At 40.1% G+C, this 72,089-nt stretch overlaps 1 pseudogene; it reads left to right on the top strand.

Moving 5' to 3' along the window:
• Positions 1-16,593: 16,593 nt before the first annotated feature.
• On the top strand, positions 16,594-60,347 carry LOC128857428 (NADH-ubiquinone oxidoreductase chain 5-like; annotated as a pseudogene).
• The last annotated feature ends 11,742 nt before the right edge of the window (positions 60,348-72,089 follow it).

Raw genomic sequence — 72,089 nt, forward strand, 5'->3', positions numbered from 1 at the left:
AAGCATCTGAAGGACTTGGGAATGGAGTTCGGTCTGAAGTTTGAAGAAAACATCACCGCTGTAGACTGGCAAGATCGCTGTGTGCAACTTCTTACTAAAATGAAAATAAAAGATCTCAACATGGCAAGGCAAAAAGCACAGTCAAGCGCGACATGAATTTAGAAACATTTAGACTACTCAAAAGGGGAATCATACGAGTATATCACAGAAGATATGCGGCTAGTTGATATTACGACAATTTTCAAAGCAAGATATGGTTTACTGAAGCTAAATACAACTACGTATGGAAATGCTCCGAAAATATGCACCCTCTGCAATTTAAACGAGGAAGAAGATATGCAGCACTAATTAGGAATATGTCCGGTACTGAAGGCGATCAGAACAAAATAGCAGGTGGCGCTAAAGTAATCCTCCTATCAGAAAATGCTATAAATTTTGCGATTGGCCCCTAATGTCAGTTCTGTTTTGACATTTGTGTAGTAAACACATGCGAAATACACGTTAATAAACAATGTTACGCTACACTGCTCCAGAACGCGGAATTTTGCTGAATATTTATTTGACCAATAATCGGTCGGTGACTTTGGCACAACGTGCATTTTGTCGCAGATTTCCTTGCCGTCCAACGCCGACTGGTGAAACACTGCGACGTTTAGCCGCTCGCCTCGAAGAGACTGGCACAACACGAGATGCTGCCAGGCGTGACAGACCTCGGAGTAGCCGTTCTGCAGAAAATATTGCTGCTGTAGTCGAGGATGTCATGGAAGCGCCGGCGACATCGACCAGACGACGTGCCACGCAAATGGGTATCAGTCGACGGTCTTTACAGCGAATTTTGGTACAAGATTTGAAGATGTTTCCGTACAAAGTCCAGACGGAGCATCAGCTGTTAGCTGCTGACCGCCAATCGCGTCTAACATACGCTCAAGCCATCCTTAATCACCACCAAGAGGAAGATGATTTTTCATAATAATCATGAGTGATGAGGCCCATTTCCATCTTAGCGGGTACGTAAATAAGCAAAATTTACGCTTCTGGGGCACTGAAAATCCGCGTGTAACCCACGAAGAGCCATTAGACCCGCTCAAAGTCACTGTATGGTGTGCTGTTTTCGCTGGAGGAGTCATCCAACCTTTTTTCTTCGAAGACGTCGCGGGCCAAACGGTTACTGTGAATGGTGAGCGCTACAGAGCAATGATCAACGAGTTCTTTTTGCCGCAACTTGATGATTTGGGATTGGAAAACTTGTGGTTCCAACAGGACGATGCAACGGCACACACTGCTGAAGGATGCATTTCCCGGGCGCCTAATCTCCCGTTTTGGCGTTTTGCACTGGCCAGCAAGATCGCCTGATTTGACCGCTCCAGACTTCTTTTTGTGGGGCGGATTTATGTCAACAAGCCTCAGACTCTTGCAGCTCTTAAAGACAATATCCGTCAAGAATGTGAGGACCTATCGCCGGAAGTTTTGGCCAAAGTGATGGAAAATGCCATAAAAGGGGCTCAAACGGCAATCAACTTTCGCGGCGGCCATTTACATGACATCACATTCTCGACTTGTTGTAAAAAAAATTAAAATATTTACCAAATAAAAATAATCCACAAGAAGAATCAAAGTTTTTCATTTTTTTTTTTTAAATTACAGCCAAAAAACATCGCAAGGTTACTTTTGCGCCACCTGTTACCTAAACACAGCGAAGCTAAATTAACCAGAAGTAAAAGATATGATTAATGGCCACAATTGGAAAAGACTAAGCCGTTCGGAGTCGGCTTGAAACTATAGGTCCCTCCATTTGTGGAACATAATCAAGACGCACACCACAAATAGGAGGAAGAGCTCGGCCAAACACCTAACAGAAGTGTACGCGCCAATTATTTATTTTTTATTTATTAACTTGTTTTACATACTCAGCCCTACGCTATAGAGAATTTCTCATTGCAGAGTTAAATTTTTGATTAATGTTAGAGCTGTGACAGACAACATTGTTATTGCCACAATTATTATTATTTATTTCTTTATGTATTTATATATTTAAAAGGATTTTTGTATAAATTATGGAAATGTAAGATGCAATATTTATAAATAAATAAAGAATTACTACTACTCAGACAGTCAAGTAGCCATAAAAGCGCTAGAATCTAAAACACACTCCTCAAAAACAGTCATAGAATATTTTAAACTTCTAAATGACTTCAATACTACAAAGTACACCTTATTTGGTTGCAAGGTCACAGGAATATAGAAGGAAACTGCACAGCAGATGAACTTGCTCGAATGGGTACAACCCTTGATATTGAATTGGATAAAACGTTGATAGACAGAGAAAATAATAAACTAGTAAATACAAAATGGCAAAACCGAACAACATGCGAAATAAGCAAATTAACGTGGCCGAAACCCAACAGTAGTCGTTCAAAATGCCTGCTAAAACTCAATAGCGATAATACAAGAACATTGATAGGTGTATTAACTGGTCATTGTCTAATAGATCATCATGCAAAAGGGCTGGGAGTTCCATACTTAGATTATTGCAGAAGCTGTTGCAATACAGAAGAAGAGGAAACTATTAAACACCTAAAGATTTAGCTAAAAGAAGACTCCACACACTGGGCATGCAAGGCATGCACTAAACCCATTTTGCTTACACAAATAAAAATCTACATTCATAATATTTTTAACATTTTTTAAATGCCCAACTTTGTGTCTTTTACAAAAGCCTCGAGCTTTAAAGTCACGACAATCGCCAACAAATTTTAAATTCCTGTGGTAGGAGACCAAAAAAATGAGTGCGTCACGTGTATTTAACGACTTGTACGTCAACGTAGCAAAAACCGTTATTTTTACATTTAAAATGCAAACGCATGTGTACCGTAAGCATTCAACAACATAAAACCATAACACAAAGTAAAAGAAAAATCTTCAACATACAAAAGCCCAGTAGGCATAAGCTAGAAGTTAAAATTTTAAGTATTTTGACCAGGCAACAAGAGAGTCTTTAATAGGAGAATAAGTTTGGGAGCTTGTGAATCGACTAGCTCATTTTAGAGAGATTTGTTGTCAATGTATGTGGAACCAAAGAAAATTTCCCAAAACTGTGCATTTTAGCGGCAGGCTAATCACCTACCCTGCCAGAAAGAAAAATAAATTAACGAAACCAACTGAGTCTTGTCGAGGACCTATGCTCCCGAGTCGAGTGAACAAGGATGAAAATGGATTTTAATTGGCTCTATTGGGCATAGGGCCGAGATCCTACTCCAGTTTGTGGTGTGCGCCTTTATTTTTTTACACAAATGGAGGCGTTTACAGGTTTATATAATCTCCGAACGGTAGTTGGGTTTTTTATGAGTGCAGTAACGTCACTATTGTCAACAATTAGCGGCACACGGAAGTATTATATTCCTAAATTAAATTATTATATTCCTAGATATTCGTCTGGACGTCTCGATAAATCACCGCGGCCTTACAATTTTTCTAACCCGTTGAAACTACCCAAAGAACTTTCGAGCTGCTGGCATTCTAATCTGCTCACACTCAGATATACTTCTTCCATAGGCAAGGCAACTCTCTACTCCGTTCAATAAGGTGTCTTTTTCTAGTCTGTTTTTACACATAAAATATTAGTATTAAACTGTGCTGCTTGGCGTTTGGGCACCAAAAAATTTAAATTTTGAGTAGAATTTTTGAAAATCTAATAAATTTTCTTTCTTCAAGTTAACTGAACTATTTTTGATAATTTTCATTAAAAATATTGGGTATGGGAATATGTTTCCGTCTTTTCTTAGCCAAAAACCGAAATAATTTAAACAATCAAAAAATTATATTACTGGAAGTATGTGCCATTGGCGCAAGATTTTCCAATTCAGTTCTGGACCGATTTAGCAACGTGTGGCCTGGCGTTGTCATGCAGCAAAATCAGTTTGTCATGTCTACCGCCCCGTTCCGACCGCTTTTCTTTGAGAGCTCGATTCAAACGCATTAGCTGTAGTCAGTATGACGGTCAGTGATGGCTTCAGATGGTTTAAGGAGTTCATAATAGATGACACCTTTCTGATCCCACCAAATGCACAACATTACCTTTGAAGGATAAATATTTTTTTTGTTGTGGATGGACCTGGTTCACCTTTATCACTCAGGTCGAAATTGCCACTTTGGAAACGTCGAAATCACTCTTTAGAAGTTATATTTGATGGAGCGTGATTACCGTAACTATTGGCCAATATACGACACGTTTCAGCTGGATTTTTTTTTAAAAGGTAATAAGGAAGGATGAGTTCCCGCAAATGCCGTTTTTCGGGACGAACGTAAACATTTTTGACGTCAGATAAAAAAGGATCTTTACGCTTCAAACGGATGTCAACTACTGCGATCGAGACCTCACATATACACCTTCAAATCACTAGAGCGAACACAAAAATTGTATCAGCAGCGACACCTTATTCACCAATCACACCAACTTATTCCCGTACCCAATATAAACTATTGACAGCTTCTAAAATGGAGCTCACCAGAAAAATTTCCACATCGTTATCCTTACATATTCTTAAACCATCCATATCTCTTACCGAATACAGACGACTCTTCGCTATGCCTGATGACCAAATAGTCCAGTATACCGCTGATATTTCCATTTCGAAAATTCGCTCAAACGAATGCAAAAGTGCATCGATCTTTATGGAGAATATTTTGAAAAACAATAACACCACTTTCAACCACCATCGTCAATTTTTCCGTTATTAGGTAGAAATATGTATAGCAACCCTCGTATGTACAAAGATAAGTCCGAAATAAACAAGAATGACGTCATAAAAAACTTTTTGATGGTCCATCTTTCTAATGAGTAGTGCGTTGGAGGTTACATTTCTAGCTGGCTTAGAGTGAAAGCTTGGTGACATTGGGTTCAGTGGAAGCGAAGTTATTTCGTCTAAAGTGTTAGTGTGTTTGTGTCACCGGTACAAAGATGAGTTTCGAACAAAGAACTAATAACAAATTTTGTTTTAAAATCGGTAAAACGTTTACCGAAACATTTGAATTGATGGAAAAAGTTTATGGCGATGATTGTCTATCTCGTGGCAGAGTTCATAAGTGATTTACAGGCTTCAGAGATGGTTGTGAGGACATAAATGACAATGAACATCTGAAATCACCGCCCAAAATCAGTAATCACCGAAAACTCCATCGAAATTGTTCATAAATTTATCAAAAATGAATCGAAATCATCGTTGAAATTCAGGGAATCAGAGTTGAATATCTCCAAAACATCGATTTATCGCATTTTAACTGGTCATTTGGGCTTACGAATGGTCTGTGCACGTTTCATTCCGCACAAGTTAACTGAGGACCAAAATTTGCTCAGAATTCAACAGTCGAAAGACCTCATTAAGGAATTAAAGAGGCGAGAAAAGACGAGAACTTCCTTTACAACATTGTAACTGGTGATGAAACGTGATATTTCCAGCATGAACTTGAAACTAAGCGTCGAAGTGGTGAATGAAAGGCCGAAGACGAGCCACCACCCAACAAATCGCGTTTGGACAAGTCAAAAATCAAGTCTATGCTCATTTGTTTTTACGATTCCAAGGGAATTGTCCACAAGGAGTTCGTGCCAACAGGCCAAACCGTCAATGCTATTTTTCTATCTTGGAGTTTTGAAGCGTTTATTGCATCGCATTCGTCGAATTCGCCCTGAATACCACGAAGGAAGAAGCTGGCGCTTATTGCATGAAAATTCACCATCTCATCGATCTACTCTTGTGACTGATTTTTTGAATAGAAATCGCATTTTAACCCTGAATTACTCACCATATTCGCCTGATATGGCTCCCTGTGACTTCTCCCTATTCGGGAAATTGCATTTGGCCATGAAAGGTAAACGTTTTGCGTCTGTAGAGGCTATTCAAAAGGCTTATACGGACATCCTGAAAGACATTTCGGTCAATAACCTGAAACACCCTTTCAAAAGCTTTTAGATTGCGCAAAACAGTGTATCGAGGCCAGAGGGGACTATGGAATTAATAAACTCGAAGTTCTCACAACAAATCTCCTCTTGTTTCTATTTTATCTCAGTCTTGTTTATTTTGGACTTCACCTTGTATATATCTTCACGCTCTCGTATTTCCGACTGACTTCTTTCTCGCACAATTTGCCAGCGTAAAATTACTAAAATTGTCACAAAAACGCAAATCCACTTTTTTGTTGTAGTTGTCTGGCTTGTAGTTGTTTGTTTTCGCTACGCAAACCAAATAATTACGAATTCATAATTGTTGCAAAAAATTGCAGAAAAATGCAAATGTAATTTCTGTATGCACCCTGTATGCAAAACAAAGCAAAACAACGAACCGCAAGCAACAACAACTGCAGCAAGCATTGTGCGTAGTTCGGTGTGTTTGTGGGGGGTGTGACAACTACACCGCGCCGACAAAAGCCATTGAGGCAATCCGCAAAATGTGGCCAATATTTTAAATATTAAAAATACGCATACCACTGCCCGCTCTCCATCAACGCAGATGCAGATAGTTGAGCACAGCTTTTTTGGTTCAAAATAAATTTTTCGCATTTAAACACTTTACAGAATTTAGCAGCAGTAGAAAAAAATTGGTCACATATCCCGCTTGCCACACAATAGCCGACACATTTATTTGCTGCTGTGCACGGCATTATCCTTTAAGTAATTTAATTCGAATTTATTTTAATAAAGCCGACGAACCGCTGCCGGCGCGCTGGCTTCATTTGGAATGGTCGGCGAAGTCAAGGCAACCGGTGTTGCATAGCAACATATCCGGTATCTGCAACGTGCCACAAATGAAATTATTATCCACTAGCAAGCGGTAGTGTCCCACACACACGCACACACATACACTGGCCGACACTACGAAGGATACTCCACCTGAGTGGCAACAAGGCTGACCGGAAGTGGACCGAGAGAAGTGCGTTGCTGAGGACGAAGGACTTCAAATCATATTACTGCGAATTTTACACGCTCAAAACGCATATAATTGGCTTTTGGAGAGCCAACACAGCTCCTTAGCTACTTGGCTGCTTGGCTGCATGGATGAGAAGGAGCCAAAGTGTGTGCAATGGCAGAGGAAAACTAGCCAAAAGCAGTGAAAGGCAAAGCCATGTGTGAAGCAACAAATTAATAATAAAATGTGGAAAAAGAGCGCAAAGCTTTACAAAGTGGACATTCTAGACGCAAAGAATTAGAGCATCCACACACGCACACACACATACACATGCACGCATAGCATTTTCCGCCAGCGCAGCCAACGTTTCAGTGGACATTTGACCAGCTCACTTGCCTGGCGTCGCATCACACTTGAGGGAGCACATTGAGGCTGAAGTGGCACTAAGCTCAGCGTGAAATGTGTAATAGCCATACTATAAAAAGGGGTGGCACGTCGTATGTGGCTGCTGCAACAGGAGCACTTTCGGCAGTGATGCAAGAATAAAATAAATTACGAAAAGATGTGGAAAGAAGTGGAAAAATGCCAGCAAAGGTCGTCCAGAGTGATTGTAAGTCCACTCAGGCGATGTCCACCTGTGCAATAACGTATCACAATTACACTCACACACACACGTAAGCACACACACACACACACACACACACACATGTGGCTGCTTATGCTTGCGTATAATAATAAAATGCTTTTGTAAGTTGAGCTCGCACAAAACCCTTTCTTGTTGAGGGTCTGTAAATTTACACTGCAGTCTGCTTTATTTTCGGTCAAAATATTGGATTGCAAGTTATGGAATTAAAGCGTCGAGCGACTTAAAAAGGGCAAATGAACATCATTAATTTTTGCATGGGTATGGAAATGCGTCGCATGAAAATTGGAAATGCTTCCATGAACACGTAAAAATAGATTTTTTAATAAAAGTTTTAGTCCTCGAATTAAATCCGATGGTGCCAGAAAAAAAATATCTTGTTACAGTTCGATTTCTATGCCAACTAAATTTTAATAATCAATGGAATTAAACTCACATTGGCCATTTATGCTGTGGAGGCAGTTCCAGGAATAGTTGTTTGTTTTTTTTTTTTTGCGACTCACTTTTTTACTTATTCTCAAGAGGCTCTGCTAATATGGCAGTTAATTTGATAAGCCGCATAGCTGATCTTTTAGGTGCAATTCGCACACCTTCTTCGAAAGGGGCGCAACTCCTTGGGCATAACGACCACCTATAAGATTTTGCATGATTACCCTGTGGTAAAAAGTTACCGTTCGTATTGAATCCGCAAGACTTTAAATAAGGGGCACAACTCAAAATGGGTGATTTTTCTGAAAATACAAAAAATTGTTTTCGAGTATATAAAATTTATTAGAAATATAAAACTTTGTTTATCGGTCAGAAAAAGACTTTACAAAATCAAAAGAGAGATATAATGAAGATTTTTTAAAGCTTGCTGGAAAAAGTGATTTCTTGAATTATGACACTTTTGATGAAATTCTCACGCATTTCTTAATGAATTAATTTCACTTATGACTCTTTTGCTGATATTCAAGGTTCTGAAGTAGGTTAGGTTAGGTTGCAATGGTTGCCCAAAGAGCGCGCACACTTCGACGAAAATCAAAAATTCGACCTTTCGTGACGTCATTGTGAAGGAAATAAGAAGGCTAGAAAGAAAGAAAGGTGGAAAGGAGCTTTGTTTAGCCTAACTTAGCTCTCATGGCCTTGGTCTTGGCGCCTTCGCTTGCATATCAGAGAGCTTGTGCGAGAGAAGACAGATGTCATCGGCGAAGTCCAGGTTCTCAAGATGTCTGGTGAAACTCCATACGATACCTTTTTGTGCAGGGTTAGTTGGCTCATGACGTCATCAAGGACGATGGCGTAGAGAAGGGCCAACAGGGGACAACCTTGCCCTACGCCTGCGTTGGTAGTGAATGGATCGCTGATATCGCCTTTGTGAAGCACTGCCAGTAGGGAGTTCTGGTAGAGGGATTTGATGAGGCGGATTATCTTGACGGAAACTCCCTTTCTACTCAGTGCCAGCCATATTGCGTCTCGTTTGATAGTGTCGAACGCCTTCTTAAAGTCTACGAACAGCATGTAGAGCGAGGAGCGCCACTCAACTGATTGTTCTACTATAATCCGAAGTGTGTTGCCTTGGTCAATAAAGCTTCGTTATGGGCGGAAACCAGCTTGTTCGTCTCTTTACGAACGTTCAATATTTTTGAGCCTACTTTGTATGATTACGGCTATAATTTTGTAGATGGTGTTGAGTAGGGTTATTCCTCGCCCTTTGCAGCTTCACCATGAGGAGTTTTGTCTAGGACAGAGACAGCTTTTCATTGCTCCAGACGGCGATGATGTGGGGATGAAGAATTTCCACTTATATTTGCGAGTCAGCTGTTATTATTTCAGGTTGGACGCCATCTTCGCCTGCCGCTTTGTTGAGTTTCAGCTTCTTAATTGCATTCTTAGTCTCCGCTAAGCTGAGGCAGGTTGTTGTTATTTTATTGTTGGTTGTTGTTGTGGTGCCCACGTCGAAGGTATACTGTCATTTCTAAGAACAAAAAGCATGGTGAAAAGATATTTAGCGGTATGCTCTTTAACTGGCCGTTACTCAGCTCAGAGCGAATCAGAGAGCGAGACAGAATCAGCTGACGTTACTTTGGAGGTGCTTAAAAAAAAACTGAGAATGGATTGGTGATACACGAAAAAAATCAGTCTGAACAACGACTGATTGGACAAATGGACGATTGTGGAATGATCGTGCAGAATTCCGCTGCTGAATCACCCAGGTGACGAGGCATCCGGAGTTACGCCTCACAATTTTCTTTTTCACCATAGTTAAAGAGCGAACCTAAGTGCTTTTTTCGGCAAATTACAGCAACAAGCACAATGTAGAGTTTGGCGTATTACTAGACAGGTGAATAATGAGCGCAAGTCCCACAACAGCCGCCGTAGACGAATGGGTTGAAGCGGGACAATTTTAAATTTTGACAGGTTCCAAACACAGGCCATGAAAGGCTAGAAAAAGTGGTATCTAATAGCGGTCGCCGCTTGGAAGGCAATGCCGAGCTCCGCGCTTATTTCTGCCACGAAAAAAGCTTCTCTTCTGCCTTTCGCAGGCGGCTTCAAACTGTAGGTCCTCCTATTTAGGTAAAAACATCAAGACGTTCACAATTAATGAAAGGAGAAACGCGGCCCAAAAAGAAGATATGAAGAACAAAGCGTGCCCCGGTTATATTATATATAAATACTATTGTATCAAGGCTTTAGAAGTGAAGAAATTGCTGGGCAAGCAGCGACGCTGGTATCCGAAATGTTGATATCTGCTTTTTTGAAATCAGCAAATATGAAAAGCACAGCATAAATCTTGATACCCTACCATTCCGAAGTATAATTTTAAGAAATTTCACACATTATTATAGATTCTGAAAAGCGTTATTAATTCAACGTATGAATAATACACTTTGCACTCTTTTGTAATAAAAAAAATGATAAACTTTCTACTAGTGTCAAATTAAATACATACTTTTTTCAGTACTCTTTGACATTCTGTCATGGAAAGACTTACGCCTCAACAGCGTTTACTAATCGTAAAATTGTATTACCAAAATCGGCGCTCTGTGAAAAGTGTTCATCGCGCGCTCAGTCCAACTTATTAGCGATGGAGCCCATTTTTGGCTTAATGGGCTCAAGAGCAACCTGAAACCATTCAAGAGCAGCCAGTGAAAACAACCATTTGGTGAGGCCAATGGGCTAGAGGAATCATCGACTCAAAGACGAGGCTGGCGCCAATGTAACAGTGAATAGCGAACGCCAGCGCCCCATAATAAACGTGTTTGTGATGACGGAAATTCAGGCCCGTGATCTCCACAACATTTGGGGCCAACAAGACGATACTACTTGCCATACAGCGCGTGAAACAATGGATTTACTGCGTCGTCCTTTCGGTCAGCAATTAATCTCTCGCCTCGGACCAGTAGATTGGCCACCAAGATCGTCAGGGATTATCTTTAAAAAATAAATACCATAAATGGTTCTATATAAAAATAATAAAGATTGTCCAATCAAATTGAATTTGCGTTGTTTTATTTCCATTTAAAACTCGATATCTCTAATTCGATCAGCCTTTATATATGAAGGGATACTAAAAAGCAATTTTTATTTGATAATTTTACTTGTTTTAAGAAGCATCTTACAATAAAATCGCTATTCGCTCGCCACAAGGTCTGCTACCGTTGTGCATTTTAAGGGGGAAACCGGTTTACGAGGCCAAAATTTTGGTGTTTTTCGAGAATTTTTTGAACAAAGAAGGAGTAATCAGAAATTGTTTAAGTTTAGAGGATATTTCATTTATGTTTTTAGGTACACTTTTAAAATTTGTTTAAGCTATTTCCGCGGGAGATGGTGGCGTTAGAGCGTGCTGTTCATGGACGATCGCCATCCGAGTGTCTTGCTGGTGGGAATTCCCGAAGTTGCAATTTTTCTCTGAAATCAACATCAATTTTTTTTTATTAACAACATATTTCCTAAGAATATGAACCTAATTCTGGTATAAAAATATTGAAAATTGCATGCTTTTGAGGCGCTTGAACACAAAGTTGTTTTTTATGCCATATTTTTTCATCTATTTTGCTTAAAAACCCATATTTAAAATAATAATATAATCCCAGAATTAGGTTCATATGAATAAGGATTGAATAAAGAATACACCGAAAAAAATGTATAACGATTGGTCGCTAACTTTTTAAGGTAGAATGCCCACTAGTTTCGAGAAAAACGTGGTTCTAATAACGCGCGCTTCGGGAATAAGGCGAGTTTTGCTTTAAAATTTTTACCACATATTCTTGAGTAGTTATAGTAACAATTTATGCAATATAAAAAATTGATATTTTAATCGATCTCAACCGGTCTCCCCCCTTAAACACCTTTGAGAAGAATTCAACCGAAATTGCTGGATGCTGCAGCATTCACATGATTTTTAGTAGCCGTTTGTTTTAGTAGCTGAACTTTTTTGTTCGGAATTGCCAGTAGAATACTTCAGTCACCAAAAACCCCAGCAGAGAAAACATTTGACCCACCCTAATACACATACAAACCAATTACCAATTATATATTTACATATACAAACAAAGTGCACATATTTAGATATATTTTTCCCAAACAGGGTCATCAGAACGAAAAAAAATAAGTGCTGCGCGACGTTGTGTCAGGAGATAATGCGTTGTGTTTTTTTTTACCTACTAAAATTGCATATACTCACTCATATGTATGTACATATATACCTACATGCGGGTAGCATGCCCTGACAACATTTTATATTCACTTTTAATGCAAATTTGTTTTTGTTGCTCCTCTAACTACTACTATTTTATTCAAGTGCCATCATCAAAGCCTGGGAAAATCGCCTTACAAAGTTCATGACACAAATGCGATAAGCGCTTAGTAGACCGAAGCCGAGTGTACGTATGTAAGTACATGCGTACACACACACATCCATGCATAGGCTCATATGCACGGACATATCTTTGTTGAAAGCCGCCAGTCCTTCCGCGCTGCGAAGTGATTGGCGCGGCCCAGCGGTCGACGCGTGGAATCTACTTCACTTTCCGGTTTCATTGCGCTATTGCCACCCCAAATCAATCCTCCTATGCTTTCAATGCCATTTTTTATTTGTTATTGCATACAAGTCATATTGCTCGATGGTATACTTTTGTGTTTGTATAAATTATTTATTAGCGATGTGCTCAAAGAGATAGCAATGTATCAAAGTGAATAGGACGCATAACTGGGTATGTGTGTATGTATGTATGTGTATGTGTAGTTGGTTGTACCCATCTTACTGCAGGCATAAATCTCTCCCTTCAAGTCGTATGTCTCCTGCGTAGTTTTGACCATTAGAAGTCACCCTGAAATTCGGTAGATTACCAAATTCAATGCCGGAAGCGAGAAATGAGTATGCAAGCAATTCTTTATGTAAATTGCTATGTATATCTACTCGCATATATGTAAATGTATTATCCATTTACTTTAGTTGCTAGATGTTAACTTTTTTTATTTCAATTTTTTTATTCAAATTTTTTTTAAACAAAATTTCATATTTCTGATTAGAGTATTACTAACGAGTTCCAAGAGCATTTTGATGGTACCCTAGTTAGATGGGGATAATACAAACTCTCAAAAATAGATTTTTCAAATACTTTCCGTATATTTTTACAAATATCTATTAAAAAATTCGAAAAACCTTTGAAACATCTTAATAATCGAACTTAATCGTCAAATCACCTCTCCGATCACCTCTCTGGTACCAGACGACCAAACGAGGTTTCAGACATTAGTGGGTGGCTAGCTGTCGTGTGACTTCTTTAACCTGATACTGGAAATTCGTGCGAGCCGCAGAATTTAATCACTCAAACACAATTTTTTATAAGAGCGTACAATTGTTGGCATTGGCCGATAATATTGACATCATCGATCATCGGCCTTAACAACCGCGCCGTAGTTCTGCCCTTTTCATACTGGATAAAGAAGCAAAGCGAATGGGTTTCGCGGTGAACAAAACGAGGTACCTCCTGTCTTCAAACAAACAGTCGGCGCACTCGGGAATCAGCACCTACATCACTGTTGATAGTTATGATTTCGAGGTTGTAAAAGCCTTCGTTTATTTACAAACCAGCATTAACACCGATAACAATATCAGCCTTGAAATCCAACGAAGAATCTCTCTTGCCAACAAGTGCTACTTTAAACAAAGAAGACAACTTAGTAGTAAAGTCCTCTCTCGACTAACAAAAGTAACACTCTACAAGGCTCCCATCATGCCCGTCCTATCGTATGACCCAGAAGCTTCGACGATGGCAGGCGTCCCTTGGAGTGTTTGAGAGAAAGTTTTTGGGAAAGATTTTTGAACCTTTGCACGTTGGTAACGTCGAGTATCGAACGCGACGGAACAACGAGTTGCATGACCTTTACGACGACATATACATAGTACAGAGAAAACGAATCAAGCGGCTATGGTGGCTAGGCCATGTCGTCCTAATGGAAGCAAATACTCCGGCTCTGAAAATATTCGATCCTGTACCAGCTGGTAGTAGCTGAGGAGGAGGAAGGCCTCCTTTGCATTGGAAAGATCAGATGGAGAAGAACTTGGCAACACTTGGTGTTCCCAACTGACATTGATTTGCACGAGAAAGAAACGACTGGCGCGCTTCGTTAAACTCTTTCAAAATCGCGTACGCGGTTACCGTGCCAATCGAGAAGTAGACGAATCGAACTTAACCCCTACTTTCCAAGACCGAACTAGTTCTGTTCACTAAAAGATATAAGATACCGAGTTTGCAGTTACCGTCTATAGATGAAGTAACACTAACCCTATCGAACGAAGCGAAGTATCGTGGTATAATTCTACACTCAAAGTTTTCTTGGCAAAGAAGCACCGAGGAAAAGAGGAATAAAGTTTGTAATGCCCGCTTTATCTGTAAGAGAACATTTGGTAAAAAGTGGGGTATGAACCGTATATGTATAAACCACTGTATGTACAATACTATCATCTGACGCATTTTGACTTATGGAGCTTTCGTGTGGTAAGGGGCGGTGTAGACACAATCCTACCTAAAGAGTTTCATAAAAGTCCAACGACTGGCTTACATACGAATAACAGATGCGCTCTAACCGCAGCCTCAGGTGGCGCTAGAAATGATGCTACATATTCCACCCATTCATATATATGTTAAACTGGTAGCGGCTAAACCATCTTTCAGGATTAAAGTGACAGGCACGGTAAAATAGGTCATGCATCAGGTCGACTAGCTGCGGAACACCTGCAAGACGCATCGAAAACAGACTATTCGGTTCCCAAGATAAATCTGACCAGTGACTAAAATAAGAATGAATAAAATAGGAATACCCAGCAGAAAGGATTGGGCAGGCTAGAGTCTTGTCAGATGATAATAATTACCATATTTATACTGATGGCTCAAAGATGGACTGCACTGATGGCGCTGGATCGGCAGTGTACTCGGCACAATTAACCTTAAACTGCTCCTTTAGACCCAGACCGGTGTAACGTCTTCCAAGCTGAAATCTACGCTATAGACAAAGCAGCAAGAACGATGAGACTTATGGACTTACCTCCGGCCAACCTTACCATTTTTGTTGATAGCCAAGCAGCGATCAAGACACTGGCCTCAGCGGGCATTAATTCAAGATGTGTTGAAGAATGCAGGAAGTCGCTCTCGCTTATCCAACAACACAACACCACACTTTGTTGAGTCCTCGGCCACTCTTGAGTGGAGGAAAATGAAAGAGTGGATGAGTGTGAAAGGAAAGGCTCTGAGCTTGATCTTCAGCGAGTGGTAGAGGACATAAGCATTCTTCTAGACGAAGTGAACATTGTGATTGACTTGAGCGTAATCGCGAAAATCAATAGAAGATGGTCTCTGACTACTAACTGTAGGATCTCCAGAGCGCTCTGGCCAAAACTGAATCTTAAACAGATAAAATGTCTGCTTGTATTCAACAGATCAAGTGCCAACATCCTTACAGGTGTTATAACAGGTCACTGCACTATTGGCACTCTAGTCAGTGGAATGGGTGTACCTCACAATGACTTCTGCAGGAGGTGTGGAGTTAAAGAAGAAATTGAGACGGTAGAAAACCACCTCTGTGAATGTCCTACCTTATCGATTATTTCTTTCAAAACCTGGAAAATTTGGGAAATGTCTCACTGGAGGGACTTACTACCTTCTTAAAAAGATCTAAGTGGTTTGAGCAACTGAGTTAGGAAATGGAAATCAAATGCAGATATCACAATCGGCCTTAGGGCTACCGAGTATTGTGTCTTAGACAAGCAACCTGGCTAACCTCACCTAACCTACCGCCTTATTTTTATTTTTTGGCTTTATTTTTACATTCTTTACACCTAATAACCCTTAGCGTACGGCCGCCGTAGCCGAATGGATTGGTGCGTTCGAAAAGGCACGAATTCGAAACCTGGGCACGAAATACCAATTTATAGAAAACAATTTTTCTAATAGTGATCGCTCCTCGGTAGGCAATGGCAAACCTCCAAGCGTGCTTCTGACATGAAAAAGTGCCTCATAAAAAACCAACAGCCATTCAGAAGCGGCATAAAACTTTAGGTCCCTCCATTTGGGGGAAAAAGCAAGGCTCACTCCACAAATAGGAGGAGGAGTACCTATTTCAACCAAACACCCAATAAAGGGTGTAAACGCCAATTATATACCCTTCAGCACCCCCCTGCATTACTTTGAACTCGCTTGCACCACACATTTTTTCAAATAAAATATTTTGCATGCCAAGTGTCTCGCATAAGTACCAACAAAATGTGCAAACAACTCCCCAAACGACGACAGCACCCAACCAACCAACCCAAAAAAATTTAACAATGAAAACGATACTAGAAAGTACTTCAAGTAGAAAATAATAACAACAAACATAACAAATTACAATACGAAAATGGTAAATAATATTTGTTAACTGCTCAAAGTGTAATTCACACGCCACCAAAAAAAGAAAACAACAAAAAACGAACAAGCACAGAGGTGAAAAGGTGCAGACAGTCGGGTGTGAGTAGAAGCGCAGGATGAAGAAGGTGCAAAAACAACTCCTCAAGCCAGCCCTTGCAACATGCGAAGTGCTGTGCAAAGTCAAAGGGGTAAGTGTTGCGAGCAATGCTGCTATTTACTTGAATGGCTAAGGTTTGTTGTTTCTGTACGACGTACTGCAGAGGGCATAAATTGCAACAATGACATGCAAATTAGTTTTGTACAAATGTGGCTGACAGACGGATCGGCAGACAAGTGAAGAGAAGCCAAGGTGGCAGCGAATTGTGAACTTTTGGAGCAACGGGGTTGATAAGATTGTGACATATGCGAGCCAAAACGAGCGGCAGCGGCTATGCGGTAAGCAACATGGGCAGGACAACCAAAAGTATAATAAGCAACATCGTCGCCGTCGGCGCACAATGCAATTGCGAATAACAATAAACCAATTCGAATGGTGGAACGAGAACGTGGGTGAGTACGTGGGGCGTAACAAACGTTCGATTAGTTTAGTATCCACTGCTTTTTTTATTTTAGAAATTTTGGGAAAATAGATATATAGGTATATACAAAAAATACAATAATATTTTTGGTTTTGAAAATGCAGCCAGATACCTCTAGGAACCAACACTAAGACCGATGACAATGTCAGCCTTAAAAATCCAACGTGTAATCCCTTTTGCTAATTTGGACTAAGTGGGCAACCTCTCTCGACGAACAAAACTAACACTCTACAAGGCTCTCATCATGCCCGTCCTAACGTATGCCGTAGAAGCGTGGACGATGACAACATCCGATGAAGCGACGCTTAGTATGTTTGAGAGAAATATTCTGCGAAAGATGGGGAATATCGCAGACGATGGAACGATGACCTGTATGTGCTTTACGACGACATAGACATAGCGCAGCGAATAAAGATCCAGCGGCTTGGTTGGTTGGGTCTTGTCGTCCGAATGGATACAAGGCTTTGAAAGTTTTCGATGCGGTACCAGCTGGTGGTAGCTGAGGAAGAAGAAGGGCTTCTCTGCGTTGGAAACATCAGCATGGAGAAGGACTAGCACTAGAAAGAACCGACCGACGCCCATTATTAAATTCAGCCAAATCGCTTAAGCAGTTCTCGCATCAATCAAGAAGAAGGAATTACATCCTCAACTCGAGTTTCCTTGAAGCACTTTACTTGAATATTTTAGATTGAGCGAAGTGTTGAAGAAGCCGCCAAAATGTCGATTCATATCTTGTTTGCCGGCTTTCCTCTTCGAATACGTGGAAAATTTTACATAAGGATCTTGGCTTAAGTGCCTATAAAATACAGCGCGTGCACGAATTGCTGCCAAATGACAGTCCTTTGCGTCTTTTTTTTTTTTGCTAATTGAGTTCATTTGGGATTTATTTTTCAGATTTATTCGAAATAGTCATTTAAAAAAGTCCGAACAGAAAACTGTCCAACTTTCTACTAAAACTTGAAAGGAAAGACGTTCGGTTGATGGTGGGTATTATTAGAGGACACAACCTATGGGGTCAGCATATGACCACCATTGAAATCATTGAGGACCCAATGAACCTGTCTTGCTTGGAGGAGGCGGATAGCACTAAGCACTTTCTCTGTGAGTGTCCTGCCTTTGCTAGACCACGGCTACGAGTTTTGGGTTCCGATGTCGTGAGAATGAGTAATATTCGTTCTTAAACTGGAGGATATTTACAGATTTGCCCAAGAATCTGGAAAGTTCTCACAGAACTAACTATCTCTGTCTCTGTATCTATTCTTTCCTATCTCTTTCTCTCATACTTTTCTCCCTCCCTCCTTGACTATCTACCTTCTTTCCAGAGCATTAAATGTGAGTGTTTTAGGAGCCACCAAATCTCCTGGTGCTCCTTGCCTCGACTTATTCAAATTTCAATTTCAATCAAAAATAGGACTGAGCGAATGAACCATGCAACTCGTAGCAGCGACAAACTTATGCTGGATTTAACGTTCAAAAAATAAAAGCGATGACATAAGCTACCAAAATATCGTAAAAAAAAATGCGTGTCAACAATAGTTCAGTTTTGTATTATCGTTTTAAGTTCTCGAGCTGTTAAAAAGCACCAGACATCAGTTTAAGTGCAATCATTACAATTACTTGCAGAGATTGTTTTGGAAGTGTTCCTTGGTTAATGCTCCGTTGCACACCTTTTTTCAAACTATCGGTTAGGCACCCGGCTCTGGCCTTTTTTTCATCCTGTTCGGAGATCCTTTTTAAAAGATTATAAGCATAACCTGCTAGCCCTAAATAAAAGTGTCCTCACAACAAGAGATATAAACATATATTCAGACAGTCAATCCTGAAAGCTTTAAAATCACCTAATATTAACTCGAAGACAGTAAAAGAATGTATCGACGTTTTGACAGAACTATCACAGTGCTTTGTAATAAACCTGCTCTGGGTGCCGGGTCATAGAGACATAGAAGGCAACTGCAAAGCAGATGAACTGGCGAGATTGGGTACCACTTTACCGATCCAACCAGACAAAGCGAACATACCTATACCTTTAGCAACTTGCAAGATGCTTATAGAGAAACACACTATCAGTGCTGCCAACAGGCTATGGTCTCAGTCCCTGACCTGTGCAACTAGTTGGATGACGTGGCCGGAATGGAACAAGGGCCGCACAAACCGACTGTTGAGACTAAACAGGAAAAATATGAGAAATCTTCTCGGGGTCCTAACCGGGCATTGTCTGACTGGCAGGCATGCCAGTAGACTGGAAGCGCCTTATAACGACTATTGCAGAAGCTGTAACGACATTGAAGAAGAAGAGACCAAAGAACACTTTCTATGAGGGTGCATGGCTCTGGATAGAAGAAGGTTCAATATTTTAGGAAAAATCTCCCTGAACAACTTGGCAGAAGTAGCCAATATAAAAATAACAAGTTTTGTTATATATATATCAAAGCCACAGGTTGGTTCAATAAGGACGAAGTAGAGTGAGGAGAGAGGATAGCCCCGGTGGTATCACAATGGGTCTACAGCAGGCCTAGGTGTGTCAAACGACAACCACTATACCTACCTACCTACCCATCTACCATAAATCGATAGAAAATTAAGCTTTAGGAAGCTACCTGGAGGCTCAAGTCGTTAGCTATAATAGAAATATGATACTTTCACATCCAAAGTTCGATAAAATCTGGCATGAAAAGTCTGATCAGTCCCGGGTGCTCAGAATTTTCAAAAAAATATACATTTTTTTACATTTTCTTAAAGTATAAAATCTTAAAAATGATGTGTGAAAATTTTAAGTGAAAGTGATAAATACTTTTCGAGTTATTCAACATTTAACAAAGGGCGCTCGGGCGCTCCGGAACTCGATAGCAAAACTTTAAATGCGTTTTTCTCAAAACTCTGTTTTTTTGAACTGGCGATCACCGTAACTTAAAAACCGGTTGATTGGTAGATTTCAATAAAATGTATATTGGTTTTGAAAAACTTAAAGAAACTCGAGCCTGATCAAAGGATTTTTTGTCAAAAATTTCGTATTTTTTTATACAACTAATTGTCGGTTTTTTTCTTGAAAATCTGAAAAAAAAATTTTTTATTTAAATTTTGAAAGCGAAAAAAGCCTAGACCAGGCACAAGATTCCGACATGTCCGATTAATTTTAGGTGATTCTCCAAGGACTTGTGATGATCCCAGCAAGGGATTTCTGGAGAAACGGCCTCCACACAAACAGCGATAACTTTTACAATTATTAATTTTTTTTGTTGAAATTTTGACAAAGTCAAGTCGAAATACGAGGGGTGCCTTTTATATGTCGGGATTAGAGAACAAAAACAAATTTTAATCATCGAAAATCACTTCATTGTTTTTCAAGATATTCTCCATGAAGATCTATACACTTTTGCATGCGTTTGAACCAATTGTCGAAGCACTTTTGCCACTCTGAATGAGGTACCTCCAAAACATGCATTCTGAATGCCGCAACCGCTTCTTCAGGTCTTGAAAAACGTTGACCTCTCAGTTTGTTTTTTACGTACGGGAATAAAAAGAAGTCATTCGGTGCCAAGTCAGGACTATACGGCGGATGGCCCATCAATTCGATGTTTTTGGTGCTCAAAAATGCAGTTGTTTGAGCCGATGTGTGAGAGCTCGCATTGTCCTGGTGAAGAGTGATCCGTCTTTGGCGATTGGTTTTCCTAATTTCTTGGAAGACAACTGGCAAACAAATGGTTGTGTACCACTCAGAATTTACTGTTCTGCGTTGTTCTAGTGGTACGGTTGCGACATGCCCAGTTTTTCCGAAAAAACAGGCGACCATTTGCTTGGAAGTGCTTCGTGCGTGAACAACTTTTGTTGGATTTGGCTCATCTTGAAACACCCATACAGTCGACTGCTGTTTACTTTCGGCCTCATACGCGTAAATCCATGATTCATCACCTGTCACGATGTCATAGACGTGTTTCGAAGCCCCGCGATCGTATTTTTTGAGCATTTCCTTCGACCAATCGACACGAGCCTTTCTTTGAGCGATTGACAAATTGTGTGGGATCCAACGCGAACAAATTTTTTTGACAGACAAATGTTTATGCAATATTGAATGTATGCTGGTCCCACTAATGCCTAAGATTGTCTCAATCTCACGATAGGTTACATGACGATCTTGCAATATCAGTTCGCGCACAGCATCAATGGTTTTCGGAACAACAACTGATTTTGGACGACCTTCACGAAATTCGTCTTGGAGTGAACTACGACCACGATTGAATTCACCATACCATCGTAAAACACTGGTCCTTGATGGAGCTTCATCGCCAAAAAATGAATTAAGTTCATCCATGCAATGTTGCTGAGTTAATCCACGTTGAAAGTTGTAAAAAATAATCGCACGAAAATGTTCACGATTTAATTCCATTTTTGGACCGAGATGAATCTTTTAAGTTACTGTAAACAACACAAAAAGTGATGGTATTTCAAAACGTTCTGAGTACGTAAAAGCCAAAAAATGTCAAATTTGTGATACAGCTGTCAGTTGCCAGATTGCAACACCAGGGTTGCCAAATCCCGAAATATAAAAGGCACCCCTCGTATGATGCATAATTTTGTAAAATAAAGCAATTGACTAACACAAAAAAATTATTGAAAATCGCCATTTTTTCGGGCCTCTTACTACCCCTAATCCTTTAAAATAAAGCAAGGCAGTTTACAGATGTCAGTAAATGCCTAAAATTTCCAGTTCTGCAAAAATGGTACGAAGCTACTAAATCACAAAACATTTTATTTTTTCTCATGAAATTACCGAACGTTTGTTAGTCCCGCGAATTTAAAAGGGCGATTAATAAAAGGCAATGTAATATAATAAGTTTTATATATTATGTTTTTCGAAAAGTACTAAAAATCAAATATAAGAAAGCCACACAAATACAGCAAAAACTGTGTAATTCATATGGCTGTGTGGGTGCATGTAGATGTGTGTATTTATTGGCTTGTTAATCGTTTGCCCATTCATTGGCAAATTTGAAGTACTTGGAATGCAGTCGCAGGTCGCCTTTCATGCCTTTCGGTGGTCTTAGCCATGCGTGAAAGGATAATTGTTGCAAAAGTGTAACGGATATCGGCTTGTGTTGCCAGCAAATCAGCCAACACGGCAGTTACCTGCCGCTTAGTGACTGACCTTAAAGCAGCGCAAGACAATTTGAAGCCAACAAACTCCTGAACGAACATTTAAAGTCGTTCGCTGCGAAAGAGTTAGCAACAGAAGCAACGGGTAAAGGGTGCTAGTTTTGTCTTTTGCGTTTACGCGCACAAAGCATTTCCTACTATTTCTTATTATGCATGCTTTCCGGCCGATTGTCACTCTTTATCCTGGAAATTTCGTGGTCACAGTCACTGCATTTCGAACATTTAGGGTTAAGACTCAAGACATCAAGGTCATGTACCCCTTTCCCATGAACCAGCAAACCACTGGCGACCAACAATTAACAAAATTAGTAGGCGTGCGTCGAGCATCACCGACAACAACAACAATAAAGTTTCTAAGTGGACTGTGCGCCGCGCTTGTGCTCTCTATCCGCTGCAGGTAGCTGTGTAGCTGCGTAGTTGTCTTCGGACGCAGAAGAAGGAATCGCGGCCTATTTCAGGGAAGCAGAACGAATGCTGCGAGATCTTTGTTGTTCACCAATGACGACGATTTGTTTGTTTTTATTTGTTTTATTGTAGGCAGTTTGTCTACACATTTCATCTAATGAATTTAACCGAAGGAGGCGTGCAGACCGTCGAAAGGATTAACGCGCTATTCATCTGTGGTGGGTGGATCTGCTTGGTAAAGGATTTGTACATTTGTAAATTTTGCAAATTTTTTCAAATTTTTAAATCTGCAAATTTGGTACGTTTCTTAATGTGCGAAAGGATTAGAACGGTGAGACTAAGTTGTGTTTGTGTTCCGCCATCAATCCGCTATTTTCGGTACGTAGTTGAACCAAATCGCTGGTTGACCATCAGTAGATGTATAGGAGATAACAAGCAAAGTAATATACCAGGAATTCCTGGACGTCGCTGCGTTCATGCACTAATCCATTGACTTTGGAAATGTGTCTCGGCAGCACACTTTCCCCGCCCACTTACTTGCAGCAGTCGACAATTCGCTGCAGTCGACAATTTCTTCGCTTCGCTTTATGACTTCCATTTCCACTGCCACTGCCACTTTGCCTTTGGCTTGGCTGCACTTCTGTGTGTTTTCCATTAGTAGTGTTGTATACACATACCACCACATGTGGATTTTTAAATTACGAATCCTGTAAATAATCGCTGAGGATATTCTGCTAATTAACCCTTTTTCACATTACTTTTCCACCTAATAGCTGCGTCTGTCCATGGGACTTCATGTGGTGGACTGTGGATTGATTGGTAAAGGGTTGTCCACCTACCAATATACTTAATGTGAGTTCGCGCACACACACACACACACACATGCAAATATGTAGACTACAGCATTCCTTTATGCTGCATGCAACATTCATCGCTCGTGCGCTAGTAAATATTTGCCAATTCAATTAGTCTAAATTCGGGATTATCTTCGAACGCAAATCAGTGCTTTTTGGTTTGCACTTCGATGCTGTGCAGATTTCAGCGGTCAGCAGACGAACGCAGGCGGGAGGAGGCAGTTGTAATCTCCAGCGGTGTGTTGATAATAATTTGCCTCATATGTTGGGATTGTGGATAGCCTGATAAGATATCATGTGGAGAATTTGTTTTTGCCATTGGCGTCGTATGCTAATCCTTTTTTAAAGGGAGTGCCAGTGTGTGCTGTGCTATTTACTATTTTTTTAATTTGAACTCCGTCGCTTACTCGCTTACATATAAAAGTACGTGTGGATGTGCACTTCGTATTTTTTTTTTTTGGATCACAAAAGATTTAATTAAATATCAAATCCCTTAAACTCTGGCCCTGCCTTGACCATCATTGATGGATGGATGTGCATATGTTTTCCTTTGGCTTTTAATTAACGCAGTCAATTAGCTGATGGACATGAAAACTTCACGAGGTGTAAGGGATACTTGGGTATATACTTTAAAAGATTCAGTCTTTGCTTACTCCTGCATGAACCATCAGTATCAGGCTGCTGAAAGTATAGTGCAATAAGCCATAAAATGGTTATTATTTCAGCAAAGGACTACTGCAGGCAGGGCCGTCAACAGAAAGTTCGGGCCGGAGCTCAAAAATCACAGGTCTCTTTATAAAAAACTGAATATATTAGAGGCATTTGGTCAACCAAAAATTGCTGTACGAGGGCGGTTCAACACGTACCCGTGTTTGATGACAGAGGACGTTCCTGAAGGAAGTTGGTGTTAGCATCGTATGTTGCCATCTATCAAACGACGGCAAAACAAATTTCAGACGGATTCAGATTGATAAGTTAGTTTGGATTTGGCAGCTACTTGAGTGAGGCCGGATTCGTAATTTTCGCTAAGATATATTAGAAAAAGAGCAGCAGTTCGGTACTTCGCTTTTTGTTTTCGCATGGGAAAAAATGCGAGGAGATAAAAGCAAAACTGGGTATTGTCTATGGGGACGCTTCGCCAACTATGACCACAGTTAGATATTGGTTCAACGAATTTAAATGTGGGCGAACATCTGGCTTTGATGAGGAGCGACCAGAACACTCGGAGCGTCGGGAGAAGTGTATCATTCTAAAAGGGGACTATGTTGAAAAATTTTTTTTTTTTGAAAAAATGGTGTCTTCATTCTAACACGGGTACTAATTGAACTCCCCTCGTAGCTAGTAAAAGGTACGCAGAAATGATCAGCACCCGACCAGCAAAAGAACACTAGGAAATTTACAACAATAAGAAGACCGAGAGCTTCTACTAAGTCTTTTACAGTCACCCGACAATTTTTCCATACTATATCCTGTATTTTTTCGATATCCTGTTTTTGGACGTCTTTGACGTGAATCATCTTCAAGGCTTGTACGGCCACAATTAAATTCAGCAATCCATCTTTCTATTGTACTAACTGATGGCGAAAAGTCCTTTCAACATTCGTTCATAAATTTCATAAACTTTCCAAAAATAAAAATCACCACAGGATACTTGATCTGAAACTTCAAACTTCGCCTACGTTCTTATGAAGAGTATACCCAGATAACAAAAAAAATGTAGGTTAGTAGCAACGCCCTCTCATATCGAACCACAAAACTTATTGAACAACCTAATATTTTGAAAGCGGGGTAAGTTAATTTTTCAACATATTAACGAAGGAACAAAGTTATTTGATGACATACCCTATGATCAAAAAGTACCGGGAAGGTGATGTTGACTGTTTTCTTCGATTGCCAAGGCGTAGTGCACCATGAGTACCTTCCATCGGGCCAGACAGTCAACAAAGAATATTATTTATCCGTTTTGAAGCGTTTGAAAAATACTGCACGCCGCAAACAGCCGGACATGTGGGCAAACAATTCTTGGATTTCGGATGATGATAACGCGCCATCGCACCGAGCCCAAATTGTGCTGGATTATTTGACCAAACACCAGGTAAATACCATCGTGCAAGCACCGTTTTCACATGATAGTTGAAGTTACCACTTCGGGGAAGGAGATTTCAGTCGATAGAGGAAATCAAAACGAATGCGACGAAGGAGCTCAAGGCCATCCCTTCGTCGGCCTACCAGGGGTGCATGGAGGACTGGGTTAAACGTTGGCAAATGTGTGTGATGCTTCAGACGTGTCATACTTTGAAGGAGATAAAATAAAATTGAGCTCTATTTTGTTTTATTTAAACATTCCTGGTACTTTCTGACCATAGGGTACGTGACTGTTATTGTGTGAACTTAGCTAAAATATTAGATCCTTTTAAGCCACAAACTAAAAAAAAATTGATGACTAAAACAAGTGCGTGTAGCGGACTACACATATCAAAAGTGAAACTTCCAAGGCAGACAGAGAAAGAGGGAGACATCCGAGAGAAAACGAGGGAGAGAGAGAAAGAAGAATATATATCTAAATAAATTCTCAACATTTGCTGAGAATACAAATAGACAAAATTTACAAAAAACGGAGAAGGGTCGACCGGTGTAGGTAAACGCCGTACACAAACCGTGGCAACAACGCGCACTACTCCGAGCGTTTATCACCCGCACAAACGCAAAGATTTCAGGACCGCAGCAAGGGCACAAATTACCGCAAGGCAATAACAATAAATCCGACGCCGGAATGGATAGCACTTTATAGTACACACAAGCACTAGCCAGGAAACGGAAATAAGCGCCAAAAAAAGAAACACCAAAAAAATTGGGACCAAAAAACGCCCCAAACAGTAGGCCCCAAGGAAATATAACCCCAAAAAGTAGGGGCCAAAAATATATTGTATTTCCTACAAGTTTGCACCAACGCCAAAAATTGGCGGTGTTATTTCTCACTAGAAAATAGCAACCACAAGAAAAAACTCAGGAAAAATAGCCTAAAGTGTATCTAAGACTTGTATAAGGTATAGCTCTCTCTCTCTCTCCTTTTCCTCTACGTCATATCTTTTTTCTCTCTCGCGGAACGAAAATGCCCAAAACGTTGCATGGCTTTGAAATTTTACTCTCCATTCTCGCTCGTCCATCGACGCGTAAAAAGTTTCACTTCAAAAATTTTAAGGAAACTGCAATGTTTCGAAATGAAGTCAAATTAAGTTAAGAGTTATATAAAATATTAACCTCCTGCCCTGCCGTAGTTGCTGAAATGGTAGTTAATGGCATTCATATACAGTCCGAATTTTCCTAAATATTCACATCTATCGGACCTTCATTTGTCCCAATACCAGTTTCCGAATCTAACGAACACCATCAATGACATGAAAATCAATGATGCCCAACGGTCACAACTTTAATTGAGAAGCTCTCGTTTGTCACTTTAAATCACCGACCATCACATAACCACTTCATAAGTCCAAATAGAGGTGCATTACAACGGCAGCCCAACTCTGCTAATGCGCGCTTGCATGAATAGCCCATCGGAGTGAGCAGACAAAGGCTAGGCCAAGTCATGGCAAACAATAAACAGACGAGCGGCTATGCTATTTGCGCGGCCGCATATTAAATTTGAACCGCAGCGGATGCAGTAGCAGCAAGGGAATAGATTTCCAAGGACCATGCAACAAACGGCAACCAACAGCCAGCGGCCATTGATCCAATATTGTGGCATTAGTGGAGAGTGGCATGACTCTTCAACCGGCTGCATTGGTCAATGCTGGTCCGCGCTAGGGGCTCGTGACAACTAACTCTTTGCTGCATTTCGTCCGTCAAGGGTTCTCAATTGAGAGTTGGCCACTTTTTTGTTTTTTTTTTGTTTTTTTTTTGTGTTTTCCAATTTTTTCACATCCATTTACTGGCCTCGTTTTGACGGTTGTGTCAATGGCGGCGCGAGGCTGTTAATGGCGACGGTAATGGCGGGCAGCAGCTGACACTGATGGGACGCCGGTCAATGTGCTGGGTGCTGACGACGACGGCATTACTGGGCAATCATTTGGGCGCCTCCGACCGCCGCTGAATGACTGAACGCTTTGATGCATTTTTTTCTCGCTACGCTGCCATTAATGCGCTGTACCCTGCCAATCCTTAATGTGCAACTTTATGTCGCCGTCGCGCGCTTTCATAGCCCCTCTTTTAGCTTACCCATCACTGTGCACTATAGCCTGCTTTGAGTGGCTGGTGTGCCACAAGTGAACTTGCCACATGCAACTGTGTGCCAGATTGCAATCAGAGAGTTTTTTTCCTTTTTTCGAGTTTTTCTTACTCTTTGGACACCAAAAATGTATTCGCTTTCGGTCAAACGCATCATATTTGCGTTGAATTTTTGTTGTTGCCTTTTTGTTGCAGCCTCATAAGTGAAGCTGCGCTTGCAATACAAATGAGCGCGCTTTTGTAGTTGTTTTGCGTTTTTCACCGCGATTGGTACTGTTATTGTTATGTTCACTGCACATGCGAGTGTCCAGTGTCCAGTGTGGCCGATGTGCGTGGCTCTGTGTGCGCGTGTGGCAAGTCTGCTTTGTGCGAGTCCTGCAAACATTTCATTGAGTGTGTGTTAATTTTTATATTTGCGCAAATGGATGCAGCGTCCGTCATTGCTTTGTGTTGCATATTGCATATAGTACACTTCCACTGCCCCTCCACTCACCACCCCCCACCCACTACCTTTACTGACTTCTATGGAAATTCGCTTTTTGAGTGTTTTTGAGGCCATTCTGGCTTTTATTTCTTATTTGCTCTGCGTTTGTTCTAATAATTGAGTCAGTCGAAGTGGCATACAACATGGGGACACACATACACACATATGCACATGTGCGTGTGCATGTATACATTGCATTAATTTACTACGGCTCGGGCGATGGAAGCGTCAACCACCGACTGGTTTGCCGGCTGTGGTTTTTCGTCTTTTAATATGAAGGCTTCCACATCCAAAAGCATTAAAAATACTTTTTTTCTCAGTTTAATGGAATTTTTCATTAATGCGGAGAGGATGTGACTTTAAAGTAATTTTTGTTTTATAGGGATTTTGTCAACTTTACGTTTGAAGGTCTTTAAAATATAAATTGGTTTAACTTAGTCCATTCGTTTTCGAAAAACATACCGATTTTATTTTCTTCTTCTTCTTGATTGGCTCTAAGGAGGATGGCTCCGTGTGTCCACGCAAGTAGGGAAAGTCCCTAATGGCCATTCACTTGGGAGTGTCCAGGACGATTCTCCTGCATATGCTCCAAGCAGTTTCCAACTTCCGGTCTTCGCCCAAGTATCCCCTAGGTAGCTTCCGAACATCTGTTTGAGAGCGAACTAATGTGAAAAGGCGAGGCATCCCAGGCTCTCTGGTTGTGCGCTGGGCTTGGAACGCGCCACGTAAAAATCCTTCCAATGAAAACGACTACAAAGCTTCGGATGAGAACTGCTTATTCTGATGACGACCTCTGATTTTATGTTAGGTAGTTGAAAAATATTACAGAAAGTGAAAGTGGGTGAAATACGAACTAAGCTACTAAACTTCTGGACTACTACTAAAGTATTTGACTAAACTGAAAATCTGACAATACTATCATTTGACTGATTTTGCAAATCTCATTGTCATATTCTCACCTACGCAATAAAAGAACTTGTACTAACCGAGTAAATAAACGGTAGCTAACTTTAAAACAGTCTAAAAGTTATTGGGACATGAAAAAGGAAGAGGCTAGACAATACCCCCTCTGCCACTACCTGGCTTCAGCTGAGATAATCTTAGGTTTCAGACTGAAATTGAAATTTAAGATTTAAAAAAGGGGAGTCAAGAAGCACCGAGAGAATGGTAACTCCTAAAACACTCAGACTAAAAAGCCCACTGTAATCAAAGCTGAGGAAAGTAAAAGAGTAGATAGTCAAGGAAGAAAGGAGAGAAGTGACAGAGAGAAAGAGATAGGATAGAATAGAGTCAGAGACAGAGACAGTTCTGTAAAAGTCTGCCAGATTCTTTGCCAATTCTGAAAATATCCTTCAGTTCGAGAGAACGATTATTTCTCAGAACCCAAAGGCATAGCCATACCCTTTAAGCAAGACAGGCAAATTGGATCCTTAATGATTCCTATGATGATCATATGCTGACCCTATGGGTTGTGCCCTGCAATAATATCGACCACCAACCGAACGCCTTTCCTTCTAAGTTTTGGTAGAAAGTTCGACTGTTTTCTGTTTGGACTTGTCACAAAACACTTTGCAGTTCTGTAGCGTTCTAGACCGGACCATCGTTCTTTATGTACATTGCCTATATGATCGCTGATCCAAATCATGATTTCTGTAAAAATATTTCAATTCCGATTATGCGCTCTGATCCCTGTGGCTAATTCACCTATAAAAGAATTAAACTGATGTTTAATGTTCAGGGGAACGGTGATAATTTTAAACCTAACCTTACTTAACTCAAGAGGTAAAAGGTCTTTCAAAAGTGACGCCTAGATGTCAGTAGTGAATAATCCTTAGACGGTACCTTTTTATGTCACCCTTGGCATTTATCAATTAGGTAGCTGTTGCTGATGCGCTGTGATCCCACAGAGAGATCAACAATTTCAAGCGTCTTCTATCGTACGTTTTCAAATCATTGAATTTTATTCTTTAAATAGTCGATCTTTAAGACATATAAGATATAGTAAATTCGTGATTTTTGTTAGTAGAAATAGTCATTCAAATGACTCAACTAATCAAAGGTTAGTGAACAAATTTTCTATCATTCAAGGAACTGGATCAGTCGGGGATAGAAAAAGGACTGGTAGACCAAAAACTAGACATTCTGCTGCAAATATTGCTGCTATAGCGCAAAGTGTTGCTGAACAACCTTCAACATTGATCTTTCGATATTCTTAATAATTAGGCATTCATGAATTGACTGTTTGACGGATTTTACCTGCCTACTTGGTGCTCATGGTGGACACTCAAATAATAAGGCAGAACTAACAGCGCGGTTGTTAAGGCCGATGATGTCAATATCGTCGGCATACGCCAACAATTGTACGCTCTTATAAAAAATTTTGCCTGAGCGATTAAGTTCTGCGGCTCGTATGATGCTCTCCAACATGAAGTTAAAGAAGTCACACGACAACGAGTCACCCAGTCTGAAACCTCGTTTGGTATCAAACGGTTCGGAGAGGTCCTTCCCAATTCTGACGGCGCTGCTGGTGTTGAGCAACGTCATCTTGCATAGCCGTATTAGTTTTGTGGGGATACCAAATTCAGACATCGCGGCATACAGATAACTGCTTTTCGTACTGTCGAATGCTGCTTTGAAATCGACGAAAAGATGGTGTGTGTCGATTCTCCTTTCATGGATATTTTCCTAGATTTGGTCGATGGTAAACTTTTCACACTAAGGTCCAATCAGTTGGTTGACGGCTTCAGCCTTTCACACAATACGCTCGCTAGAACCTTATAGGCGATATTTAGAAGACTAATCCCGCGGTAATTGGCACAGATTGTAGGATCGCCCTTCTTATTAATTGGGCAGAGCACATTTAAATTCCAATCGGTGAGCATGCTTTCATCCGACCATATTTTGCATAAGAGCTGATGCATGCACCTTACCAGCTCCTCGCCGCCATGTTTGAAAAGCTCAGCCGGCAGTCCGTCGGCACCCGCGGCTTTGTTGTTCCTTAGCCGCGTTATCGCTATTCTCACCTCGTCATGGTCGGGTAGCGGAAGGACGATTCCGTCGTTGACGATCGGGGTATCGGAATCTTCATATTCTCTGGGGCATGCGCAGCTATCACTATTGTAAACCGCTGAACTTTCTAGTAGAATTTTCGGGCGTTGTTCCTATTGGCCAACATCTCAAGTTCCTCGTACTCACGTATTTCGGCCTTGCGTTTTTTCTGTTGCATAATACGTCCCTCTTCCTTTCTTAGCTCTCGGTAGTGATTCCACATGGCTCGCGTTGCGCCTGATCGCATCGTGGCTCTATAGGCAGCATCCTTTCTTTCTGCGACAGCATGACATTCCTCGTCGAACCAACTGTTTTTTCGGGCTCGCCGGAATCCGATTTCTTCTTCGGCGGCGGTACGTAGACGTCGAGAAATGTTACTCCATTACTCGTGCATGCCGGTTTGTTGGGCAGTACTCTCTGAGAGCAGAAGCGAGAGTCGAGTGACGAATCTTCTGACTATTTTCTCCTATTATAAACAGATATATTCTGCACAATTGCTTACCGGATTATTTTCATCTTGTACGTATTTTAACCACATTTCATTGAATCGCTCCTATCTTGGCATTTCAAATATATGTGTACGTATATCACAATTTGTAATAAGAAAATAAAAATGCATTACAAAATGCAAAATTCGGAAAACTTGGAAAAAAACTGTAAATACATTTTCCGGGAATTTCAATTCGCCGTCGCCGCACTGGTGGCTTGCAATAGTTTCTGAGAAGTTTTCATATTGAAGACGTTAAAAATACCGACTAATATATCATATATGGGTATATCACATTCGTATATTACAAAAATGGAAATGGGAAGTCAAAATAATCTAGAATATAATTAAATATATAAAATTAGAAAATGTTATAATATTATCATGAAAAATTAAATGAAATTTAAACAGAAAAACTTGCAAAACATTAATGCGACTGGTCATTTTAATCGGTCGGTAATTCTAGTGTTAAGACATAAAAGGATTTATATTGAACTAGCAATAACTCATCATAGCCCTTAAAGAGACTGGAAATCGTTTCTAAAACAAAAAGTAGTAAACTTTTTAGGCTGAACTCTTAATCTTGAGCAACCGTTTTCAAGCCAAAGTACACCCCAACAAATACTCGTTTGACACAAATTTTTTAATTAAGACTGAACACAACACCTTAACTTAAAAATATTCAATAATTCAACAAAGAATTTCATCATAATTACGACAAGCAGAAACCAAATTTGATGATGCTTTCTAAAATTACCACATGACGACGCATTTTTGCGGCTCATTAAAACCGAGAAACGACGCGGAAAATTAATATGAAAACATTTCAATGCAACTTTTATGTAGTTATATAAGTACAATATATACATATGTGTATGTATGTGTGTATGCATGTTTTCTAAAAATAAAAAGAACATATAACAAAATGGCTACAAGACATACTTTTAGAAAGCGAGGTTAAAACGAAGCGCACGCAAAGAGCGCAGAGGTTAGGTGGGAAGGAACTCAGAGAAGCACCAATTTCTTACAACAATTAACAATTCATAAATTACCATCGCACTTGCTAAATGTACCTACATACACATACACATATAGGAGCATTGAAATTCACACACACATTTCGACGTGTGTTTGTATTTGCACACATCTTTACGTGCTACTCAAGCGAAGGTGTGTTGCTTGCAGCATTCACTGCTAATAAGCCAACATCCTTTGAGGCCTCAACTGGATGACGACAATGGCGCTATGCGTTTCTTGTTTGGTTGCATGCAACAAAAGGTAACATTCAAGTGCCCCCACTTATGCCACCTGCCAATTTACTGAACTTCAGCTCACTGCGTCACACGCCGCCTGCCAAGCGTCTTACCTTTGTGTGCGCAATTGTGACACTTTTCATGCTCGTTTATTAAAAATAATAACGGTGGCAACACAGCATTTAAAGCGACACCGAAAAATCGCCCACCTCTCCATTTTATATTCGCATGTGGGCTGCAGGACAAGCGGGAGGAGGGTGACACCCTGCTATTGGCAAATGACAGCAGGCCTTTAGTCACCTTTTAAAGACTTTCACAAATGTGCTTGTGTGAATGTGTTGGTGCTCGCTGCAAAGGAATTGTTTCTAGAGTGCGTACACTAACGTATGTATATGGCTACGTATATAGATTTTTGTATGAATGTGTAGGGGTGGTGTTATGACTTTGAAGTGTTAACGACGTGTGTTGCAAATTAACGCCTTTTAATTGCTGCCTCCTTTTGAAGTATACATTGAGGCGCCTGCCGTATGAGTACATATTTGCTTATGCAATGGTGACACACCTTGCGCCTGCATATTCATAAATACTTGAATATTTTAGTACAATAATAAACAAAAATTTGATATTACCCGGAATGGGAGCATTCAGATTATAAAAGAGCTAAAATTTACAAAAACCGCACACTTTTCGGGACCCTAATTTTAGGTTGGCCATTACACAGACGCTACAATCCTTCATCAACAAATTCCTCCGCATCATCTACAGAATATTCTGGCCAAGCATCATCACGGAGATTAATGAACGGGGAACCCATCCTTAGGCAAATCTAATGCAGAAAGTGGCGATGGATAGGTCACACGTTGAAAAAACCACCAGATAGCATCACTAGAATAACACTGGCTCCTCCTCCTATTTGTGGCGTGCGTCTTGCTGTTGTTCCACAAATAAAGGGACTTACAGTTTCAAGCCGACTCCGAACGGCAGATATTTTTTTATGAGGAGCTTTTTCATTAAAGAAATACACTCGGAGGTTTGTCATTGCCAACGGGCAACCGCTATTAAAAAAAACGTTTTCTTCATTTTGGTGTTTCACGGAGATTCTCTCATTTGCACGCACAAATCCATTCTGCTACGGTGGCTGATTTTTTTCAAATAAATTACAGAGTTTCAGTTAAGATAGGGCGTTGCAATTGTAATGGGTGACTTTAACGCTCAGACAGGTGATATCAACACGAGTCTTTAGCATGCAATTAAGGAAATACGGAACTGGCCACCTGAATGAAGAAGTCTTAGTTGACTTCTGCAACAACAATATGCTCTTGATTGGAAGCTCAATTTCTTCACATAAGCCTTCACCATAAAACTACTAAACAACCGAACAGAAAACGAAATAGGTAATTTCTGCATCACCAAAACTTGGCGCATGAGCCTTCTGGACGTCCGAATTTTCAAAAGCGCTGACGTTGGTTCCGATCATTTTACAACAATCGAAAAAGTCAGAATAAGAGTTAAGGCTACAAACAAAAATGGATCCCTAAATCGACTACGCTTCCACATCGAGGCTTTGAAAAACTCGCAAATCCGCGCCAGTTGCGTTAACTACCTTAAAATCCATATACCGGAATTGGAAAACTCTGCAGACATAAAGAAAACTGGAAGACATGAACACTCTTTGGCGACCGTAAAACTACCATTCCTTGACGTACGTAAAAATCTGCTTAAGCCCAACCAGAAGAAGAAGAAGATAGATAAGCGACTCCACCATTTCCATCTTCGAAAACAGACACAAGGGGAAGATTCTAAGCGCGCTCTTAAAACAATGTTTTATAGCCAATACAGATCTCTACATAAAGGCGTAAAACGATAGGGACAAGCAAATTTGGATCTCTAATCTAGCATGCCAAGCGGAGGATGCCGCCCGGAAGAACAACATTCGTGAAGCTCAAGCCATCCTATTAAAAACGAAATGGCTAGATGGTTCAGGCACTTCTCCGAATCCTGGCGTGCCCTGGAACTTCTACGAACACTTAAAAGAGTTAGTATATATGTACATTAACATAATGCTTCTGTCCGTCAAAAGGTCAGGTCTGCAAAGAAATTTGGACCAGCTCAGTGTTGTCGCAAGCCTTAAAATAAATGCTACTGAGACGGAATTAATTTCAAACTGTACGCAAAACAGCAGAGATTAGTCGTAAGATAGAATTTCGCTACCTCGGAAGTAAACCTCGGTGGAAGGTTTGAAGACATCTCACACCTTATCAACATAGCTCGTGCAGCGTTTTCTCAGTTGTATAACAAACGGAAGTCAAATTCCATATCAGTCAAAACTAAGCTACGAATTTTTAATTCCAACGTGAAAGTGGTATTGCTACAGGGTCCGACACTCGAAGTCTAACCAACTTCAGACCGCTCGTGCAGCTGATGCACGGGCATCAGCTAAAGAATAGTTTACAAGCGCGCGAAAGCATTTTGCCGAGAGTAAACGCGAAAAAGAAAAATCAGTAATGGACTTCAAAACGTAATGGTGTGATTGCATTATATTTGGCTGGAAAATCACAATCAGGATTGTTCGTGAGCTCGAGCACCTTAAAGTAAATTTAATTCTTTCAAATTGAGCAACTCCCAAAACGATAGGGTTTATTTGACCGACTATTTATACGAGAATTTGAGTCATCGATTGGCCACCAGGAGGCAGCACTGGAGGCTCTCAAATTCACCAGACGCGAATCCGATGGATTATTCTCTTTGGACCATTTTGGAGAGCAAAGTCCGCACTAAAAGAATCACAGCTCTCGAGGTGCTGAAAAAAACCATTGTCCGCGAGTGGAGCAAAATACAGCTTGCGATTCGCTTCTGGACCACCTAAAGGCCATAGTCAAGGCAAAAGGTGGTCATATCAAGCAAAAGTAAATTGATTTTTAATTTTGTATTAATATATTTTCACACATTTTTTACTTTGAATTGAATAAAAGTAATTTTCCAAACTAAATTTATGGCCTTTTTAATTGGTTACACCTCGAGTGCCGGACCCTGTAGTTTTACTATTGTTTTGATTGACTTATGATACGGCGCGTTGTCTTGATGAAACAAAACAGTGAGCAAACGTGGCACCCACTTTGAACAGAGCGAAAAGTGAGAAAACCTAGTGAAATGTTCATGCAATACAAAGCAAACTCGTTCTTTTGATGTCTTTTACGATATCAGCTAACTCACGCAATTTCACTTTTCGGTCATTCAAAACGATTTTATGGATTTTTTTAAGTTTTCTGGTGGTCCCGTCTCATTTGAACGTGCACTGCGTCGGACATCCTCGATGTCTCTACGACCACGTTTGAAGTCATTAAACCATCGTGTTATTGTTGATGGAGAGGAGTCCCCATACCACTTAAAGCCTTATTTACCACTGTAAGCTGCTTAAAAGACCACCTCAATCACCGGATCTGAACCCAATTGGGCATGTCCTGGAGCTCTTAGAAAGAAGAATCAGAAAACACAAAACCACATCAAAGGCGTCATTACAGCCAACTTTAAGTGTTGAGTGGGAGAAAATTGCAGCTAATGAAACCAAAGTATTTGTGAGAAGTCTGCACCGACGTTTGGACGCAGTTATTAAAGCTAAAGGCGGCCCAACAAGGTACTGAATACTTGTTTTTTCTAACGGGTGGTTATGTTTCAAGGGCCGGTTAATTTCTCTTTATTATGATAATATTGGGATGTATCGGCCTAATGGCTGCCGCGGCTTCGGCGGCACACCTCCATCCGATGATCCAAATTTTTGATGACGCTGTTGCATAGTTAAGGTTCTATGCAGTTAATGTACCGAATTATCTAATCCTTTACCTCTTGAATTGTTGCTGGCTTATCGACTTACACCTTTTCTTTCAAATAACCACAAAGAAAGAAGTCCAACGGTGTCAAATCACATGATCTTGGCGGCCAATTGACATCGCCGCGACGTGAGATTATTCGGCCATCAAATTTTTCGCGCAAAAGAGCCATTGTTTCGTTAGCTGTGTGACAAGTGGCACCGTCCTGTTGAAACCACATATCGTCCACATCCATTCCAATTCGGTCCATAAAAAGTTCGTTATCATCTCACGATAGCGAACACTATTCACAGTAACTGCCTGACAGGCCTCATTTTGCAAAAGAAATACGGCCCAATGATGCCGCCGGCCCATAAACCGCACCAAACAGTCATTCTTTGTTGGTGCATTGGTTTTTCGGCAATCACTCTTAGATTATCATTCGCCCAAATGCGGCAATTCTGCTTATTGACGAATCCACTGAGGTGAAAATGTGCCTCATCACTGAAGAACATTTCCTTCGATATGCATTTTGATTTGAACGCCCGTTTTCATAATAAGCCTGAATAACTTTAACGCATTGCTAGATTTTGTATCTTTCCATGGTTCAAATTGAGTTAGTCTGAAATTGAAAAATGTCAAATGAAATGCAGAAAAAAACTTGTCGTTTAGGTGTGGCTTACATTCAACATCGGCTCTTGAAATTTAATCACCCTTTACTATTTTTTTAATAAAATATTCTTTATATGGCTATGTACGAATAATATTTTTGCATAAAATTGTGTCTTATTTCGTTATTGCCTTAAGTTCTCTAATTCCATAAATAAATTATAATAATAAGTTTTTGTTCCTTAAATATTGAATAAAAATGTTATTTCTTACGAATATATTCAAATTTTGTTCTTTTGTATAAATCGAGCTAAGTATCAGGTGTATCTGTTTATAAACTGTGAGTGTACGAATAAATTGTGTGACTCTGTATGTGTAATAGGTATTTATAATTGTTGCTCTTGTAAATAAATAAAAATAAATATTCTTTCTCTTCATGCTTTATTTTTAATATCCCTTCAAAAATATTTACATTAAAAATTTGATTTCGAGCTGGCCTTTACCTTCAATAAATTTCACCTAGATATAGTTTTCACTATCTCTTATATATACATATGTACATATATACGTATTCGATTCATCATTCCACCCCGCGCTTTTCGGCATCTATTCAACAACGAGAATTCTATTAAAATTTTAAGTCAGCTAATCCGCAACGCCTGCCGCTACTTGAGTTTCTTCCAATTAACCCCATCACGGCGCATAACACGAACAAGCGAAATGCATAGATAAATCTGTATGTACCTACTATGTATTTAAAACTCATATGAGTAATTTACGGAAAAATTTACAATATGGAAATGTGATGTGCGATATGCCAGTGAAGAGGTGGCGATTGCTTTGCTTCCCCTCCTGAGGAATAAACTCGCATAGATTTTCAGGGGCACTGCTAAATTAAATAACGCGTGCGACAACATAATCAAATGTTCCAGCTACAACATGCCATCTACTATTAACAACAACAAGTACAGCAAAAACAAATATTAACGCATGCTTCAAATTACACAACAACAAATTGTTCGCACTCAAGCCCATCGCACAGACCTATTAAACTACAACACACATTTCTGGCGAGCAGCCTTGATCAACCCCATTGAAAGTTGTAGTTGGAATTGATAAACGAAAATGCATAAATACCTAGTACGTTTGTCTCCCCCCTCTTCGCGTGACATTTGCTTTGTTTTATACGAAGGTAGGCGCGTGTGGCATTTAGTGTGTGTGTCGTTGACGCTGTTCGACGTGCCACCCGCATGACAATCGAATGACACTTTGTCATGTCAAAGATGTAGTTGAAGTGGATCCCGAAAGCAAAGGAGGGGACTCATCACGCGTGATGTCTATAGGCACCAAAGCAGGCGCTTACATATCTACATAAAAGTGAAAGTGTCACTTAAGGCAACTCACGAGCCAAAAGTCACACTTAAGCCTACTTAAGTCGGTGCGCCGCCTGGGCACAGAGTTAATACTACGCGAGTGGTGCTGTGCGTAGAGCAGGAGGAGCTGTGTTGGCTGCCGAGCGTGGATGTTTATTATTTATAGCCGCTTGCTCTTATGTATGTATGTATAACCGTGCGTATGTATGCGTCTGTGTGTGTGTGCAATGCAACAGTTGCTCCAACACATATTTCACATCTCATTAAACAATCAGCTAAGGGGATCCACTTTAAGGAATGACGGCAATTAATGTTTGTAAATATTTAAGGAACTTTACACCTAAATGCCTTGCAATGGAATTTTCTCATATTGATCGTAAATTTTGTCTGATTTTGTGATTAAATATTTTTTGAAAATTATTGGCAGTTCCTACTGGAAGTTTTAGAAAGTAAACTTTTGCTTGATCTCATTTAATCGACCATAAAATTTAAATGTTTGTTTTGATTGAGAAATGAAAAATATAATATGCGCCAAAGGGGCAAGAATGATAGAAAGAAGATTGCGCCCATCAAGAATGCGTGACGTCACGTTTTTCCAAGTTGTGCAGTGTTGCCAACCATTTGTTCTTCGCAATAAATTTATGCGAAAATTTTGAAGTTTCGTGTTTGTTTCTTGTCTGTATTATTATACGAAAGAAGGTTAAAAAAGGCCACTCTGAGAAGATTTTAGTGATAATGAAAAGTAGTTGGTTCTTATAAAATTTGATATTTTGAAAGTGAAAATTTAATCTTTTGTTCCATTTAAGGTTATGTTTGAATATTAAATTATTAAAATTTCTTTCAACTCTTCTTAACATTGAAAATCTTCTTACATATTTTGAAAAGCGTTTGAATTTACTGAATGCGAATTGAAACCATAGAGGTGTAATCGTTCCTCCCGGCCATCAGTCCTTAGTGGGACATAGGGCATCAGTAGATGTATGCCACAAAATACCAGAAAATACTTAAGAAACCATACTGGCATTCTTACAAAAAGAGTACCTTATCTAGTTACATAACCTCAAATATAGCAAATAAGTCGTTCCCTTAACAAAAGAGTCTCGCTTAACAAAAAAATCTTAAATTAAATTGAACACAAGCATAACACATTTATTTAAAAAAAACGCACATTCTAAAGACAATTTGTCACGCATTCAAAGTTCTTTAAGTGATTCAATAAAAATTTAGTGTTTTATTTTCTTTAAATGGGCATTTTAGTGCATTTTTATATCCAAAGCTAGGCAACACTGCAGTAGTGAGAGAGAGATTTGAGTGCCGAAAGCAGAAGAGCACCAACAACACCTGCAATCGCGGGCAATGCCACCAGATGTTAAAAAAAAGTAAAGCTAAATAAAACTGAATGAATTATTTAACTAATTATTAAAAAATGTATATTTTACATAATTATATTGTAAGTATTACTTTTAATTGGAACAGGCTAGAAAAATGTCATGAAGAAAGAACTAAAACTCCGAGACACAAAATAATAAAAATAACAAAAAAAAAAGCTAAATCAAGTTACGAAAATGGTAATCTGGCCATACTGGAGCTAAAATCACGTAACTCGTTGTCAAATTCGCTGAGAGCAGAGTAACGGGACGACGATAGGCGCCATCTCAGTATTCTTTCCATCATGATAAAGGGGGAGGTGTGTGATTCGACCTTCTCCGAAGATGTATCGGTTCGGCAAGAAAGTATTTTTAAGTTTATAATGCAAAAAAAGGACTCAAGTTTTTTATACAAAGTACAAATTTTAATCGATTCTACGTGAAAAGCTGTTAAACATTATTTAGTCATTAAATATGGAGGAAATAATATACCAGTGAAACAAAATTTATATTGGAATTAGACCTCACATATTGCTTTTTAGGTTGAAAAATCGAATGATATACCCATTTCCAAAGGGAAATTCAACATATTCAACATCTGTTCAGAAACAATTTTCCAAGAGGCCTTACAGCACACTGAGGACAGTATTAAAGGTAATGGCGTATACATTAGATTAGATTAGATTTGTGGGGGGCTGGACAAGTCCAAGCACTCAGTCAGGAGACCATTGTACTACACCCGGATAGATTTCAGTAGAAAGAATAGAGAAAGAAAAGATAAAAAGTGGGTGCTAAGATGGATAAATTAGTTTGAGGTCACTCTTCCAAAAATCTCTTGGATTCATTGATGAATCTTAAGAGATCCGGAAGAGGAAGAGTATGAACTTTTTCCAACTCAATATCATAAGTCTGATTCTGGAAAACGCTCGACAGCTACAGAGAAATTGCTCATCCTCAAGGCAGGATAGGCATATAGGGCTGTCTACCTCCCCTATGGCTCTCAGGTCCTTTCTGCTTACTTAGTTTTAGGAGAAGGGTCACAATTTTCCAGTTTGGTTCTTTTACAAAGCACTTGGCTACACTGCACGAGTTCAACCCAGGCCAACGTCTTCTACGGGTATACTTACACGCGGTAGAAATAGTCTGTATATAAGGAACCAAAAAAAATAATTCATTGAAAAAAGGCTTTTACGAGGGTGGTTCAATAAGTACCCGTGTTTGATGAGAAAGGGCGTTCCTGAGGGAAGTTATTATTAACATCGTGTGCCGAGGAGCGCCCAGGACGCTCGGCTGATGTAGTTACTGAGGAAATCAATCAAAAAGTCCACGACATGATTCTCACTGATCGACGAACGAAAGTGCGCGAAGTAACAGAGGTCATAGGTGTATCGACCGAAACGGCAATTAATATTTTATGTGATAAGTTTTTTTTTTTTTTATTAATACTTTTATTTGCAATCTATTCTAAGAACAATAAGCAAATTATATAACGTGATAAGTTGGCGATAAAAAAATTCGAGGCAGTGTTTGGAGCTATTTTAGCGAGATCCGAAGGAATTTTTCCATCAAGTTGCCACCGTTGATGAAACCTGGAGTCATCATTACATACCAGAAACTAAGCAACAATCAAAACAATGGATTTCTCGCGGTGAATCTGCTCCAAAGAAAGTGAAAACAGCCCAATCGGCCGGAAAGGGCATGGCGATGATTTTTTGGGATAAGAACAGCGTCATCCTCATGGATTTTTTAGAAAAAGGAAGAACGATCAGTGGGCCATACCACAGTGAGTTATTAGACTGCTTTCACAAAAAATTGAACACGGCCGCATTTGGCGAAAAGGAAAGTGATGTTTGTGGTGAAACGCACCAGCACATTCATCCGAGGTTGTCACCAAACTGCATGAATTGCTGTCGCACCCCCGTATTCACCCGATCTGGCTCCCAGCGACTTTTTCTTGTTTCCTAACATGAAGAAATGGCTCGCGGGGAAAAAAATAGTTCAAACGAGGAAGTCATCGCTGAGGCAGAGCCGTATTTTTGAGAGGTCGGCAAATCGTATTTTTTGCAGAGGTTTAAAAATGGCCGGAGCGTTGGGAGTAGTGTATCTTTCTTAAAAGGGGACTAGGCAAGAGTACCCCAGGTACACTACAAATAGCACTTACGTGTCGGGGACTATATTGAAAAAAAAAAAAATTGAAAAAAATGGCGTCTTTAATTCTAACACGGATACTTATTGAACCCCCCCGTAGGTCCCTCCATCAAGTCGCGCACCGTAAATAGGAGGAGTATTTTGACCAAATACCTGACAGAAGTGTACGCACCAATTATTATTTTTTATTTATTTTTAAATTCCCATCAAGCGAAGCTACATTTGTTTGATAAAAATTATTTGGCTTTTCAATTAAATTTGAGAAATTGCAAAAAGTTCTTACAAATATTACAGTCCTCGCCCCCTACCTGCAATAAATTTCGAAAAGGTTAGAGAAGTTTACTTGCATATATTTTCAATCTAACTACGCCAATGATTGTGAATAAAAAATTTCAAATCACATAAAATAAACAGCCAACGCAAATTCCCAGTCTTCTGCGTGATACAACTAAAAACAAGCTTTCCTAGGTACATGCACACCTACACATGCATATATTAATTTATTACACACACATGCAGGTATTTGCATTGGTGTCCGAGAAACATATTAAGTGATTCATTTAGTTACGGAAGTTCAACTCAAAACTGCAATTTCCCAATTACAGAAAAATTTAAATTCGTTCTAGAACACAGAGAAAATAGAATGGAAACTCTGATGCAAAGCCGCACAGAAGCAAAAGAATACACACACATATGTATACACATGTATACATATATACTATATATATGCATGGAAGTGTAATGAGAACTGATAAAATCTAGAGAAAAGTGGAGGGGTGGCAACAACAGTGAGCGCTGGGTGGTTACCCAGGATGTGCTGGACAGGCTTGTTCATAAATTGAAATCACTTCCATGTCCATGTCCAGCAGTGCAAGTTAAATACACAGACAAGTTCAAGCTCACATTCACCCACAAGCACACCATCACACACACACACACACGCAAAGCACATCAACTAAAAGAGCGCCAAAAAACGAGATAAAGCAAAATACGAGCCGCTAAGAGATAGTCAGGATGCTCGTACATCAGTGTAGTTGGCGCTGCCGGCAGTGGAGAGAGGCGCAGGCTGGCGTGCTCGAACGGTTGGACAAGTGGGCAACACTTGACACAGTTGCCACTTACAATTGCCAACATGACAGCCGGCGGTGAATAAAAAAACAAATACAAAAACTAAAATAATGAAACGAGAATTGCTGAGTTGAGGCGCCGCCAAAGGAAACTGGTGGCTGGTGGCTGGTGGCTGGCGGCTGACGACTGGCAGCTGAGTGTTAGGTGGTACACAAAACGGAAAAGGAATAAAATGAGTGGAAATGAAAAGAAAAGAAAAAACAGCTCGGGATAGCAATTCAAAGGGTGCCGGGCCTACTAGTAGCGCAGTCAACGAATGCCTGCATATAAATAACGCCTGTGGCCATAAAAAAGCCCAACTTGTTTGGGCCACTCCAGCGGCCAACCGACCATCACCATTACTAACGCCAACAACAACACCATACCATAGCACCGACCGACAGTGATGGCTACGCTCCCACCCTCAACGCTAGCAGTACATAACATCTTGATCAAAAAGTTCCCGGAATAGCCGGCAGGGGACGCTCTGAGTGAGCTGATTTGAGTTCTGTTTGTTAGGCTAGGTAGTGTTGGCTGATTTGTAAAAAGATCTTACTTAGACCTCTAGGATCGAGTTCTGTTTATTAGGTTAGGTAGTGTTGGCTGATCTGTAAAAAGATCTTACTTAGACCTTTACGGTCCATTGTGTTACCAGCGCTATGTATTTGGAGCCGAAGATATTTTTATACGATTCTTAATGCACTTCAACACTTTAACAAGCCATTCAACCTTTTGTCACCCAAATCCTTCAATGATGAAAAATATGTTGATCCCAGGCACATTTGTCGAGTACTACAAAGAACAGGGCAGTCTCAAGTAGGTGTTCCAAAGTACCCCTTTCATTCACTTCCTTGCGCGTGTTACACTCAAAGCTCTGAACTAATCCCATTTTGGCTGCGTGATGGGGGTGAGGCAGTGTCTCGTCAGTAGCCCAACCAATATTTTCAAGTGTTTTCAAAGAGTGATAAAATAAAGTTTGTAGTTGTCGTATTCCAAGTCCTTAGCTTAATTTTGGCAGTTTTGTAAGAGGGTTAGTGTTTCAATATCGACTGGGTTTCTAGAGCTAGTTCGTAATTTAGCTCCGCTTTCAGAAAGATGAGGGATGGGTATGTTTCTGGGTATATTCTGCTTGCCACATCTTTGATTCCTACCAAAATATTATAGACATTTCTTGACATTTGTAAAAGTTACGCCCTTCTGAGTAAATCTACCTCTACAAGTGTGCTTCCAGTTTTAAAAATGGATTTTAATTTGCATCAAAAGTTTGTATTAGATTTTGTTCATAAATGGATTCAATGGTGCAAAAATCTAAGGAACGTCGTGAAACTGTTTCGGTGTTTCGGTAAAGATACTCTAAAGAGTGGCACGAACCCTTCAGAAGTGATTGAGAGTTAATCGATGATGACGAACGGCCTGCGTAGTAGCAAGCCGCTTATGAAAAATCAATAAAGGGAAAGAAAAGTGAATCAGTAATCGCAAATTGACCATCAGAGAGCTCGCAGAGGACTTAAACCTTGCTTATGGATCCATTCAGGAAATTGTAGTCAATGAATAGATTTGGGTTTGCGCTATGCAGCTGCAATGTTGGTCCCAAAAGACTTGAAATGCATGCGTTCATATCGCTAAAAACCTGATTTCCAAGGTTGCATCTGACGAGACATTCATCAAATGCATCATTACTGGAAACGATGCGTGGGTTTATTAGAACGGCACACAATCCAGACATTAGGCGAATGAGAACAGAGCTCCAAATAAGGAAAAGCCAAAAAAACCTCGTTCAAAGAAGAAGATGCTCAGACAAAAGAAAGCGAACTCACGTTTTTTATGGACTGCAAAAGTATTGTACATCACGAATTTTCGCCAGAAGGTCAGACGATTAATAAGGACTATTATTTTGGCGTTATCAGATGCTTACGTGAAGCAATTTGGCAAAACACAAATAATTTATGGGGAAACAGCTCGCGAATTTTGCAACTTGGCAACGCACCTTCGCACACTGCCATTACTATTCGTGAATTTTTGACCCAGAACGAAACGAATACCACCCAATAGCCATCGAATTCACCCCATATGACTCCCTGCGACGTTTTTCTGTTTGATTGAGTCAAAAAACCACTACTCCTTCGACTCGCGTTTTAATAGCCTTTCGACTGGGTAATGGAAAAATTGAAGACGCTTGGCTGTACCGAAAATAGATTTCCAGAAATGTTTCGAGAGCTGGATCAAACAAGGGCATAAAAGCGTTGCAGCTGGTGTGGACTACTTTGAAGCCGATAATATCACTTTTGAGCAATAAAATTGTCTTTTAAATTGTCCGAATATATTCTGGGAACTTTTTGTTCAAGCTGGTGTGACGCCTACGCTCAAGCCATTACCATCAACAGCGCGCACTTGTCTGTTCCACTACCAACGTTGGGCGACTTTATGAACTTCAAACACCACTGCAGGCATCTAGCGAAACCGTTTGACCATCAAGTCCTGCTCGATGTTCCTACAATGATTTTTACTATTTTTTAACATTTCACATCCTCATAGTTGTTTCATTTTTTTACTTTGTTTTTGTTGCTATTACACTGTGACTGTTAGTGCTTTTGTTGTTGCTGCTGTCGTTGTTGAGGTAGTTGGTTGCGACCTGAAGTGTGTACCTAGCGTAATATTTATTGGGCCACAACAAGTGAAAAATGTTCAACGCTTTGGCAGTTCAGTTCAGTTCAGCTGAGTTGAGTTCGGTTCAGTTTAGTTCAGTTCGCTACTGTACAGGTCTTTGAAGCTATTAGAGGCAGGGTGTAGTGGAAGGTTATCCTTTGTACCTCTGTGAAGCTATGGCGGCAGTGGCCGCATTGGTCAATGGGCTACTCCATTAAGTGTGGAATTTATGGGGAAAATAATACAGTAGCTTTACGGGTAGTTGGGTAGTCGCAGCATTAGAGCGAGTAACGTGAATTGTTGCTTTTTTAGAGTGGAATAGTTTTCTTTTCTTCCTTCCTTTATTTCTTTTTGTTTATCCTATTGTCGGCTTTGTAGTTGAAACTAAATTTAGTTTAGATGGCTGATATAAATGCTTGAAGATTTAGTTAGTTTAGTTAGCAACAGTTCGTCCAAGCAACTATTTTCCATTTAGTTACCCAACGCTGTGTTTTCACAACTGATTTTCAAGGGTCATGTGGTCAGAGATTCTGCTTTGGGAAAACACAAACTCTTTAGTGGGTGCCCAGTTAATATAAATATTTATACACAGTGTCCCTGGTTGGTTGAAATGGTGATTCATCCTGAATCCAACTAACATCCCTAAGATTTATTTATTCCCCCTTTGTTCTTGCCTTTGTTTCACATTCTTCACAGGAAAATACCTGCCAACCTACGCAGAACGTTTTGAAAGCCTTCATCATGAAGTGACGCCACGAGAGGCCACAGCTTTGATGAAAGACAGAAGCGGCCCTAACGGGGACAACTTTTAGCGATTCATAAGGGTCACTTGACCGACAGTTCACCCGCCCCAACGTCCGTTAAACGCAAAAACAAAGTGCAAAACAAGTAAGGGAGGAAAGCTGTCCGTACAGAACGTTACGTACCCAAGCACGTTCTAGTAAAATTTAATTTAGGCTGTCCATTAATTTTTAAAATCAACCAAAAGCTTGTAATATCAGACGACTGGACAAAAATTTAGTCTTAACATGCGTGGTTTTATCCCATCTTCATTGTACAGAGTTTATGGGTTAATACAGGGTCCGCCACTCGAAATGTAACCAATTAAAAAGGCTATAAATTTAATTTGGAAAATTGCTTTTATTCAATTCAAAGTAAAAAATGTGTAAGAATAATACAAAATTAAGAATCAATTTACTTTTGCTCAACATGACCACCTTTTGCCTTGACTATGGCCTTGATACGGTGCAGAAACAAATCGCGTTTTCAGCGTCTCCAGACTGATAAATCTTTTATTTCGGACTTTGTTCTACGAAACCGCCCAAAGAGAATAATCCATCGGATTCGCGTTTGGTGAATTTGAGAGCCATTGTGTGGACGTTATGTTGTGTTTTTTAGCATTTCTTGGTTCACTCGAGCTTTGTGAGACGGTGTCGAGTCCTGTTGAAACGCCCATGATCTGCCACCAAAATGTTTGTCTGCCAATGGCTTCGAAGCAACCTCCAGAGTACTTTCCCATTAATATTCCGCATTTCGCTTGACTCCAGGCTCGATGAAAACGATTGGAGAGCGCCCATCTGCGGTTACAGCGGCCCAAATCATTACCTGTGGCGGGTACTGCCTCCTGGAGGTCAATCGATGACTAAAATTCTCGTATGAACGGTCGGTCAAACAAATCCTATCGTCTTGGGAGTTTACGAATTGCTCAATTATAAAAAATGTCTCGTCAGAAAACACAATGTCCAGAAATTGACCGATTTCGGCCAAGCGAAGCAACTCTTTCGCTCTCTCAAGTCTGACTTGTTGTTGCTTTGGTGTGAAATCGTGCGCCTTTTGGATCTTGTAAGGTGCCATGCTTTGATACGCCGGGTGCTACGGTCAGAAATTTTCAGTTCTTTCGCCATTTGATTGTTACTTCATCGGGTATTTCGCTCAAGTCGTTTCTTCACGTTTTGAACCATTTCACGTGACGTTGCAGTCTTTTGGGGACGAACCAGTTTTCGAAGCAGTTTGTCCAGTTGCGTTTCCAGCGCGTTTTTTAAATTGTTTAGGATCCAATGCGAACAGATAATTTACCAAACGGTGGTCATGCAAAATAGTATAGGTGCTTGTCATGTTAATACCTAAAGACGCCTCAATATCACGGCACTTTTTTCGGGATAACGCCCGTGAAGAGGAAGCTTTCGTGAGTACCGCTATACCGGCATAACAGTATGCACGGCTTGCTGCGTACTAAACAACTCTCCACTATGTTTGACTTTTCCCGCAGAACTGCCGAAAAGGTATTACCTTACGGAACTGACTAGCTCAAAGACTCCAATTTATTGTCGACGCCTACGAAACTCTGCGCGTCTTAGATCGTTCTGAATATGTCTTATAGGTATACGCGCAGATTCTCATCCAGTTATTTGCTGTTCTTAGCATAAAATTCATAACATTTTGTCCGCTTAAAATTTTAAAGGTTTCTGGAGCATAGACTTGCCGTTGAAACAAGACCTGATAGCTTGGTCAACTTTCATTGCCAAATCTATGGAGATATTTTCTAAATACCCCATGTCCTGAAAGGAACTGAGTTAGGTGGTAGTCTGTCCTCCATGGTTCCTTTCTAATCACGTCGTACGGGTGGTGCATTAACTCATATGTACATCTACCCTTAGGTGATCTGTTCCACCGGTATTGCCAGTCTTTCGACGTCTTTCTTCTGCTGCAATATCTTTACGTCTTACTCTACTGCCGTGTTCTTCATTTCCTTTGCCAAAATGTCAACCGAGATTAGTCCTGTAATGACGAAGGAAGCGTCGTCAAAAATTGTACGGAAGCCGCAGGATAGATGTTTATGTTTATGTTCAATGCATCAGCCCAGATCGGTGCCGCGTATAAAAAGACCGAGCTGACAACCCTTTTGCTATGGCTAGGGCCACCGTTGTTTGGCATTATTATTGCACACTCGATGCCTTCTTATCAGCATATTCTATTACAGCCACTTCTTAAATTCTAATCGCATCAGTTCTGTGCTCAGATAATTCCACCACGGTATGTGTGACATGACTTTCTTACTCATCACGCACAGCGTCGATATTCTCTGCCACAATAACTGGGTTTGGACGACCCTCCCGGAATTTATCGGTGAGCGAACAGCAACCGCGAGAAAATTCATCGTACCAGTGTTTTACGGTACTAAAGAATAGTGTTTGCTCAGTGCATCGAGCATTTTCGACTTGTTACTCCACGTCGCAAATTGTGACAAATAATCGCACGAAAATGTTCACGTAGTAGGTAGCAGGTGATAGCAAAGAAAGAGAAAGGCCGATTTTGCGTTGGAAAGATCAGATGGAGGATGACTTGGGAAACGACTGACGCGCTTTGTTAAACTCGTCAAAAAGCGTGTAAGCAATTATTACGCCAATCAAAAAGAAGAAGAAGTGTAAGAGCTCGTAGTTTAATGCAAGCTCCTAACAGCGGGGGGATTTAAGAGCACCTTTTTTTCGTTATTTCGTATTCAAAGGGGACTACAACCCGGACCCATGATAGCCACACATAAACTCACTCAACTACGAAGGCGATAGTTACTTTATTCTTATTATTTTCTGTATAACCTCTTCCGGCTACATAGTCCTATTTAACTTTCACTGCGCTAGATTTTACGAAGAGCGCTCCTAGTTTGTAAATGTCCTCGGTATCGTCCCCACGTCAGATAGCCCAGTAACGCAAATACTGACCTCGAAAGAGAAATGGGAAGCAGTAAAAAAGTGTGCAGCAAGGATTATAATAAAACTCCTAAACATAGAATGGGAATTCAAAAGGGAAGCAGGACGAAGGCGACCGAACTAGACCATCCAACAGATGACTCATCCAAAGAAGCCATGTTGAAGCAAACCGCCTGTGGGGTGACAGTTTTTACGAACCGACAACAAGCACGAACGTCTGAGGAAGACGAACCCAAACAGACGACATGTCGATATCGAGCAACGATATTGCAATCTTTCGATGCCCCATTGGTCACAAAGTAGTAATGGAGCCTATTGATAGCGCATAACCTCCATAAGCAACGAGGTATCTGTTGTATCTTCCGTCATAAACGCGGCTCTCTAAGTTATACTTTTGTGGTCCCAAGGTATAATTAGCCGAGGTGGAGGATTGTTAGAGTATTAGTGGGAGCATAGCCGACATACCACTGGTGTGACGGCACCTTTGATCCTGTTTCTGACATTTTCGATTTTAACCTCCTCTGAAAAAAGACCCATTTGGCGATCGATATTTCCGGTGAATGCTAGTAAATGAAAATATCTGAACCTCTAAAATTTTCTATCACAAAATCGCAGCACCTTCAACCGCTTTTTAGTTTGTGTGCACTCACTGCTTTATACAACCCCTTCTCAGTCCTTCTCAACTCGCCAAACTTTTCTACAAGTACCTATCACCGTTATTTGCCACACTGATTTGCCACATAGCGGACAAGTGGACATGTGTTGAGGGTAATAAAAATGTTGCCGTAGGTAAGGGTACAGAGCGATAGACGTGTAAGCTTTTGCACACACACACACATGCATTTGTGTACACCCACGCACACGAGGAAATGTACTGAAAGTTTAAGGACACACACACACAAGCAAACACTACCGAACACCTCAGCTACTGCTTTACATTTTTTTGAAGCCAAACTTTGGCAACAGCACTTTGGCGTCTGTCATTTATACAGCGATTAAAATCCGATTTCTGAAATGCCCAAATTACTCAGACGAACTGCAACTACAAGGAAATAGGAAAAAGTTTGCCTTCGACGAGGATGGGCGAGCAGTGCACAGAGTGCTAAATCGGCAATGTAGGTGGACAAAATTATTTTGTTTATTATTATTATTTATAATTTTGGTTATTTAGTCAAAAAATATCAAATGAATATATTCGAAGCACTTCAGTTTAACATAAAAATATTCTGAATGAGAAGAAAGTGTCACACCAACCTACGCTGAACCAGCATAAAACGATCATCATTGTTTCCTCGAATACCTACCGGGATATAGGGCACCAGCAACCTCTAAGCGACATCTTGTCCGATTACTGGATAACGCTTTCACCTGCTTCTGCTTAACCCGAGTTGAGCCGTCTCGCGATCCACAGTTCTTTTCCAGGTTTCCCTTGGCCTGCCAGGCGCTCTTCCTCTCGCTGTGAGTGGATTCCATTCCATTGGTTTATTCGCTATATTGCCGTCTTCTTTGTGTAAAGTGTGACCAATCCACTTCCATTTCAGTCTTCTAATCCAGCAGTCTAGCGCCTCCATGTCTGCTTTTTCGAGCAATTCCTTGTTTGGCATTATTTTTGGCCAGAAAATTCAAAATGGCCAAATGAAATGATTTTCCATGTGAAGCTACTATACAACAGTACCGACAGCACATTCGACTTGAAGAGCCTAACCTTTAAACTGGAACTCAGGTTGTTGTTTCGCCATACAGAGTACAACATCCCGAGCATATGTTTACATCCGCGCCACCACCCGGGACAGCTGTGAGTAAATTCCTCCACTGTTTCGATAGTGTTGCCTGAAATCTCTACACATACACTTCTTATTTGCCAGACTCATCACATTCGTCTTCATAAAACTATAGGTCCTTCTATTTGTGGAAAAGCATATAATATTAGGTCGGGGAATAAGTTCATATCGCTTTTATATTTTCGTTTATTCACTTCATTTGTTTGCTTTTTGGCAAAGGGTAAGTATTCCTTCAATAGAACTTTTTCTGTTCTACAAAACTACGATAATTGTATTTTAAGATATTTAATTTTTTTATTAATTTTGAGGCTTAGAAATGGAATACCCAGGAGGCAAAAGTCAACATTTTCGACAACTGCTCTTCTTTGCTTTTCATCGAGGTTAAAAAGGCTGCCGAAGCAGCTCGCGACATTTGGGACGATTATGGAGCAGTTGTCATAGGTGATACAGTACGGAAATAGTTTGCAAAGTTCAAAAATGGCAACGTCTCAAATCACTTTTGAAGGAGATAGCCGCCAAACCAATCGGGAATTGGCGAAAAAAAATTAACTGCGATCATAAAACGATTCAAAATCACGTTCATTCAATGGGATTTACCGAAAAATTGGGAGCCTAGGAAGAAAAACAAAGGAAGTCACCTTCAAATTGCCAGCTACACGGTGTAAATGAAGCTATTCGACTGATAAGACTTGATCGACATGGTCAAACTATACTCCTTCAAGACAACGCTAGACCTCATGTTGCACAACTCGTCAAAGCCGCACTCCAAGAGCTCGAATGGGAGAGCCTTCAGCATCCGCCGTATTCTCTGGATCTTGCACCGACCAATTAAAATCTTTCCTTCGATAACCAAAAGGTTCTTAAAAACTGGCTCAACAACTTCTTTAACACCAGAAAAGGCGTTTGGTCGAGAGATGGGAAGAGGTTGAAAACAGCAACGCGAATATATACTTGATTAACTTATTGATATAATCATTGGTTTTTGCTTAAATAAAAGTCTACGAACCGCTACGAACTTATTCCCCAATCTAACAAACTGCATAATACTAATTGAAGTGCAAACAATTATCATTGAAAGAAAATTCACGAACAAATTTTAAGTATTTAATCCGCTTATATGTCAACTTTTTCTTCTATTTGGTTTTGCATTCATTTTCGTATTAAATATACAAAAATAAAATACTACTGTGGACAAAAAGTAAGGTGAATTTATCTGTCAAACTTCGCGGGATTGAAATTTCGCTCTAGTTATTTTTTTCATGAGTTGGCAGCACTGTTAATAACATCTAGGCCAACTTTCATGTGAATGTCGTTATCAGTAATATATTTACGCTTGTCTTTGCCGAACCACCAAGAGTGCATTTTTCGATTTTTACAATGTCTGATTTGATTGAGCAGAGAAGTGCCATCAAATTTTGTTTGTGAAATGAAATTTCGGCTGCGGAAACGTTTAGCATGTTGCAGAAGGCATTTGGTGATTCGACCATGTCGCAGAAAAATGTTTATAAGTGGTACAAAGACTTCAAAGAGGGTCGAGAACGTGTTGATGACTTGGAGCGCTCCGGACGACCATCGACGACGTCAACAGATGACCAACACGTCAATAAAGTGAAGGAGTTAGAGCTCAAAAATCGTCGGTTGACTGTTAAAGACCTTACTGATATGATCGGAATATCAGAAGGATCTGTGAAAGACCATTTGGGCCTACGAAAAGTCAAATCTCGTTTGGTACCGAAAACTCTCAATTTCTTGGAAAAAAGTAGTCGCGTTGATGTGTGTGAAACAATGCTTTCAGACTATTAGGACAAGCTCAAATGAGTCATTACGGGAGATGATAAGAAATATTATTTGACCATTATGCGTCGTTTACGTAAAGCAATTCGTCTAAAAAGACCAGAATTATGGGCCAACAACTCTTGGTTTTTGCATCACGATAATGCACCGTCTCACACTGCACTCGTTCTTCGTGACCATTTCGCCAAAAATTCCACGCATATCGTTCCACAACCGCCATATTCGCCTGATTTTGCTCCGTGTGACTTCTGGCTATTCCCACAACTTAAGAGACCGCTCCGGGGAACGCGTTTCGAGTCGATTGAGGAGATAAAAGCTGAATCGAAGAAGGTGCTGATGGCTATACCGGAAATGGACTATTTGTCATGTTTCGGGGATTGGAAAAATCGTTGGCATAAGTGTATTTCATCGATAGGGGATTATTTTGAAGGGTATGAAATTGATTTACAAGAATAAATAAAGATTTTTCATTTTACAACCAAATTCACCTTACTTTTTGCCCACAGTAGGCACATATTTTTTAAAGTAGTTTTGTACACCTGGAATGTAGAAATATCGCACTGTGCGGTGGACGCAACAAAAAGCAAAGAAAGCGTTCGGAATTTGCCAAAAATTTCGTAGTCGACGTCAGAGCTGTGGGTGCACATGCATGAGTATGTGTATGCATGTATGTATGTATGTGTGTGATTGCATTTGTTTTTTGTAGTTGAAGCGCTTGTTTGAACTCTCGAATAGTTAAATGTTTTGTGGAAACTTTTCCGCTTACATGGGACATCAACTCACCGGCAAACGACTGAACGGGAATGGCGAAAGTTGGCATCTTGGCTTGCCTTTTTGCTAATGTCACTAGAAGGGATTTTTGCAGGCCTATAGCCCAACTCGAAATACACGGTAGTGAAGGAAGGTGCAGCTGCGCGACCTTTTCGGGTAAGTGCAAAAATGGTTTGAGGCCAGCACACAAATAAATAACTAACAAGCCACTTTTTCGGCCAAATATATGAGGGTGCTAATGTGGCCATATTTTGTTGGCATTTCTCCAAAAGCAAAAGTAACAACAAACAACAACAATATAACAATTAAACTTGCAGCAATATAATGCAGCACTGGCACAAGAAAGATCAGCAAACACACACACTCACGCGCAAAACACACACGTATAATTAATCCTATTTGCCTCTAGGCTATGCTGGGACACATGCAATTTAACATAAATGCATAGAGTGAGCGCAGTAGCAAAAAACAACAACAAATCAAGTTTTGAATTACTAACATTTCCGCAATTTCGCGCCGACCCAAACAAGAATGAAAAAGAATCTACAAGCACATTTGAGACCGAAAGTTGGCTGTGACCTTTGACCTCAAACCCAGCCACTAAACGTCGGCCAGCATCCCAGCGACTGGCCAAGTAACGAACCAGCATAATTGGGCGTGTAACGAGTCTAATTGAGTTTTTATGTTGCTCCAAGGAACCATGTAAAATTCCATATAAAACAAATTCACACACACACACATACACATAAGCGCAAGCACTCTTTGCAACACATATGAAATCTGAGTGGGTGTGTACCTTTTTAGCCGCTGGTCATTTCCACGCCCACTCATTTCATTTCACTTCGCTGGCACTACAACACTTCTCTTCGCCGTCAGCTGGGAGCTGCAAGATGCGGGCGCCAATGCCAACGCCAACACTGTCTGTGTGCCGTAGTGTCGTAGTGCCGTAGTGTTGCTAGTGTGGCTCATTTTGTACTAAATCAATTAACTTCACTTGTAACATGTGTTAATATCCTGTGCTTCCGGTTTGTCCCGTTTGGTATGCGGATCCTGTTGTGTGGGCCGCTGTAAACATGCGATGTTAGCTATCACCAAGCCTCGCCTCACTGCTTTGAGGCAGCAAATTGATTTCGAATTGGATTTTGGCCAGCCGAAATGACATTTTCGGGTTTACCGATTTTTTATTAATTGGTCTTGTATTGAGAATTTCAAATTATAAGGGTAAAATTAAAATGTCCTTAAGTGGTTGACTCAACCTTACGACTGCTTCGAATTGCATATTTAAACAAAGGCAAGAATTTGTATAAATATCCTAGAATTAAAGATTGGGGCATATTTCCTTTACCAGCTGCTTGACCGAGCTGCTCCTCCGTTTGGTGGTGCACGTCTTGAAGGTGTTCTGCAAATGGAAAGACTTCCAGCTTTATGACGCCTCCGATAATAGATTGGTTCTTCACGACAAACTTTGCTAACTATTTGATATTGCACTTCACAATAAGCTTCGTACTCGGAAACTGCTAAACACAAAAAGTACAAAAATATTTCCTGGGATTGTTTATCAAACACCTGAGTATATTTTTGTTCGAGCTCAAGTGACGTAGCATTTGGTGACTAACCATTTTCTCAAACATCAAATGTCAGGCATGCAAAATGATCTTGAATCGCTGTTGGGAAGGAGACATAAATATCTTTACCGATAGTCAAGTTTCGATCGAGACCTTGCCGTCGTCATGTCGCAGCTCTCTTCTAGTTAACTACAGTAAGGAGGAGATCAAATGTCGCCAATGTGCCGAAAACATTTATCTCATCTAAGTAGTTTCAAGGGCATAGGAGCATAGAGGGGAATGAACTTGCGGATCAACTGGGCGGGAAAAGGTAACTTTGCCCTGTCAGTGTATTATAAATCATTTTGCCCAGCTCATCTAACGTTAAGTTGCCCAGGAAACTTGCTGTTTCGACAGGTTGGGTCCAGAGGGAGAGGGGTGTTAGATGAGTGGGTGTGATGGGGCATGTGAAAAGGTGATTAGTGTTGTGCGGGGTGTCTTCACATGCTGGACATATGTTTAGTATGTCGGGGTCAATTCTGGATAGGTGTCTGCATGGGTGGGAGCTGTGGTAACACTCTAACAGGAACTGCTTGCTGAGCAGTTTATTACGCTCCTTTACAGGGAGCATATGGGCCTCGTCGTATGGTTGTTGAAGTGGGGACATCAAGAGACATCCTGATGCAGTCCTAATGGCGGTGTTTTTTGATAAGTCTGTAGCTTCGTCCACTGCGAGTCGCTGATTCCAAGCGACCAGGCAGGCGCAGCCTAGTTCAGAACCGGTCGGCCTATTGCCTTGAAAGTCAACAGCAGCATTTCTTTGTCTTTGTTCGAAGTGCTGCCGGCAAGCGATTTGAGGACCTTGTTGCGATTTTGAACTTTAGTCGCAAGATTTTGGGGTTGTTAACAGTTGGAATTGGTGTGTCGTCGACTTTTACCTTAAGTTGCAGTTTGACCTCCTTTGTCCAGGTGGTGAAGAGGGTCGCCGTGGGGGAAAGTTGTAAGTTCTTCGCAGTGAAGAGCAAGGCAGGCGAGGTAGTCGTTTACCTCGACGCACAGGCCGTTATCGTGAAGACGTAATGTAATTTGTTTTTTTTTTTACATTTATCTTAAAAATATTGTGTGAAAATTTGAAGTGAATCCGACAAATACATGACAAATTATTCAACAATTAACAAAGGGCCCCTGGGCGCTCCGGAGCCTTCAAGAGCAAGTAGCTAGCAGCAGCTGCAAGCAACCGACATAAATCGGTAGCAACACTTTAAATGAGTTTTTCTCAAAACAATTTTTTTTGAACTGGTTATCCCTATAACACTGTACATTGTCCGATTGATTGTCTCCACGGACTTGTGATGATCACCGCAAGGGACTTCTGGAGAAGCGGGCTCCACACAAACAGCGATAACTTTTACAACTATTATTTTTTTTTTTAATTTTGCTAAAGCCAAGTCGAAATATGATGTATTAATGCTATGTGTTTATTTTTGTAAAATAAAGCAATTGACTAGCAAAAAAAAAAATTATTGAAAATCATCATTTTTTCGGTCCTTTGACTACCCTCAACCTTTTAAAAGTACGATGTCACGAGAGCGATTGGATGAGGCAGCAGCTCTTCATATCCGTAGAGACTCAAACTTCACAGAGGAAAGAATTGTAGAAAAAAATGCTAAAAACATGCGTCTAGTCGAAATCAAATTATAGTTTTTTCGGATTTTCATGCGACTAATTCTCTTTATTTGTTCCGTTGTGATTTGGATTGAATTTGGTTAAAAAAATGTTTTTTTGTTTGTGTCTTCATATATATTCATTTTAACATTGAGAGAATTTTATACAGAAAAATCTACGGCCACTAAAATTTGTGATGATGAATAATTGGTAACACGCCGATCACTGGGCGCACAGTGCCAGAACAAATGATTTCCATTAGTTTCGATTTTCATCTTTTGCAGACTGGGTTGAAGAAAAAGGATTTCGGCATCTTCAACAATTTTTATTTCAACCTTTTAACTTTTGGTTTATGAATTTTGGTAAAACAGACTAAAAGCGAACTTTTATGTGCTTGAATTTGATGGAACAAAAAGGATATACATAGTGAACGATATGAAGTGTTCCCAACTTTACACTGCTTGTATTTGTAAAACAGCTCATGACAGCAACGTCAAAATTTTTCTAATGACAGTTCAATATATTGTTTATAAGCCATCAAAAGCATTTGCGTCTCAGTTTTGTTAAATTTTTTTTTCTGTGATGGAATTCAGACGTAATAGTGTGATTGTGTTATATTTGGCTGGAAAATCACAACCAGCCATTGTTCGTAAGCTCATTCACCTCAAAGTGAATAAAATGTTTGTGTATCGCACTATAAAACGTTACAATGATACTGGTAGCATTGCAAAACGCTATAAACGGGGACCAAAAAAAACCGCAACAACGCAGAAATGGTTCGGAAACTGAAGGCTCGACTTGAACGAAATCCACGTCGAAGTGGAAGAAAAATGGCCAAAGATCTGAAAATATCGCAAGACAGCATTCGACGCATATTGAAAAATGAGCTCAAGGTCAAGGCTTACAAGTTCCAAAAAGTAAACGATCTTTCACACCAGCAAAAAAAAAGTTCGGTGCGAAAGAGCAAAGGAGTTGTTGCGCTTGCACGAACGTGGCGAATTTCCTAACATTGTGTTTTCTGATGAAAAAAATTTCCCAATTGAGCAGTTCATAAACACTCAAAACGATCGTGTTTACTTGGCTCATACGAGAATTTAAGCAAGTAATGGTTTGGGCCGCAGTGGCCGCTGATGGACGCTCTCCAATCGTTTTTATCGAGCCTGGTGTCAAAGTGAATGCGACTTATTGTCGGGAAAATGTTTAACGGTCGTAGACCATGGACGTTCCAACAGGACTTGGCACCGTCTCATAAAACTCGTGTGAATCAAGAATGGTTAAAAAATCATGTTCCACACTTCATTTCGTCCACACAATGGCTTTCGAATTCGACAGACCCAAGTCCGATGGACTATTCCATCTGGTCCATTTTGGAGAGCAAGATGAGGACTAAAAAATATGCCAGTATGGATGCGCTGAAACAAGCGATCATACGAGAATGGGCCAAAATACCTCAAGATCACATTCGTGCAGCATGCAACTAATTTTTTGACCGTTTGAAGGCTATAGTCAAGGCAAAAGGTGGGCATATCGAGTTAAAGTGAATATATGCTAAAATGGTAATCATTTTTGAACAATTTTGTCTTTGAAATCAATAAAAACTAATTTCATACAAAAAAGTTATGGTGTTTTGAATAGGTAACACTTCATATCGTTCACCCTGTATTTTAGAGGTAATAGGGGGATTAGGAATTTATATACCTTTAACTTCTGGTTGTTTTAATGTTGCTAATTTAGCTTTATGTGGTATACCTTTTTTAGCTGGATTTTATTCTAAGGATTTAATTTTAGAAGTTGTGTCTTTGAGTTATAAGGCGTTTTTCAATAGGTGCGCTTCAACTTTTTTCCGATAGGGAGGGCGAACGACGCAATATTTTTTTTTTTCGCTTGTCATTTGTAAACTTCATTAGTATACATTTCATCATGGAACGCTACACACTTGAGCAACGATTGCAAATCGTGCAAATTTTTTATGAAAATTTATAAATTTTCCAAAAAATCATCTTCAGTGATGAAGCTCACTTTTGGCTCAATGGCTTTGTCAACAAGCAAAATATGCGTTACTGGGCAGAAAGCAATCTACACGTGATTCATGAGGCACCGTTGCATCCCGAAAAAATCACTGTTTGGTGCAGTTTACATGCCGGCGGCGTAGTTGGCCCATATTTTTTCGTTGACGAAAACGATCGCCACGTTACTGTGAATGGAAATCGATACCGATACATGATAAATGATTATTTTTGGCCGTAATTGAATGGTATGGACTTAGACGACATGTGGTTTCAACAGGACGGGGCCACAAGCCACACAGCACACGTTACAATTGATTTGTTGAAGAGTAAGTTCGATGAACGCATTATTTCCAGAAATGGACCGGTCGAATGGCGCCGCGCTCGTGTGACTTGACGCCTCTAGACTATTTTCTTTGGGGTTATGTGAAGTCATTGGTCTACAGTAACAAGCCGGCGACGATTTGTGAGCTCAGAGCTAATATTGAACGCGAAATTGCTGGAATTTCGGCCGATTTATGCAAAAGAGTGGTCGAAAATTGGGTTCAACGATTGGACTTCGTAAATCGTGCACGCGGTGGTCATGCAAAAGAAATCGAGTTTCATACTTAAATGTATATGTTCAAACTCGATAATAAAAAAAAATAGTTAAAAAAGTCAAACCGTTTGTGTTTTATTCAAAAAAAAAAGTTGAAGCGCTCTTACTGAAAAACGCTATTAATACATTTTCTTTTTTTCTTTATTTTTTTTCTACTGGATTAACGGTATGTTATTCTTTTCGGTTGGTTTATTATTCTATAACTGGTGAATTAAATTGTGGTTCTTTAAATATATTAAGAGATGAAGGATGAGTTATGTTGCGTGGTATAAGAGGGTTATTGATTATAAGAATTATTGGTGGTATTATGCTTAGATGACTAATTTTTCCTACTCCATATATAATTTGTTTACCAATTTATTTGAAATTATTAATTTTATTTGTTTGTATTAGTGGTGGATTATTAGATTATTTAATTTCCAATGTATCTTTATTTTATTTTAATAAGTCTTTAAATAATTATTTAGTAAGTTATTTGTCTGATTCAATATGATTTATACCTTAGGGGTAACAGACTCGACTATGAAAAAATGACTTCGGAGCTCAAAAGCACATACATACGAACGAAATATATAACTTTCCAAAACTGGAATAATAATTGGAATAATTATTTTTGAAAATCGAATTTGAAATTTCCAAATTATAATAAAAAACACAGTTTCGGCGGTTTTTAGAAGAATACAAAAAAATAATAACAAAAGCGTTAAAATCAGTGATGGACTTTGCAACTTTTGTTTTGCAATTTTCTCCGCTATTATCGCAGCTCCACCGAAAGCGCACTCTAAAAGAAGATCTAACCTCAACTATGTAAACTATATTCAAAACTGCGGAAACCAATAATCTTCCCAAAACTATTTTGAACCAAATCAAATAGGGAACCTACAGCGTCCAACTCCTAAGCTGTGAGTGGTTAAGAATAATTTAGGGAGATTTCATGCATTTTATCAACACGCGACTCACACGACTTCTAGTTAATCATAAAATCGGCAGGAGTGCCGGGACACCAGTAGAAAATTCCTTAAAAAATGTACCAACAAAGAGAATTCAACGAATTTTGCAACATTCGTGCTGACCACCTTACTTGACGATCGCTAAACGACAGCTACAACAACAACTTCAAGGTAAGGGTGCCATGCAAGGGCTAAAGACGCGACGGGTGATCTTTGCTGCACGAGCGCAACTCGACACGACCAAGCAAAAGCCAACAACAATGTGCATAAGTAAGTGTGTGCATGTGTAATGGGCAGTTTGTGATTTGTTCGGTTAACGCTCGTGTACCGGGCGCAGTGGGATGTGATGAGACCACGCGCTGTGAGCTTGGCTGTAGGTGACGTTGTTGCTGACGTGCGTCTCGCTGCACACTCCCTACGCATCTTTTGGGATACACACAAAAACGATACAGTCTAAATGTCGCGATTACCCATCCATGCACCTATGTTTGTATGTATGTATGTGTGTAGGTAGGTTGTCAATATCATTGATTGCCAGCACCCTAAAGTACGTGGCTGAGGTTTAGTGTTGCCAGGAGACTGCACGAATAGTAGCACATTCTGTGGCTACCCACGGCGTAAGCCAACAAGCCAGTGAGTTGCCTTCGACATTGTAAATTTCGGCTGCCCGAAAATGCGAATAAAACTTCAGTGACAGCAGCAGCAGCAACAACAACAGCAACAGCAACGATGTTAACATCGCCGCTGGTTACCGAAAAGTTTATTGCAATGATTGTTGTTGTAGCATGTTTATTTTGTATTTCGGACGACTTTTAGCAGTTAATTCGAGGACGCCTCACAGCAGGTGGCCGAGGCACAAAACACCTCATTAACATGAACTATGTGCGTATGTATGTAAGTGCATACAGATGTATGTGTGGGGCGTCCAATTCGCTCATGCCTTTCAACTGTCGTACGGAATAGCCAGTTTTCAGCTGCACACGTGCATTAGGGTGGCACTTAAATGCAGGAAGGAAATGTTTACATCAGATTTCCTAAGCGCCAACCCCTATGTCGATACTACAGAGTGGCGCAAAACTGATCACCTTATCGAAAAACTTATAAATAAAAAAAAAGAGGTTGTCTGTAAAGTCGGTTTACTGACGTTAGTTTAACGTGACAACGTCATAAGAGAATATAGTGATGGAATGGTTGCAATTTTCAAAACAAAATTTTAATTTTATTTGTTTGATAGATATTTTGTATGGATTTAGAGGAGGAGGTAAATGGAATTGCAATGGAATAGGTCAAGTTACATTTACACAAACGTGAAAAATGACGAAACATTTATCAAATTCATGAAAGATATCTTCAATTTCGATTGTGCATCAGACGTTAATAAGTCAACAACACTAAGAGGCACCATCATCGATTTGCCCTTTTCAAGACACTTTACACTCGAAACACTCCCTTTCATTTCCTACTTTTTCTATCATCGTCCTATTCTCAACAGAGAAATGGTTCATTACCATGCACACAGGAAGAAGGCATATGCAAATACAAGTATGTGAATTTATATATGTACATATGCGCATATACATACATATATGCGCTCACTTAGGTGGCAGAGAGCAAGATGTCGAACGTTGCCGTTCGGTTGCTTTGTTCGTTCCGCGCTTTCGCTTGCAATTCATTCAAGGTAACGTCAATAAGCAAGGTAACGACAAATGAACAAGGTAACGGCAATGAGCAAGGTAACGACAAATAAGCAAGGTAACACTAATGAGCAAGGTAACGACACATTTTTTCGTGCGTGCAGCCGGCTAAATCGAATTATACGACGTTATCACGTCAATAAATAATTGGCGCGTACACTTCTGCTAGCAGCTCGGCCACCTCCTCCTATTTGCGGCGTGCGCCTTGACGTTATTTCACAAATGAAGGGACCTACAGTTTTAGCCGACTCTGAACGGCAAATGAGTTTTTATGAGAGGTTTTTTCATGGCAGGAATACTATCGGCGGCTTGCCATTGCCTGTCGAAGGGCGACCGCTACTAGAAAATAACTTTTTTTTATCATTTTGTTGTTTCACGCACGGAGGTTCGAGCATACGCACTTGCGAATGATACTCACGCACCAACCCATTCGGCCTCGGCGGCCGCCACAAACGGCGTCGTACGTCAATCACATTTGACACTCGTTAGCTGGGCAGCTGGAGTATACAAACTCACAAGCAATGGAGCGCGTAAATGCCGATTGGAGACCGTTACGGCAAGTCGCGCAGGGATCAAAGACCATTAATCCATTAAAGGTTAACCTTAAATTTATCTTTCTTTTAATCTAATACCCAAAATCCTACCTGGTTATCAACACCCTCCTGACAGTTGTTAGAGGAAAACTGCACAACTTATTTCTCAGGAAAGCGCAGAAGAGATAGAGCTCCATTTCTTCGTGTGCAAATTCAAAAACCCTTTGCCCCAGTACATTAGACGCAGGATTCAGGACCCAGAAAGTTCTAGGAATTCCACACCATAAAATTCCCAAACTCGTAGCTGGGTTTACCGGTCATGGGCGATCGGCACGCACGTAGAAAAACTAGGTTTATCTTTTAATTCACATTACAGAAGCTGTGACGGCCTTTCAGAGCAGGAGTCTTTGAGCACTCTCTCTGTAAATGTCCGTGTGTGGCAGCTAGATGATTATGGGTGCTCATTTCTTCGACAGCCTGGGCCAGTGCGCCAACTTAAAACCCATCAACTTTCTCCATTACATCAACAGCTCTGGTTGGCTGGAGATATCTGCCCGATGGAGGTCTCAAAATGATATCAAAACGGCGCTTTACAGCTACTTGGGTGTGCCAAAGTGGTACTTCAACCATTTCACCTACCTGCCCAAACTCGACTCTACTGTCGCCATACAAATTTTGGTGCCGAACTGTCATTTAGTTTTGATTTTTTGAATTATCATAGAGGCTTAAACGTCCCCAATCGAAACCAAAATTTAGTTGTGACATATTTTATCAAAATATTACCGCCTGAAGGGGTGCGACCGAAAGAGATCGCGCAATTGATATTTTTACGGACCACCCTAAGGTATATATATATTTTGCTCATATGACTAGCATAAATTTAAAGGTAAACCACACGTTGCTGCTGCCGTTGCCTTCGCCACTGTGCTGAGCATATAATAGGGTACATCAACGGGGGGGGTGCGGAGTAGCGAAAGAGTAAGCAGCGTAGATGCATGTACACAGGCTCTCGCATCAAATATCCTCATGTCAGTTGTATTTCCATTTAGCGAACGTTTAGCATAAACAAAAGCGCTGGAAAAGTGGAAAAGCGTGTGCGCCGCTGGACGCTCAACTCGCTGAGGGGGCGCACATACAAAGCGTATCGAATGTCCTGACACACGCACGGACTCAACTCAACCAGTCTTATAGTCAAATGTACATGAAAATCTACAAGCGAGTACAAGGAGGTTGCACAAGAGCGATGAGGTGAGGTGCAGGCGCACTTTGCTGGGGGTGTTCGAGGCGTGAATAATTACTTTTGATAAGTCAATTTAGTGCACGACCAAACAAACATACGCATATACGAGTATGTATGTATTTATATAAATGTATGTATATTGGGCGAATTAGACACGCTGGACAAATAGACGTAGACGACGATGGAGGTCGTGCGTGCGCTCCTAAAAAGGTTTATTGTCCGGCAGGCTTCGCTCGTTTTTTCACATTGCGATATTATTATCGGCTTACAATAGGACGCGTGTAAGATTTTATTTACATTTTAAGGTGCTAATTGTCCGCGCAGTCGGTTTCCATTCAAGGATGACGTTTTCAAATGCATCAACTACTCGTAATAAATATATTTGGTAATTTCGTAGACACTATTTGAGTTGTCACACCAATACCCTATCAGCAATTTCTTTTCTTCATCTTTGTATCACTTTATATCATCCTACAACGAACTTAGGTTCCTCTCCTCCCTTCTTCCTTTGAGACATCAGTGTGCCTGCCCTTACTAATTAGTATTAATTCGTACCCCTACGATTTCTTCTCTTACACAGCTTGTATATTTTTTTCAAATTGTTTCACAATTCCTTTAAAAAATTTTTATTTTTAACCAGAACTTTTCTGGGTGTGCAAATGTATAGCTATTGAATTTTAGGATAACAAAGTGCAAGTTTCAAGTATCTTAAAAACACCGCTGATTTTTGATAATTTTTTTTCCGCTAAGGTATCGCGTATTTTCTTCCTTACAAAATGAATTCACGATTATTTATAGCTGGTTTAATTTTTTAAATTGCTAAACTGTGTTTCAATATGATGGCATCCTGAAAAGTTATAGGGCAAACAGCCGCATCAGGTTAATTGCAGTCAGAAGAAAGGCATATCGCTCAGCCCAACCCAGCTCTAACTCAAGTTTAATAAGGGAACTGGGTTTGAATGAGGTACTATGATGAGTAGAGGGCACAAAAGGCCATGAAGTCAAAATACAAATTTCAAATCAAATCCTAAATCTAAGCAGCCACAGCTCTTGTTTAAACATCCCGTCTGTTTAGGCAATCTGAAGAGCCCGAAAATTCAATAACGATCAACTGGCTATCTTCACTAGATTATATTAGATTTGTTTGTTTGTTTTGGACAAGTCCACGCATTCAGTCAAGAAGACCATGGTACTACACCCGGATAGATCACAGTAGAAAGAATAGAAAGACAGGATAGATACTATACGAGGTGTGTTTAAAAGGTATCGCGAATTTTGTGTTTTTTTTTTTCAAAAATTATTTATTTATTCATTAATATCTATTTGAGATTATGCATGAGATATTATGCACTTGTGCCAACGTTTTTAACAATCTTCGAAGCACTTCATAAAATCATTTTTTTTTTTTTCTTGTCCAGCTGATCCTTCGATGCTGTCTTTATCTCGTCAATCGTAGCGTAGCGTCGCCCTGTCATGGACCTCTTCACTTTCGGGAACAAGAAAAAGTCACAGGGGGCCAGATCTGGGGAATACGGTGGCTGTGGCATCATAAATGTGTTGTTTTTGGCTAAAAAGTCGCGCCCAAGCAACGATGTGGGAGCAGGGGCGTTATCGTGATGCAAAAGCCAATTTTTGTTCTTCACAAATCCGGGCGTTTCTGGCGGATTGCGGATTGCTTCGCGCAAATTGCGCGTTACTTGCAGGTAATATTCCTTATTGATCGTTTTACCCTGTGGCAAGAACTCATGATGCACAACGCCCCTGCAATCGAAGAAAACGGTAAGCAAAACTTTTACATTCGACCGAACTTGGCGCGTTTTCGGTCTTGGTTCGTGCGGCAGCTGCCATTGAGATGATTGAGTTTCGGTTTCCACGTCATAACCATAAACCCACGATTCGTCACCAGTTATGACCCTCTGGAGCAAATTTGGGTCGTCGCGGACAGAGTCCAACATCTCATTAGCAATGTTCATGCGGTGCTGCTTTTGGTCTAAATTGAGCAGTTTTGGTACGAATTTTGCTGCGACCCGTCTCATGCCCAAATCATCGAAAAAAATCGAAAGTGCTCGGGCGTCTGGCATGCCGGCACGCTTTTCGTCGTTCACATCTTCTCGGCCTTCTGAGAACATTTTGTACCACCGAAAAACAGTGTTTTGGTCCAAAGCAGCTTGTCCGTATGACACAGCCAACATTCGGAATGCATCCGCACACTTAATTTCGTTTTTCACACAAAATTTAAAACAGGTTCTTTGATCCATCTTTTTGAATAGGTAAAAATCGAAGGCGAGCCGAAACATGTGCAAGCAAAGCAGCTGTCAACAATTAACTGAACATTCAAATTGGCCGAACTCGTCGGCATGAGTGAGAGACATGAGTACCAGCATATCGCCACAAAAAAATCGAAATTCGAATATACGTAACCCGCGAAAATTCAAAATTCGCTATACTTTTTGAACACACATCGTATGGATAGAAAGACTGAAAAATTCATTGATGAGCCTTAAAACATCCATTAGAGGAGGAGTATGGACCTTATGCATACTCAGTACATCGCAGTCCAACAACTTAAGTCTGATTGTAGAAAATGTCGGACAGCTACTGCTAAAATGCTCTGTCTGTCCTCATTCCCAAGGGTGGATAGGCATACTGGGTAAGCATAAGTCACAAATAATACAAACTTGGTTAAAATGCTTCCACATCGTTGAAACCCCTGCACAATCACCGGATTTGAACGTAGTTGAAAATTTGTGGTCGATTTCGAATATAAGAAAATATGACATCCATAACAAATCTTATATCAAAACGGAGATACTTGAAAAGTGAAACCAAATTAGTTCAGAATACACTAAAACATTGGTTAACTCCACGCCACGTAGACTTTAAGCTGTAATTGATAATAAAGGACAACCAACAAAGAATTACATAAAAACCTTAAAATTGCGGCGGAAATTCTTCATATGTTTTTTTTTATTTTGTTTTTGCATCACAATTAAATGAATGGACACTTTTTCGTACTTCATGCTAAAAAATTAAATAAAATAAAATATTGGGTGAGCAATTATTATAAGTATGATAATTGCGGATTTCACTCGTAGATGGCTTTAGTTGAATTTTTAGGTTTGCAGGCGTATAACAAATGTAAAACACATTTTGTTATTTGATAGTTGGCAATTCAGCTGTCAATCAGTAAAAAAAATTTTTTGACCGGTTGCGTAGTTTTCATTTGGCATTCGTTGAAAATTGGAAAATCAAAAGGAACATTTTCCTCATATTTTCCTTTTTTATTTCCGCAAAGGGAAAATTGCATCGAAAGCTCATCAAAAGTTATGTGCTGTTTATGGTTACGAAAGACTTGAACGGCTGATTTTTCACTTAAAGATTAAAAACGCTCTGGTCGTCCAGTTGAAGTTGTTGACGCCCTAATCAAAGCAATAATCGATTCGGATCGTCACAGGTGAGATTGCAGAGAAGCTTCATGTATCACATACATCCATTGAAAATCACTTAAAACAACTTGGCTATGTTCAAAAACCCGATACATGGGTTCCTCACGAACTGAAAGAAAAGCATTTAATGCAACGCATTAACAACTGCGACTTGCTAAAGAAACGTGATGAAAATGATCCACTTTAAAAACGAGAGATAACTGGCGATGAAAAATTGGTTGTTTGCAATGATACGAGGGGTGTCTTTTATATGTAAAACAAATATGAATCATCGAAAATCACTTTATTGTTTTTCAAAATATTCTCCATGAAGATCTATACACTTTTGCATGCGTTTGAACCAATTGTCGAAGCACTTTTGCCACTCTGAATGAGGTACCTCTGGCACACATGCATTCTGAATGCCGCAACCGCTTCTTTAGGTGTCGAAAAACGTCGACCTCTCAGTTTGTTTTTTAAGTTACTGTAAACAACACAAATAGCGCTGGTATTTCAAAACGTTCTGAGTACGTAAAAGCCAAAAAATGTCAAACTTTGCGATACAGCTGTCAGTTGCCAGATTGCAACACCAGGGTTGCCAAATCCCGAAATATAAAAAACACCCCTCGTATCAAGCGGAAAAGATTATGGAGCAGGCCAAGTGAACCAACTCAAACAACACCAAATACTGATATTCATCAAAAGAAGGTTTTGTTATCAGTTTGGTGAGATTACAAAAGAACTTGCTACTTTAAACTCTTACCATCCAACCGAACGATCAATTCTGATGTCTACATTGTAAAACTAATGAAATTAAACAATGCAGTTGAAGAAAAGCGGCCCGAATTGACAACGCGAGAAAGTACTGTATTCCATCATGACAATGTAAGGCCACACACATCTTTTGCCACTCGGCAAAAATTTGTAGAGCTACATCTATTATATAATCCTGACCTTGCACCATCTGATCACTTTTTGTTTCGATCTTTACAAAACTCCTTGAGCGGTAAAAATTTCAATAATGATAATGATGTCAAATCGTACCTGATTCAGTTTTGTGGTAATATAAACCAGAAGTTTTATGAACATGGGATTATGAGGGTGCCTGAAAGATGGCAAAAGGTCATTGATCAAAATGGGCAATACATTACAGAATAAACCTATTTAGTTTTATGGAAAAATGGTCTTTGATTTCCAAAAAAATCCGTCAACCCAATAAATAAAATATCTTCATACTCTGTTTTTCTATTTTTGCAAAATATTGTTAAAAATTTATAGCACTTTACAGAAAAATTCTGTCTGTATCAAATAAGGTGTGAGTGGTTGTACGTTTGAGGAATGACGACTAGCTAACTGACTTATAAATCCACCCTCGTATGTCGCCAAGTGCCACGCCTTCACTTGCTCAATTCTCTAGAAACGACCTACTTCGCAGGTATGCCATGAACGCAGGCTTGTTGGAGCTGGAGGTGAAATATGATGTTCCTCCCTTCCAAATAGGTAACAAAAAACTTTTCCATACTCATCGTGTCAACCTCTTCGTTTTAAAAATATGCAACCTTTGCAAATTCTTTTAACTTGAACTGATGCCCGTTCAGCAAAATCGCTGTTTAACAGGAAATTTTAAAAATTATCTTGGCACAAATTCTTTTTTCTATTTTTTTTCGCTATTCTTTTACAACGCCAAACCCCACATTCAGCCAAAGCTCCGCATACTCGCATCTGTGTGTGTGTGTGTTACAAGCAGTTAAATACATATCAAATCATTTAGTGCACAAAACCAACAAATTGAAATGGATGGGTATGGTTTCTGTGTGTGCCTGTTAATCTCTTAATTTTTCAATTGCACACTGACATCGTCTCAGTTGCAAATTAATTTCCATAAATGCCCGCCTCTAAGCAGGCTACACCGGACGCGCGAACGAGCGAATGGCTGAGCGCAATGTAAAACGCTATGTTTACATAATTAATTAAAAACGCAACACAAAGGCGCAAAAGGACACACGTGAAATGGAAAAAAGGATACATGCAAACACTCGTATCTATAACTTCTGGTTGTATGTGTGTCTGCCACGGAGTACCTTGCCCGGTTACGTGCGTATGAGTACAAGGCCGAGAAAAGGGGTGCGAGGCTTATACGGGAAAACAACATTCGAAAATGAAATGAGCTGAAATTAAATAAGTTACATGAAATGACAACGGCGACAATAAGGAATCGAATGACGCGCATTGCACACAACAAATAAAGTATTTTCACGGACGTTAAGTCAGCGAAAAAGGCACAAATGTGCGTCTGCAATGCAGTGGGCAGGGGCAAAACGAAAGGTACCAAAAGGGTTACGCTTGGCAGTGATTTACGCATATCCATATAAAACTATAAGCGCACATAGATGTGCGTCTGTGTGGATGTGTGCATAAACGAGTATATTTGTGCGATTGCAGCTCTGCGGCCCATTCTCGACAGATTTTGGTGGTAATAAACTCATAACCGCCGAGTGGATAACACAAAGGAACGACAAAGCACAAATGTCGCAACAGACGCGGCGGTCGATGCTAGTGGCACAAGTGACATTACATACACACACATACGCACGCACACATTTACAACTATTTGCGCGCCCATTGAAAGCACCGTTATATGCGAATTAATAGCAATACGAGTCGTAAAACGAAGATGTCGCCACATGTAGCTCTTGCATTGCAGTCAAAGGGTTAACTGTCGCAACATATGTTGGTGTGTGTGTGTGCGTGTTTGGGTTTTGTGTGTGCGCGCACGCTTGCATTAGCTTTGTGGTACGCCCCAAAACTGGGCGGTTGCTCTAAAACATTTATCAAATATTTTAATGTTCGTCAGTGCACTGCTGGTAATCAAGTTAGTGCCATCGACTGGATGCGAGCGTTGGGCGGAACCGGTCAAACGGGTTGGCGTGACATGTAATTTTACTGCCCGTGGCAATGGGTATAAGCTCCCGCAGCAAATGGCTATTTAAGTAAGCGCTTTAGTATGTCGAGATACTTTTCTTTTTTGATAAACCTACACCTAAGCAATACAAGTGAACAAAGCACACACACACACAGTGAGAGGACTTAAGTCTGCATACAGCAGCATATTTTCTTGATTCCCAGAAGGTTTACAATAATTGAAAAAAACTGTTGAAGGAGTTTTTTGCGGAATTCACAAATATTCATAAATTTAGTAAAATTAATTATTTTACTTGTTTTATAACAAAAAAATTAACAGAACAAGAAAAAAGCGCTATAACAAAAATCTGCATAGAGTTTAACTTAAAAACAACAAATTTATTAATTTTAAAATTAGTTTCTTTGAATACTTTTACAAGGTGAAGTCCCAAATAAACAAGGTTAGGTTAGGTTGAAGCGGTTGTCCTGTGGGGCACACTCAGGCTCATAGCCCAGTCCTAAAATCAGTGTGTGCTTTTCAAAATTTTAAAATATCTCTGATTTCTATAGAACTGAGGTCTTCTAACTCATTAAAAAATTGTCTACCCAGAATAGTACACCTGTGTCTGGATAGAGCAGGGCAGTGGCATAGTAGGTGCGTGATTGTCTCTTCCTCGTCCTCATCTAGACAACATCTACAGAAGTCGTGTGTTTGCACACCCATCCTTTGGGCGTGTCTACCTATTAGGCACTGCCCCGTTATAACTGAGATCAATGTGATAAGACTGTGTTTATTGTGGCTTAGCAGAAGTTCTGTGCGTTTAGCATTTAGAGTCGGCCACAGTTGACGGGCGATTTCGCAGGTGGCTTCATTACGCCATCTCTCGTTTGCTTTCTTTACAATTTCTTCAAGAATGAGTAGCTTACATGTTTGTAAGGGTATCCCTATGTCATTATCTATGTGCTCATCAGACAATTTAGTGCCGAGTCTTGCTAGTTCATCGGCTCTATAGTTACCCTCAATGTCGCGATGGCCAGGAACCCATGTTACCTTTAGGTGAAAGGACTCAGCCATCTCGTTAAGAGATGTGCGGCATTTCATGGCTACCTTGGAGGTTGTCGATTATTTTGTGAGGGATTTTATCGCCGCTTGGCTATCAGTGAAAATGTAGATATCATTTCCGAATATCGCATCACAAGACTGAGCTAAAATAGAAACGACAGGAGCTTTGTTCTATATTAATAACTTCGAGTTTATTTATTCAAAATACGAGTAGTCCCCTCTGGCTTCAATACACTATTTTGCCCGATCTAAAAGCTTTTCGAAAGAGTGTTTCAGGTCATTGACCGGAAAGTCCTTCAGGATGTCGGTACAAGCCTTTTGGACTACATCTACGCACGCAAAACGTTTTCCTTTCATGGCCAAATGCAATTTTCCGAATAGGTAGAAGTCACAGGTAGCCATATCAGGCGAATACGGTGAGTGATTCAGGATTAAAATGCG

This window comes from Anastrepha ludens, chromosome 3 (assembly GCF_028408465.1).
Source record: "Anastrepha ludens isolate Willacy chromosome 3, idAnaLude1.1, whole genome shotgun sequence".
NCBI classification, from domain to species: domain Eukaryota; kingdom Metazoa; phylum Arthropoda; class Insecta; order Diptera; family Tephritidae; genus Anastrepha; species Anastrepha ludens.